The following is a 72,089-nucleotide window of genomic DNA, read 5'->3' on the forward strand; positions in this document are numbered from 1 at the left end:
AGGGAAGTCCCCTACAATAAAGACTCAATAACTGGTTTTCTAAAACAAGTGTTAAATTGTTTTAGAAAAAAAATTTAATGGTGTAGCAAACTACTATGCTACGTCATTAAATGGAAAATTTGCATACAAAATACATTATGATTTCAGTATCGTGATTTAAATATGTATGTGTATATAATGAATACAAGAAAAGCATAACAAGGTACCCGAATGTTCAAATGGTAATTTTTGAGCAGGAGAACTAAATACGGCTTTTTTTTTTTTTTTACTGCTTTCTTATATAGTCTATGTTTCTTACAATTATCATGTATGTGAATAGAAAAACCCTATTAAAATTTTGTGTAAAATAATGTCTTATTTTAGTGTTATAAGGAACGAGTTTTTTTTTTGTTGCATGACAAACTTTGGAAAACTCAAAATGGTATATTTATTCCATGTTGTGCAGTAGAAGAAAGTGTGTTCTTTGTATTTTCAATAGCAGCATATTAAATCTAAAACCAACAGTATTAAACTATCAGCTGTATCAAGATTTAAATGGAAATACATTTGAACTTATTCACAGTTGTCCTGTTTTAAAAATAAACCAACATTTATTTTAAGTAATGAAGATTAAATACATTGCAATAACATTATTTAATGTGAATATAACTTTGCCAAATTTTAATAAGATAGCAGTTTAGAGAGACACATGCACAGGTTGAATATATACTTTTTAAAACAGTAAGGAATATTTTATGATATATAATCTTTCACCACAAAATATATATACTTCTCAGATCTGAAATAAAAGTAACATGACTACCTGGGACTGGAATAACACCTTTACAAGTAATATAATTTTTATACATGACTACAGAAACATCATTATACAAACAGGCCACTCAGCTGGCATATTTCGGCAGTGTGAATCTATAAGACACGGGTTGGGTTTCACAACAGCTTCTGGAACCTGACAACTACTGCTTAGGGAGTCTTTGTATGAAATGCGCAGTAGCAGGTACAAGTGGGCCGCAGTTGCTAATAGCTAAATAGGCACGAAAGCTTTGCTGCCCTTTGGAAATTGGGCATGGCAGTCTTAAGCTCTTCTCTCCTGTTGCTCCTCTTGAGGTTTAATATATTCTAAGTAGCTCATGGGAAATAGATGGGGAAACATGGAAACAGTGTCAGACTTTATTTTTTTGGGCTCCAAAATCACTGCAGATGGTGACTGCAGCCATGAAATTAAAAGATGCTTACTCCTTGGAAGGAAAGTTATAACCAGCCTAGATAGAATATTCAAAAGCAAAGACATTACTTTGCCAACAAAGGTCCATCTAGTCAAGGCTATGGTTTTTCCTGTGGTCATGTATGGATGTGAGAGTTGGACTGTGAAGAAAGCTGAGTGCCGAAGAATTGATGCTTTTGAACTGTGGTGTTGGAGAAGACTCTTGAGAGTCCCTTGGACTGCAAGGAGATCCAACCAGTCCATCCTAAAGGAGATCAGTCCTGGGTGTTCATTGGAAGGACTGATGCTGAAGCTGAAACTCCAATACTTTGGCCACCTCATGCGAAGAGTTGACTCATTGGAAAAGACCCTGATGCTGAGAGGGATTGGGGGCAGGAGAAGGGGACGACAGAGGATGAGATGGCTGGATGGCATCACCGACTCAAAGCACATGAGTTTGGGTAAACTCCGGGAGTTGGTGATGGACAGGGAGCCTGGCATGCTGCGATTCATGGGGTCGCAAAGAGTTGGACACGACTGAGTGACTGAACTGAACTGAAGTACTTTCATGTGGAAATCAAAAATAACAGAACAAGAGCAGACTAGGGAGAGGACATTTCTCCCAGTAAAATTTTCCAAATCAACACTTTCATCCAGTTTCTGACATCAGTTCTTTGAGTGGGCATCATCTACCTAATGCAAAACATGGAGAATGTGGCTTTGCTTTGTTGAGTTGCAAAGGGAAAGAACTTTTGTTCAGAGCTGTAGACAAGTCAGTTCAGTCCACATAATCTATTTTCTCCTTTAATTCTGAAATGCAGTCCATGCTCATTTGGTAGTGAGGTGTTGTACAAGAATGTTTTTCTTCTCCTTCTTTAAGGTGACTTCACATCAGGTTTCAAGTGTGTTACTCAACCTCAATGCATGGGGCAGGCTTCTTGGTAGAGGAGTTTCCGTTTTCTGAGGGGCGGTAGGAGAGTGTGCTCATTTTTGTCGACAGGTTTGAGTGGGATTTGGCCTTTGGGGGAATGTATTTCAGAAGCTGTAGAAAATATTTTTTAAATTTTTTTCCTAGAAAGCCATAAAAGAGAGGATTCAGGCAATTGTTAAAATAAGCCAAGCAAATAGTGATGGGCATGGCAGTGTCAACAATATCTTCAATTTTACAGTCACGGATGAGGCCCAACTGAATTAACACATCCATAAAAGTGAATATCTGGTGGGGAACCCAGGAAAAGAAAAAGAAAAGCACGATTGCCAAAATTATCTTGAAAATATCATCTTTTCTTGGTTTGTTCTTCTGAATTTCATAAGCCTTCTTGAGGGTCTTCCAAATAAGAGTGTAGCTTGTAAGAATGATCAGAAAAGGAAACAAGAATCCCAGTATATTCTTGGTGAGGCCCAGCCCTACCGGGAGGGTAGAATTTTGGGATTCGTAATGGAAAGCGCAAACGGTGATATTGGTATTCTCGATGAAAAATACATTTCGGTGGATTATAGTTGGCAAACTGGCCAAACCTGCCAGCAGCCAAATAATGATGCAGGTGACTTTGGCCACAAGCATTGTGCGCCGGAGGCGGGACTTCATTGGGTGAACAATAGCCAGGTAGCGGTCAATGCTTAGACATGTGAGTAGAAACACGCTGGCATAGAGGTTGAAACTGACACTGGCTGAAGCGATCTTACATAGGTAATTGCCAAAGGGCCAGCGGTATTCCATAGCAGTGTAGACAGCCCACAGTGGCAAAGTCAGTAAAAAGCATAAGTCAGCCAGAGCTAAATTCAAAAGAAAAACACTGGCCACAGTCTTCAGTTTCATGTAAAAGTAAATGACAATCACCACCAAGCTGTTTCCAAATATCCCCACCACAAAGATAATACTGTATAAAGTAGGGATCATGATAAATATGTAATTGTGCCTTCCAGCTTTGGGACAATCATCTTGGATTCTTTTAATACCATCTTCGGCAGAAGAGTTGAGGATCATTTTGATCTCTTGGGTTAGTCAGTCTCAGACACTATGCCAAATGCACCTAGAAAAAATAAAAATGAAAAAGATGAAAAAAAATGAAATTTCTAGTTGTAAACAAATAGTTTTATTTCTTATTCATAAATACAGTACCTCAACTTTAGTTTTAGGGAAAAAAATCAGATCATATTTTCTGGAGAAAAGCTGTAAGCAGAGAAAAATCTAAGATTGCACATTTAAATTAAGTTTCAGAACACATTGCTTTTCTATGGAATGATAAATATCCCCCAGATCAGTGGAAGTGGGTTCCTAGGTGAATATTTACATAGGTCCTTTGCCTTTTTTTCTAAGAGTAAATCCTAGATTAAAAAACATAATGTAAATCTCAGAAAATACTAGTGAATTAAATTAGTTATTCAGAAAGACTTGAGCTTTTCCTTAGGTAAGCAAGACTAATTGTCTTAAACCTCAGAAATGTGACATAGCTGTACCTTATTCTTTGAACCATTTCTTTCATCTCACAATCTTAGGTATAAAAATTATTAGCATCCTCTCTTAAGTGGTTGGAATTGCTGCCTCTAGGTTACTGAGGAATTGATTTAGGAGGGGATAAAAGGGTAGGCTGAAGGCTTTGGGGAACAGCATTCTTTGTATGGTTTTCCAGGTCATTACATGCAGTCACCACTTATTCTTTTTTTTTTTAATATAAATTTATTTATTTTAATTGGAGGCTAATTACTTTACAATATTGTATTGGTTTTGCTATACATCAACATGAATCCACCATGGGTGTACATGTGTTCCCCATCCTGAACCCCCCCTTCCACCTCCCTCCCCATATCATCCCTCTGGGTCATCCCAGTGCACCAGCCCCGAGCATCCTGTATCATTCTTTAACTTCCAACTCTGTGTAGCAAAAAGGCCTGAATCTCCTAACTTTTGTGCCCACAAGCCATTTCTGGAGTTTAATCTCAATTAACCATTTGCTTAATAAAGGATGTAAAATGAATGGATTAGGTCAGGATTACCAATAAAATGTGTTTTTTTGGGGTTCAAGGCAGCAGCAGCAGTTCTTTAGGATTTTAGGAAGAATCAGATGCTCTGAAATGAGCTCCATAAAGACCTCTGCAAATATTTGCTCCAATATTTTATGTAATCAACAATCAAGCTTTTCATTGATGTGATTTAGAGAAGCATCATAGTCTGCCCTAGACAAGAGTCTATCTAAAAACCCTTGGAGGGAAGCTGAAGGTGCTGTGATGGTCACATGGCAGGATGGGGCACAGGCATGCTCTGAGGTGAAAGGCAGCCCTAGGCATCGGCTAGGCTGGCCAGGCAGGGGAGGGATGTTGGGAAGGACCCCATTGCTCCACCAGGAGTGGGTCCCTAGATGAGCATGGGTCCCTAGATTTGCTTCCTCTTGTAGCAAAGTGGCCGGGGTAAGAAGAGGAACAGGAATAGGACACTTCTAGTCTGCCCAGGAGAGCTGCACGTAGTGTCTGGGAGAGCTGGCTGAACACATGCACCTAAGGTAGTAGTGAGGTGGTGCTGTGAGAGGATGAGTCTCAGTTAGCCAGATTATAAAATATAACACTGGCAAAAAGAGGTTCTTAAGTGGCCTCTTTGCCTCCCCCAAGGGGGGCAGTTATTCTTCCTACCTGAGGTTTTTGGCTCTACACCCTCTTTATCTTCTCCTTTTGTAGTCAGAGCTGTATGAACTAAATCCCTTTCTTACCTTTTCATTCACAGGGGTCTCAGCATCCACCAACAAGCAAATGTCACATGCTCTGTGGGGCCTTCCTAACTTGCCTGAGCAATTGGCCGTTTCATTTTCTTGTGCTCTTTTGGCACTTTGGATGTAGGTTTTGACCTATACATTGTAATGGCATGTTGACTTATCTGTCTCCTCCACTAGTTTGTCAGTGATTTGAGCATAAGGCCTGTTTGGAATCATCTTTTTCACTAGTGTAAACCCTCATACCTTCCAGAAGGCAGATGATAAATGTCTGATGAATAAGAAAACAAGTGGACACATGAATGGGTGAATATTATATAACTTAAAATTGTAAGTGGAGAGTATTGAGACTAATTTCTAGGGGGCTAATGAAATTAATTTACATTCTGCTCCCAAAGAATCTGATAGAAAATGCTCAGTGTCAACCTGAGCCTCACCTTTGATAATAAGCTAAAACCTAAACCCAACACAATTTAAATTGACAAAATAAACCCTTGGCACTTTTAGAAATCTGTAGTTTACAAAACAAAAGAAGATGAAAATAAGGAATAATTTAACAGAAACTAGGGCTAGGTTATGAGGGAGGTTTGATGTATTTCTTTTTCACCCAGAAGGATTTCTCTATACTTTCCTGATTTTTCAGTTTTTAAAAAAGTCATAGTTACTAAAAATATGCCAATTTAGAAGTATATATTCATTTAGGTAAACAAGTATTCTCTATTAAAAAGTAAATGCTTTATAAATGGCTAGCAGTCATTTACACCTTAATGTGGATTAATTATTTGTTCTTCTTCTAATATCTAGTTGAGATAAGTTGGATTTTGCCTAGGAAAAATTGAAAATGTCAAGGTTTTAGAATCTCAAAGATTAAAAGTGTCCTGGGTTGAACTCCATAACTCTGTAACTGAAAATAGGGAGAGTTAAAGATTTGTTTCAATCTGGGCATAAGGGCACTAAAAGGAAGGAATAAATTTGGGTGCCCTGAGTTGGGTGCCCAAGAGCAGGGAGGAAATTATCTTTCTTCTCTTCATCTTACTTTGAGGGCACACAACTCTGGTTGGTTCCATTAATTTTTGTCTAGATGGGGTAGAATTTTATTGAGTAGGCCTGAACTGTAACCATCATTTATAAAAGAATTCCTGTGGAAAATTTTGTATTTGAAAGGACCAATTTATAAACACGGATTTGTAGTCCAATTCTTTCACATTGTGAGGTCAGCCTTTTCATAAGTTTCCATCGATCCATATTGACTAATATAAAAGGTTGCTCTGAACAACTAGAGCAACATCCCTGGAAAATTGAGTGAGGTATCTATTGTTTTAATGAGTATATTACTTGAGAAACTCTGAGCATAGCCCTGAATATACTAATTGGAAGAACATTTTATATAAATGTTTGTGTAAGTAATGACCAAGACTTCCTACCTAGTAAGGAGAGAAGGAGAGGAACTTCAGTGATGAAAACATCAGGAACAAGCACGAGGAAGCAGAAATGCAAAGAGTGCATTCATCAGGCAGTTATCCATTCATCCCATATTCACTCAACACCTATTATGTGTTGGGGTAAGGAATGCAAAGTGAATAAAATTACAGTCCTTCTGCTCCTCCTGATCATTTGAGTCTAGCTGGGGGATTAGGAGTCTTAAAGCCAGAATTGTCTCTAATGTGTTGAATCCTTATACCATTCCATAGGCATGTGAAATATTCTGTATTTATTACTGACCCTGCCTAGTGGTGAGGATTTCCGAGAATGATCAGGGACGCGTCCTAGAGATGGTACGTAGGCTTTGGAGGATGTATGGAAATCAGAGTGGTTAGCACTTAGAGGCAAGCATCTGGCCAGCTAAGGTAGACTAGAGATTTTGTCATCGCTTGAACTTCTCCTTCTTTATGAATGCCTGCAGCTGCATCTATGGGAAACTGCTCCTGTAAATTTATAGATACTGCAAGACCTTCTGCGTATGGATGGTGTACGAATGTGTACTGGATGGAAGGGTGACACAGGCCATATGGGTGTGCAAAGAATATTGTTCTCTTAGTCTGCACTATCGTCACTCGTAGGCTTCCCTAGAGAAAGCTGCTCCTGAGAAAGAGAGAAAAATGGAACTCCTATGATTGGAGTCGCCTTCGATTGATAATGAATAAATGGAAAAGACTAGGCTGCTTCTCTTTGAAGCTTGAAAGGATGCTATTTTGGTGAGCAGCTGAAGGAGGAAAAGATGTGATCTCCAAACTTTTGAGTCCCAGAAAGCAGCTTTTTTTTGTTTGTTTGTTTTGTTCTGCTGCTTCTCCCAGTAGGGTTACAGGATATTGAGTGAAAACAATATCGCTCTATTGTGACAGAGTGATATTGGGGCCACCTCTCTCTATTTCTGGGTCTTGCTGTAGCTTTTACTCAGGCTCTGTGGTTTACATGAACTCCACAACATCATTTCCTCTTGGGGGAAAGAAGATGGAATTCAGACTCAAAATGCTTATAAATGAATCTTCCTTTACCACTTACAGATAAGTGTAGCTCTGAATAAGTCATCGCATTTCTCTGAATGTAAGTCTCAGTTTCCTCATCTATAAGAAATGGGAGCAGTGCCTCTTATTGCACTAAATTGTTGTTGTAATTAAATGAGATAACTTAAAAGTACTGAGTCTATCTCTGAGTCTTACTCTCAAGCAGTAAGTATTTAATAAGTGTGTTTTATGTGGATCTTACTATTATTATTTTGAATGCAAAGAAAGGGCTGGTTCAGCCATGAGACAAAAAAGCATGAGAAATTAAAAAAAAAAAAAGTTTATCACCGGTAAGCTCTTTTTCCTGCCATTAAAAGGTTAAAACACCAAGCTGTTGTTCTTTCAAAGCATGAGTAAAAAATAATCTTAAGCAGCTGAATACATTTTCCATGAGTCAGGTGGGAACTCTCAGTCTGCTGCAAACACAAGGTTGGCTCATGGTGGCCACACCACATTTATCTACTGGTTGTTTAGTAGGAATTACCTTGCAGTCTTTGACAGCTTCCCTGGTTCTTAAAAACAAACCTAAGAAAGATTTTCTTTTTATCTTTTTTTTTTAAATTCTAAGAATATTTCCCCAAGACTTTTGTTTAGAATATTTTTTGACTTTTCAAGAACAGTTTTGTATTTTTTTCTTAATTTTTATTGGAATATAGTTCCTTCACAATATTTTGTTAGTTTCTACTGTAAAGCAAAGTGAATCAGCTTTACATATACATGTATCCTCTCTTTTATGGATTTTCTTCCCATTTAGGTCACCACAGAGCACTGAGTTCCCTATATGGTAGATTCTCATTAGTTATCTATTTTCTACATAGTATCAATAATGTATATATGTCAATGCCAGTCTCCCAATTCTTCCCACCTCACCCTTCCCCTTGGTATCCATACATCTGTTCTTTATGTCTGTGTCTCTACTTCTGCTTTGCAAATAAGGCCATCATACCATTTTTCTAGATTCCACATACATGACTTAATATATGGTATTCACTTTTCTCTTTCTGACTTACTTCACTCCGTATGACAGTCTCTGCTGCTGCTGCTGCTAAGTCATGTCAGTCGTGTCCGACTCTGTGCGACCCCATAGACTGCAGCCCACCAGGCTGCTCTGTCCCTGAGATTCTCTAGGCAAGAACACTGGTCCACCACATTTCTAAAAATTGATTAGAATATTAATACCTCCTTAAGCTTTTATTCAAGCCCAAACCAATCTAATTAATTTGTCCATTAGAAGCTCCTTTATAAATGAGTTTGCAATCTGAAGAAAAAAAAATACTCTGAAGTTTCCTATGATAATAAAGACAGAACTAAAAGACCAAGTAATTATATTTTGGGATAATCTATCAAAGTATCTTTCTTAAATATCAGAAAGAGTAGGTCAGTGTCTGTAAGTTTCTTGTCATGATGGAGAGCTCAATAAACCATCCTGTTCAAAAGGCATTCTCTTTATTGATCCTATCCTATAATTCAGACATTAGAAAGCAACTGATTTTGCTCCTGTGTGTTTTTCCCCCAGTAATGAGAGAGGCATTCTACAGGGAACAACTCTTAAGTCAGTATCTGTTTGTGAATTAATTGAATCATAGAAGCTGGCACTAAACTTTTTAGAGTTTCTACTTGTTCCTTTTTCAAATCCACTTGTTCTTATATCTTAACCTTCTGTTCTTATTTTATGGGGTCTATTTCTATCCTTACCTCCTTAAACATTTTGAACATCTGTATGTTAAGAGCCCCTATTCAATTGCTTTACTGTTTGTAGTTCTTCAGATGTAAATTCTATTTGTTTCATCTACAGACATGAAGGCATTTGCCTTCATTTTAGGTTTTGTAGTCTTTGACTGTGAGTCCATCTCTAGTGAAAATTAGCTTCTGTAGGAGGTCTGAGTGTCTGGATGGTGGTGGTGGGTGAAATTTCTGCTTGGACATACAACTCTCAGGTGATCTGGAAAAGTTCTTAGAGCTGGTTCTCAGCCTGGTTTTCTACCCCTTACTTTGCAGTTATTGCATAATAGGCCCTCTGTGCTGTGTTTAGTCACTCAGTCATGTCGTGTCTGACTCTGCAACATCACAGTCTGCAGCCCATCAGGATCCTCTGTCCGTGGGGATTCTCCAGGCAAGAATACTGGAGTGGGCTGCCATTCCTTCCTCCAGGGGATCTCCCCAACCCAGGGATCGAATCCAGGTCTCTTCTTTACCATCTGAGTCACCCCAAAGTACTGGAGTGGGTAGCCTATCCCTTCTCCAGGGAATCTTTCTGACCCAGGAACCTGGGGTTTCCTGCACTGCACACAGGTTCTTTACCAACTCAGCTACCAGGGAAGCCATTAGGCCCTCTACCCATTCTCAAATTTTTACTGGTCTACAGAAGTTATTTTAGTCTTAGATCATAATGGGCAGTAGTTTTCCAGTTCCTGGCTTTAACCAGGAAATCCAGTTTCAGTTGCCTTCAGTACATGAGTCTAATGGTCTTTACTTCCATTCTGGTAAAGTCATTAGAACTTTATCTCAACTGTGTATCTGGTGTTGGTTTGTCCCTGGCCCATGTGGTCTTAATTCTTCTTTGGTGCTCTAATGTGATATTTAATGTAGAGAAAAAAGGTTAATATCCATGATTGCTTAATCCATTGTCCTCATCTTGACTGGAAGTTGCTCTACACATTATTTGGTGATAATAGTTAAGTTGCTTGGATCCAATAAGCTTTAGACTATAGTCTTGTCCTTCTTCTTGCTCCACCCTCTCCATTGTGCCCTTTGATGAAGCATCCAAGTCTTTCTGGATGACACTCTCATTTATGCTGGGAATCCTCGAAGCCATGTAGAATAAAGCATGGCAGAAAGTCTATATTATAAGGCACGTGACCTACTCTCAAGTCAGATACACAGGAGAATGCCATGCTTTTGTTTGATAATCCCAGCCTAACTCCTTCTCTGTTACTTTCCCTGGAGATGATTTCATTTGCCTCTGCAATTCCCAGATGAATCTTTCTCTTAATACAAAAATACGTAATAAAAGTATTAATGCCATATTAATTAAATACTTAAGATTCAATCTTCTCAAACTTAATGCATACAAGTGTGGTATGTCTAAGTGGTTAAGTAGTGGTTTCTGACCCTCTTACTAAATCAATATCATCCACCATGGCCTCCCTCAGAGGAAATGAAAGCAGTGCAAACTACTTTCTTATTTCTGTTCATACCAAGTGTAAACAACTCTGGTGACAGTGGTTAAATGTTCTGTCATTCTCAACCAGTCCTACCCTTTGCTTTGTCCAAAATAGTGCAAGAAGCTAAAGAACTCAGCTATGAAAGGAAATTCAGAAGTTCTTTCCAAGTTAGGGTATAAATTTCAAGGAAAGTATAATGTTAATACTAAATTTTTGCTTCTTGGAAATTATTCAATACTTTAATATCTAATAATGTAACACTTGCTTTATTGACTATGCCAAAGCCTTTGACTGTGGATCACAATAAACTGTGGAAAATTCTGCAAGAGATGGGAATACCAGACCACCTGACCTGCCTCTTGAGAAATCTGTATGCAGGTCAGGAAGCAACAGTTAGAACTGGATATGGAACAACAGACTGCTTCCAAATAGGATAAGGAGTACGTCAAGGCTGTATATTGTCACCCTGCTTATTTAACTTATATGCAGAGTACATCATGAGAAACACTGGGCTGGAAGAAGCACAAGCTAGAATCAAGATTGCCGGGAGAAATATCAATAACCTCAGATATGCAGATGACACCACCCTTATGGCAGAAAGTGAAGAGGAACTAAAAAGCCTTTTGATGAAAGTGAAAGAAGAGAGTGAAAAAGTTGGCTTAAAGCTCAGCATTCAGAAAACGAAGATCATGGCATCCGGTCCCATCACTTCATGGGAAATAGATGGAGAAACAGTGGAAACAGTGTCAGACTTTATTTTCTGGGGCTCCAAAATCACTGCAGATGGTGACTGCAGCCATGAAATTAAAAGACACTTACTTCTTGGAAGGAAAGTTATGACCAACCTAGATAGCATATTGAAAAGCAGAGACATTATTTTGCCAACAAAGGTCCATCTAGTCAAGGCTGTGGTTTTTCCAGTGGTCATGTATGGATGTGAGAGATGCACTGTGAAGAAGGCTGAGCACGGAAGAATTGTTGCTTTTGAAGTGTGGTGTTGGAGAAGACTCTTGAGAGTCCCTTGGACTGCAAGGACATCCAACCAGTCCATTCTGAAGGAGATCAGCCCTGGGATTTCTTTGGAAGGACTGATGCTAAAGCTGAAACTCCAGTACTTTGGCCACCTCATGCGAAGAGTTGACTCATTGGAAAAGACTCTGATGCTGGGAGGGATTGGGGGGCAGGAGGAGAAGGGGACGACAGAGGATGAGATGGCTGGATGGCATCACTGACTCGATGGACTTGAGTCTGAGTGAACTCCGGGAGTTGGTGATGGACAGGGAGGCCTGGCGTGCTGCGATTCATGGGGTCGTAAAGAGTCGGACACGACTGAGCGACTGAACTGAACTGAACTGAATCTACAATTAAATTTCTCTCCACTTGAGAAGCTCCTGTTTATCGGGAGCTTAAATAAGTTGGTTGTGATGAATACCCCAATTCCCCAAACAACTCTCTTCATTCCTATGGTATTTCCTCCCACTCTTGTCTGTCCTAAACTCTTGGGTATTTCTGTTGTATGAGTTGTTGTTGTTGTTCTTTAATTTCAAAAAGAAAATATAAGGATGAAAGATATGTGATTAAGTCTAATCAGGTGCTTAAAAATCTTCCTTTAACATGTTGGTGTTAATGAAAAATATTCTTCTTATGTTAAATATAGAAGGTCATGGAAGATTTTCTAGTGAATATAGAAGGAGACTCCAGAAACTAGGAGAAAAGGAAAATGACATCTAATTTGGAAAAAATCTTGTACATAAATGAACCCCTGTCCTTTAATACTCCCAAATTCCTCACACTTGTGGACTCACAGAATTTCACCCAGGGAATCATAATCACATAATCATAATCACATTTCAGAAGATCAGTATCTCAGGAGGCAACATCATTTTAATGCTATGGGTTTTGGAGACTGTTTACAGGCCTCTTTTTCAACAGATGAAAGAGGCAGTTCCTAGGTGGGCATCTCAGTCAGCAACAGCTGCTTTATCCAACTTTGTGAACAAAACCCCAGATTTCATATGGGAAGCCATTCCACATTTGCATCTTTGAGACTTTAAATCAGGAGCTGAAACTGTTTACTTCATTTCAAATTCCACTTTAAGGGGTATGAGGAAAGTTATTGGGAAGGAAAGGATGCACTAATTAATTTATACCCCTAAGAAATGATGATAATATTATAGAATTTCCATGTATTATGAGTTTTATGCTAGAGATTATTGGCCACATGACAATTCATTGCAGATTAAAGTTTTTAATGTTATATAAATCACATAGCCATAAATTTTAATGAAGCTAGGAGGATTAAATATTCAGTATATTGTACATGTTCCCCCAAAGTGCCCAATTTCCTGATTGCAGCAGGAATATTCTTTGAATGATAGTCTACAAATTGGTCCTGCACAATGTGTAAGGAAGCCTGGGTTCTAAGTTTGGCTTTTCAGATCATTGGCTAGGTGACCCTGAATGAGTCACTTAGCTTCTCCAGACCTCTCTATTGTCATGCTTCAAAAAACCTTTTGAAACACTGAAATTTCATAATCTTTCTTCTGATAGGTATGCATCTTTTGAAGACAAAGGCAATAATGGCTTGACAAGTAGAAATTACCTGATAAATCATAAAATTAGCCAACTATTTATCTGTTGATATAGGTATTATTAGTGTCATAATGGTTTAATAACATTGTATAACTAAATCTAAGAACTCTTTTTTTTATTAAAAATGAAATGAAAAGAATTTTGCCTTTTATTGAAGATAAATAAGCTGTACTTAAGATCACTAAGTAGAGTTAAGCTGACTCACTGGAAAAGACCCTGATGTTGGGAAAGATTGAGGACAGGAGGAGAAGGGGGTGACAGAGGATGAGATGGTTGGATGGCATCACTGACTCAATGGACATCAGTTTGAGCAAACTCCAGGAGATAGTGAAGGACAAGGAAGCCTAGCGTATTTCAGTCTTGAATTTGCAAACAGCTGGACATGACAGAGTGACTAAATAACATAAGTTCATTATGTTATAGTGATAGTAGGTTTTTCTTCCGATTTTTTTTTTTTAGATTAATTATCTATCCAAAGAAATGTTTCCTCAGCAGAGCATTTGGATATCTGGTTGTGACTCTAGGTTGATGAAGTCAAGATTATAGGTTTGGACATGATCTAGACAGAGGATGAGATGGTTGGAAAGCATCACTGATTCAATGGACATAAACTTGGGCAAACACTGGAGATGGTGAGGGACAGGAAGGCCTGGCATACTCCAGTCCATGGGGTCTCAAAGAGTCAGACACGACTTAGCGACTGAACAACAACAACATGATCTTGACTAGCTATTTTTACTCCATTTATGATCAAAGACTGTGAACCTCTCATGCACCCCTGTGTTATTCACTGGCAGTTCCAGTTGCCAGGGGAAAGACAGATTGGTTCGTGGTTGCAAGACAAAATTAAAAGCATACTTTGCTGTTAGGGAGTCAAGATAACATCAATATGAAAAAAGTGGCACCATGTGTTATTATTAAAATAAGTTATTTGAAATAAACCTACTCTCAAATTCTTTGTGAGAAAAATACAACTTTTTAAAGTTTAGCAAATGCTTACAGTAGTTCGGGCCTTCCCTGGTGGCTCGGATAGTAAAGAATATGTCTGCAGTGCAGGAGACCTGAGTTTGATCCTTGGGTTGGTAGGATCCCCTAGAGAAGAGAATGGTAGCCCACTCCAATATTCTTGCCTGGAGAATTCCATGGACAGAGGACTCTGGCAGGCTACCATCCATGGGGCTGCAAAGAGTCGGACATGACTAACGGACTAACACTTTCTCTTTCTTACAGTGGTTCAGTTGCCTAGGTAACACATAGAGGTGAGGTCAGAGTATTATAAAGGAACCTCACAGTAATATAATATGTAGTATAATACTTCAAAGTATTATATTAGTTAATGCTTTCAAGAGTTAAATGGACTTTTGTGCTAAGAAAATGAGCTGAAGAATTGATGCTTTTGAACTGTGGTGTTGGAGAAGAGTTTTGAGAGTCCCTTGGACTGCAAGGAGATCAAACCAGTCAATCCTAAAGGAAATCAGTCCTGAGTATTCATTGGAAGGACTGATGCTGAGCTGAAGCTCCAATACTTTGGCCACCTGATGCGAAGAGCTGACTCATTAGAAAAGACCCTGATCCTAGGAGAGATGGAAGGGAGGAAGAGAAAGGGATGACAGAAGGTGAGATGGTTGGATGGCATCACCAACTCAATGGACATAAGTTTGAGCAAACTCTGGGAGATGGTGAAGGACAGGGAAGCCTGACATGCTGCAATCCATTGGGTCGCAAAGAGTTAGACATGACTGAGTGACTGAACAAGAACAAAGGGTAATGTTCATTAGATTTTTATTTTATCACAGTTTTTTTTTTTCAAATACAGTTTAGTTTGCTACTTTTAATTTACTTTTTTACATTACATAAAAAATTTACATTTTTTAGGCAAGAATACTGGAGTATGTAGCCATTCCCTTCTCTAGTGGATTTCCTTGACCTAGGCATTGAACTCTTGGCTCCTGCACTGCAGGCAGATTCTTTACTGTGTGAACCACTACATAAGTCATTTAGTTTCTTACTTTATTGTCTCGTAAATATTACAAAATATTTTGTGTAAGAATACCAGCACCAGTTCTCACTTCTGTTTCATAGGTTGTTAAAGTTAAAAAGTTAGGTCTTTGGAAGATATGAAGGTATTTTGAAAACATAACCTTTCTATAATGCAAGGATAAGTGAAATGAATTTAATGAAAGAAAACTGAGAACTTCAAGAGATTAATGGATTTTTTTTCATTCAGAAGTTCAACAGAAATATTTTCCATTATTATAATCTAATGCTTTTGCTTCAGTGATTATAACATGGTGCTTGATTAATGCTGAAAGAAAGGTAATATGACATTGCATAGCATCTGTGTTTATGTTGTAGCAGCAAATGTCTGGGTAAAGAGTGAGGCCCTCAGGCTCAGTCTGACCAACAGATGTATTTTCTTTGGCTCCCCCCAAAGGGTTTATAACTTTTGGGATTTGAATGTTCTATGGTTCACTAATCCCCATCATTCTCTAGTTTCTGATTCTTTCTGCCAGTGCTGTACAAAAGAAAAAGGTTAGCTACATATGCAATTAAAACTTTTCTAGTAGCCACATTAAAAATAATAATATTTAACCCAATATATCCAAAATATTGTCATTTCAACATGTAATCAACCTAAAAATTATTGAGATATTTTACTTTATTTTTCACCAAGTTTTCAAAATCCAGTATAGTTCCCCCCTGCCCCCCCAGCATATTCTAGTTCAAATGTGGCTAGCCACACTTCAAGTCTCAGTGACCACTTGGGCCTGGCCACCGAACTGGACAGCACAGCACAGGTGCTTCTCTCACATAAGTTACTTACCTAACCCTTCTAGCAATGGTTCTGAAAATGTGGTCCCTGGAACAGCAGCAGCACCATCACCTGGGAATTTCTTTGGAATGCAAATCTTAGGCCCCATCGCAGATCTACTGAATCAGAAACTCTGTGGGTGGTGTCCAATAAGCTATTTTAACGAGCCCTCTAGGCAATTCTGGCACACACTTTTAAAAACCCTTAGAAAACTGGAAATAGAACTGCCATATGACCCAACAATCCCACTGCTGGGCATACACACCGAGCAATCCAGAATTGAAAGAGACACATGTGTACCCCAATGTTCATCGCAGCACTGTTTACAATAGCTAGGGCATGGAAGCAACCTAGATGTCCATTGGCAGATGAATGGTTAAGAAAGCTGTGGTACATATACACAATGGAATATGACTCAGCTACTAAAAAGAATGCATTTGAATCACTTCTAATGAGGTGGAGAAAAACACCAATACAGTATAATAACACATATATATGGAATTTAGAAAGATTGTAATGATGACCCTATATGCGAGACAGCAAAAAAGACAGCAAAAAAGGACTCTATGGGAGAAGGCAAGGGTGGGATGGTTTGAGAGAACAGCACTGAAACATGTATATTACCATATGTGAAATAGATCGCCAGTCCAGGTTCAATGCATGAGACAGGGTGCTCAGGGCTGGTACACTGGGACAATCCTGAAGGATGGGACGGGGAGGGAGGTGGGGGTTCAGGATGTACACCCATGGCTGATTCATGTGAATGTATGGCAAAAACCACTACAATATTGTAAAGTAATTAGCCTGCAATTAAAATAAATAAAATTTACAACCCCCCCCCCCCCCCCCCACACACACACAAAGCAAAACACTGCTGTATTGGCATCTTCATTTGCAGCCTTTGCTGACAGGCTCTGTGCCTTTCATGACTCACTGCTGTTGTCTGGTCTTACTAAGTTGTGCCTGACTCTTTGCAACTCTATGAGTCTAATCTGTAGCACTCCAGGCTCCTTTGTCCATGGAATTTTCCAGGCAAGAATACCGGATTGGGTTTCCATTTCCTTCTCCAGGGGATCTTCCTGACCGAGGGGCTGAACCCGTGTCTCCTGCATCTCCTGCATCGGCAGGTGGATTCTTTACCACTGAACCACCTGGGAAGCCCTTTGTGATTCACAGGCAAAATCAAATCCAACACACAATGAAAGTACCATCAGCTAAAATATTTTTGTTTGACCCTTTCAAGGTGTTAAAACCTGAAGAAATAGAACAACTTCCTAAATGCAGCTTGAGAATTACTCATTAAGCTGTGTATTTATTTTAAACATTTAGGACTAGCATAGCTTAAGTGCAGCCTAATGGGAGGTCATCTAGTCAAATAAATCTTGTACCTACTCTTAGGAATTTCTTTAACTGGATTGGGTGATACCCATTTCTGTACTCTCATTAGAACCAAGATCTACGTGGGGGAGGAGACGCACTGACTCAGATGAGAGTCAGAGTTAAGGTAGTAGAGGATCGTGGGGCTGGAAGTCAAAAGTCAGAATCAAGTACACGATTTCCCTCTCATGAGCTATGGAGTTTTTAGTTTTGTACTTCACCTGTGACTCATCTTATTCATCTGGAAAATGACGATAATGAAGTTCATGATGATAATGATAATAATAAATGACGATATTATAATAAATGATAAATAACAATAATGATAATGAAGGAAAAAATACCTGTCCATTCTGGTTCACCATACTGTTGTGAGAAACAAATGAGGTCATGTATGTGGAGTTGCTATGAGATCCTGTAGCTTCAAGACTTTCATTAGCTTTATTAAAATCATACTGTGGTGTAAATGACTAATTTTTCCCCTGCAAGCAAATATGGTAAGAAGGATTAGAAAACTACATATGATTCTGAAAATAGAAGAAGCTAAAGGACCAGAAAGAGGTGGAAAGACTCAGAGAGGGAGTCTAAAAAGGCACTGCTGATAAGCTTCTTGAACAGTTGTTCCAGCTCTCACCATTCTCTTGAATACCTATATAATTATTTTAATTTTAATTAAATTTATTTATTTTTCATTGAAGGATAATTACTTTACAGTATTGTGTTGGTTTCTGCCAAACATCAACATGAATCAGCCATAGGTGAATACCTATATAATTTTAAAATATAAATTACAATGATACTACAGCACTGATTTTAATAGAAAAGTTTAGACCATTCCATCTCCCATTATTTACCTCTCCATTCATTTCTATGTGGGGCTACTTGTGTTTTCTCATTAATCAGCCTGTGATAAGAGGCATCGAAGCTGGGCCAATGAAAGGTAAACAACACTTTGCCAACTGAAAAATACGATGAGATACCGGTGACTGCTGCTTCCTGTGAAAACTTCATTAGCAATAAATGAGTTACCAGATGTCACACATCAGATTTGAAATTAAAATGTATTCCTAGTATTTGTGTGCAGTCTGAGCAGGAGGAAAAAATGAACTCTTTCCAAGAGTTGGATAAGATAATGTACTTCTTTGCCTTGGATTGTTTGTTTCTTCTATAAACATAGAATAAATGCATCCCTTGGTTTGTAAAGGGGAATAATAGCATTTTTGCACACAAAAGCTATGCAGTGAGGTTGCACATAACTCATCCAGCAGCAACTCTTTAAGGATAAGGTGAAATGTTCTCAAACATTCTATGGCACACCAAGACCACCATCTTGCTTTTAACTTTGCCATAGCAATTCCTATCTTTTCTTGCCTTCACCTTCAGCAACCAATTTCTGCTTTTATTACCAACAATAAAACTGTTCAGCTCAGCAACTGTCAACATCAACTCCATTCTTCCTGAACTTGCTGTAACAACAACCCTGTTAGTGCTTCCCTTTTTTCATAAGATATAAAACTCTCCTCTTGTTCTTCTAGCTAGCTAAGCTGACTCTGTTCTGTTTCTCGAAGCTACAAGCCTCCAATTGGAAAGCACTTGCGGTTAAGGAGGAAACCCCCACAGTAGGAAATGGGGCAGCATGGTTTCACTTGAGCCAGCAGAAATTTCATATGATAAGCAAGTGTGGTAGAAATATCTAACCCCCTCTAGTTTTTATAAATAAATATTTTTGGCAGAAGAAGGCCCATGTTCCTTCGCAGTTTCAAAATCTCCAGTTATTTGGTTCCAACTGAAGACCATGACCGAAACTGTTTATTTCCTTTCTTTTCTAATTTATTTTTGTTCATATCTCTCGTAAGACTGGTGAAGCCTATAAATCAAATTAAGAGGGTGAATGTGAATTATCACTCTCAAGCCTCCTCTTGGAGAAATATTTACATAGAATTTCGTTATACATAGAGATTTCCCAAAGCACTTAAACGTTTATTTCTGGATCATTTACTACTCATCAGATGCTAGAGATACTGAATCCACTGCCCTTTGACCTTTGCATAAAGGAAGCCAGCACATCTTTGAGGTACTTATTTATGTCAGTGGGGAAAATATCTGTTTAAACCTTTCAACTGTGTAACTTCAGCACAAAGTGACACACAAGTGTTCAGATAAATTTATTCAATGTATAACCATTTTATACTCTTCTCTGTTTCTGCTGGTATCTGATTCACATAGAGGACTTATAATAATGGTGGCTTAACATTAACAATAGTAATATTTATGATATTGAATGCTTACTGTATTCCAAGTATTGTGCTACTTGCTTTCATCTCTGTAAGAGTCCTCTTATGAATGAAATTGTGTCTCTCCTCACCCCACAACAAATTCATGGGACTTCCCAGGTGGCTCGGTGCTAAAGAATCTGCCTGCCACTGCAGGAGACACAAGAGACGCAGGGTTTAGTCCCTGGGTTGGGAAGATCTCCTGGAGGAGGAAATGGCAACCCACTCTAGTGTTCTTGTCTGGAGAATCCCATGGACGGAGGAGCCTGGTGGGCTACAGTACATGGGGTTGCCAAGAGTACAAAGGAGCAATTGAGCACATACTCACACAAAGTTCATAGGTTGAAGTCTGAATCTCCAATGTGACTATGTTTTGAGACAGGGCATTTGAAGAGGTAATTAAGGTTAAATGAGGTCATGAGGTTGGAGCACTAATCCAGTATGACTGGTGTAAGGGGGAGACACACCAGACAGGAATGTGCTTGCACAGAGAAACCATGTGAACACAATGAGAAGATGACTATCTTCAAGTACGAAGAGAGGTGTCACCAGAAACCAGCCCTGCTGGCACTCTGACCTTGACCTTCCAAAACTGAGAAAATAAATTTCTGTTGTCATTTTGTTGTGGCAGAACTGGCAAACTAATACAAGACCTATGAGGGAAGGCACCATTATTCCCCCTCTTCAGATGAAGAAACTGAGGCTTAGAGAGAAGATCCTTATATTTTTGACAGTTTAAAGTTTCAAGGCTCAGCTCTTTTTGTTTTGGTAAAGTCATCTCTTCATACTCTGGTTTGGCGCTTCTTAATCAGGGGTAATTTTGCCCTCCAGAGACATTTCTCAATGTCTGGAGACATTTTTGGTTCCCATAACAGGGTGAGCAAGAGAAGGGACAAGTGTTACTAGCACCTCGAGAGTAGAGACCAAAGATATTGCTAAGGATCTTACAAGGCACAGGACAGACCCCCACAGTCTGGTCTAAGAAGTCAATACTGCTGTTGTTGAGAAGCTTTTCTAGTTTGGATTTTTTTTCCCCTTTTAAATTCCTGATAACCTGTAGTTCACATCTTTCATGTGATGAGTTAGTTATATAGTACATTTTATTGGTGGTTTTGTTTCATGTATTCATATCTTCCCAGGGAAACTATAGATTCCTCAAAAGATAAAATTCTGTCAGGTGGCCTTCAAATGTTCAAGGTCATGTTGAATACTTCTTAGAGGGTCCAAAATTGTGAGATGACTAAATATCTGTTATGTCAGATCTTTCTAGAAATTATCCTCTTTGACATTTTCCAGAATTCTAGGATTCTGTACCTGAACAATGGAAGGGAGAATTTGAACTTAGATTCATCATAAGGTCTTCAAGGGATTTGATGGTTCCTAAGGTCAGTTTTCATTCCAATCCCAAAGAAAGGCAATGCCAAAGAATGCTCAAACTACTGCACAATTGCACTCATCTCACACGCTGGTAAAGTAATGCTCAAAATTCTCCAAGCCAGGCTTCAGAAATATGTGAACTGTGAACTTCCTGATGTTCAAGCTGGTTTTAGAAAAGGCAGAGGAACCAGAGATCAAATTGCCAACATCTGCTGGATCATGGAAAAAGCAAGAGAGTTCCAGAAAAGCATCTATTTCTGCTTTATTGACTATGCCAAAGCCTTTGACTGTGTGGATCACAATAAACTGTGGAAAATTCTGAAAGAGATGGGAATACCAGACCACCTGATCTGACTCTTGAGAAATTTGTATGCAGGTCAGGAAGCAACAGTTAGAACCAGACGTGGAACAACAGACTGGTTCCAAATAGGAAAAGGAGTTCGTCAAGGCTGTATATTGTCAACCTGTTTATTTAACTTCTATGCAGAATACATCATGAGAAACGCTGGACTGGAAGAAACACAAGCTGGAATCAAGATTGCTGGGAGAAATATCAATAACCTCAGATATGCAGATGACACCACCCTTATGGCAGAAAGTGAAGAGGAACTAAAAAGCCTCTTGATGAAAGTGAAAGTGGAGAGTGAAAAGTTGGCTTAAAGCTCAACATTCAGAAAACGAAGATCATGGCATCCGGTCCCATCACTTCATGGGAAATAGATGGGGAAACAGTGGAAACAGTGTCAGACTTTATTTTTCTGGGCTCCAAAATCACTGCAGATGGTGACTGCAGCCATGAAATTAAAAGACACTTACTCCTTGAAAGGAAAGCTATGACCAACCGATATAGCATATTGAAAAGCAGAGACATTACTTTGCCAACAAAGGTCCGTCTAGTCAAGGCTATGGTTTTTCCTGTGGTCATGTATGGATGCAAGAGTTGGACTGTGAAGAAGGCTGAGCGCCAAAGAATTGATGCTTTTGAACTGTGATGTTGGAGAAGACTCTTGAGAGTCCCTTGGACTGCAAGGAGATCCAACCAGTCCATTCTGAAGGAGATCAGCCCTGGGATTTCTTTGGAAGGAATGATGCTAAAGCTGAAACTCCAGTACTTTGGCCACCTCATGTGAAGAGTTGACTCATTGGAAAAGACTCTGATGCTGGGAGGGATTGGGGGCAGGAGGAGAAGGGGACAACAGAGGATGAGATGGCTGGATGGCATCACTGACTTGATGGACATGAGTCTGAGTGAACTCCGGGAGTTGGTGATGGACAGGGAGGCCTGGCGTGCTGCGATTCATGGGGTCGCAAAGAGTCGGACAGAACTGAGCAACTGATCTGATCTGATCTGATCTGATAGTAACCCCAGTTCAGTTCAGTTCAGTCACTCAGTCGTGTCTGACTCTTTGCAACCCCATGAATCACAGCACGCCAGGCCTCCCTGTCCATCACCAACTCCCGGAGTTCACTCAGACTCACATCCATCAAGTCAGTGATGCCATCCAGCCATCTCATCCTCTGTCGTCCCCTTCTCCTCCTGCCCCCAATCCCTCCCAGCCTCAGAGTCTTTTCCAATGAGTCAACTCTTGCATCAGGCGGCCAAAGTACTGGAGTTTCAGCTTTAGCATCATTCCTTCCAAAGAAATCCCAGGGCTGTTCTCCTTTAGAATAGACTGGTTGGATCTCCTTGCAGTCCAAGGGACTCTCAAGACTTTTCTCCAACACCACAGTTCAAAAGCATCAATTCTTTGGCGCTCAGCTTTCTTCACAGTTCAACTCTCACATCCATACATGACCACTGGAAAAACCATAGCCTCTGGAGGGAAGCAATTCCGGAAGTCAAACCCTGCCCTCTGGTGGCATCACTGCCATAGGCAACTGCTATGTCAATCTGAATCATTAGTGTCCCAATTGATTTTACAATATTTGAATGTAATGTTATCTTTAGGCTTTTTTTTTTCTCTGTGGATCAACACACTGAATGTAGCCTGTCATTAAGGCTCTCAGAATTAAATCAAGTAAGAGAGGATAAACATACCTAGTTACAAACGATAATCTCTAGAAGTCTGTGAACCAGAGTTTCAGTTACTTAGTTTGAGTCTCCGTTATGTGTCTCCTCTGCCCAACTGCTTTTTATGATCTATAAGGGCAATGAGTAGTTGTTTTTGTAGCTGAAGAATATTTCTGGAAAAAAGAGTTTCTAAAGGAAACTCTATTAACAATATTAATAGAATTCTATGACCAAAATTTTAATTGTTGCATTGGTTCCTGTGGACTTTTCCTACACATTTCTTATAGACTAGTCCTGCAAGAAAAGCACCATTGTGTTTGAAATACTAGCTAAATCTGAGGAAATTATACTTCTCCTTTTCCCCATTAAGAAGTCTGTTCTCTCACTAGGAAAACACCACTGTACTTCTTATCACAGAATGCAGTCTTTTCTGTATACTGATGCCAAATGGGTAACATTTTAGTAGGGTATTTGAAGTTGTGATACGCAACTCCATGGGAGACAAGCAAGGTCATTCAGAAGGTCTTTTCATTGAGAACATCAGAGCTTTCAAAAGACGCAGGCAGTTTTTCCTGGATAATTGGGGTAAAACTGAAATAAAGCAAAACCCCATAAAGAACAAAAATAGGCGATCAGATGGAAACACTCAGAATTAGGAGGTAAAAGATACAGAAAATGCTGATGCTGAATCTTAGAAATATATGAAACCAATAGCATTGAGTAAAAAGTGACATAATTCAAGAAGCTGAAGAGCAGAAATCAGCTGATTGCAGAGTTTAGCAGAGGGAAAAAAAGGACTGAGAACTAACACTAGTCTGGAACTTAGAGATGGAGGACTTCCTGGCTTTTTCTTTGCTGTTCTAGAAATTGAGACCTTAGGCAAATCATTAAACCGTCACTGGACTTTGCTCTGATAAATGGGAATGAGACGATAAAAATCCTACCTTCCCTTGTAAGAACGCTGTGAGATTCTATATTTAAAATAGTTTCCTCAAAAGATAGTCTGTTACAACCCATTCACATGAATAGACTATATAACATAAAAACAAGTTTAATATATGCCTGAAGTTGAAAGCTAATCTTATGTCAAGAAGTATATATTCAGCACTGAGACTCTTAAAAGGGAACATTAATGTTAGCAGTGCCTGCTGGCTGTCAGGCATCATGCGAAACAAACCATAGGCTTTGCAGTCACAAAGGTCAGTTAAGATCCTGGCTCAGCCTCTGACTAATCTTGTAACTGGTTAATTTACTCATTCTCTTTGAGCCTTAGTCTCCTTATCTTTTAAAACAGGATAAAAATTTGCTGTTAACATGAAGATTAAATGAAACTTGGAGGGGGGAGATTGGTATATACTAAACATTCAGTAAATGTTATCTATTATTACTGTCATTTTATATGTTTTCAATATATATTCATATGTCCCCATCAAATACTAGGTGAATTACCCCATAAAATTATACTTTATATATATATAATTATACATATGTATATAATTTGTCACATTATTACACATGGCCAAGAAACAGATTGGAATAATATTAGAGTTCTGTCAGTACAGTACAGTATGGTGATACAACTTGTTATTAATCAGGAAAGCAATGGAAAAGATCCAGGAAGGATCCATTTCTAAAACAAGTGAAAGGATAAACATCCAAAGTTCAGACAATTTTAAGTTTACTTTAAGCTGGGAGGGGGAAAATATCACACTATAGACCTTTGGTTGGTGAATCATACCTAATTAAATGGCAAAAATTTCCTTCAAAGTGCAGGATTCAGAGAAAAAACTTTCTTTGCCAATAGCTCCCCTAGTATTCATATAAGCCTCTTCCTTGAATTATCTGATTTAACATGTGGTAATTGTTTTTTTTTTTAATATGACTTCACAAGATTCACTGTCTAATAATTATAAAACATTATATTGTTTCTGGTAATAACATTTCTGATATTACTTTATTACTGTATAAAATAATGGAAAAACAAATTAGGCTAAATATTTTTGTACTCAGAATAGAGCAGGCAGATTTGTGAAGTTCATTAGAACTTTGTGAGCATAACATAATATGATAATAATTTTGGATATGAAGAGGTTCTAATCCAGAGAAAATATGTTTAGAAATCAGTCTATTTCAGTAGGCATTGTAATATGCATGCCAACCATCAGCTTAAAGCCATTTTCTAGATAAATTACATGGTTCATGTTATACCAGCAAATTAAGATGTTCTCTGCATAAAAAGTTATTCTGTAACTATGGACTTTTGATTTAGGTTTGGAGTGTAGCTTTATCTTAGTGTGGATCAGGAAGTCACAGAAATTTGTGCTATAGGAGTAAATTTAGGGGTCAAATTTATTGCTTTTTTTCTTGAGAAAAATATGGAATATATATCACCAGGGAAAGCAGAGACACAGTGGTGGAGCAGAAGGACTTGCACTTATCTTCTCTTATGAAAACATCAAAATCACAACGAACTGCTAAAGAACTATCAATAAAAATAATACCAAAAAAGATATTCTACATCTAAAGACAAAGAAGAAGCCACAATGAAAGAGTAGGAGGGGAGCATTCGTGATACAATCAAATCCCATACCTGTCAGGTGGGCCACCCATAAACTATATGTTTGCCCTCTATCCCTGTAAACATACACAATTACTATATTCTAAATGGGGTCTTCATTGTCAGACTTCCCAAGAAAGTCTATTTTAACCTATAATGTAGTTGAACCTATAATCTATAATGCTTTACCATCTTGTGCTTTTATTGAAACAACTTGAATTAGAGATTTATAACATTTTATTTCTGGAATGGGCCCTGGAAATTACATGCTCCGGCGTTCACATGTTTAAACACTTACAGGCGCTGGGAGTAACAGAGATGGGTGAAGCAGGCATGGTGGTGGACATTTCCCCTTTCTCAGAGGATGTGGGGATGGGGAATCCGGATTGTGTCAGTTGTGATTGGGGGAGATACAGGCTGAGTTTTTTTTAAGGCAAGCTGGAAATTTCAAACTTTAAATGGAATATCCTATTTTGAAATGTTTTCAACGAAAGTAAATGGAAAAAAAAAGCAACACTGTGTGGAACTAAACAGAACTGTTTAGCAGATCAAATTTAGTTCTAGGAGTGCCAGTTTACAACTTAGGATCCACATTTACAAACAAGAAAACAGATTTCAAGCCCCAGCAACATGCTGCAGACCCCCATTCCAGTGTTTTTATAATAAACTAAATACTTCAAGTATACCGCATTAGACAACTCCCTCCCCAAATTCCATTCCCACATGCAACAACAACCCATGACAGGATTTGCAGGTAGCAGGAAGACACCTGCTACCCCTCAGAGATATGATGGGATGAGGTTATTACCCACCCTTGCTTTTATGAGAGGGCTGCCCTGGTGGCTCAATGGTAAAGAATCTGCCTGCCAATGCAGAAGACTCAGTTTTGATCCCTGGGTCGGGAAGATCCCCTAGAGAAGGGAATGGCACCCCACTCCAGATTTCTTGCCTGGAGAATGCTATGGACAAAGAAGCACTAAACAGCAACAAATCTCATGAGACTGGTCTGGTGCAGAGTCTGAGAACTAGTGCAGAATGGCAGCCAGGACTGCATCTCCCTGATTCTTTGATTTTGATAGCAATTTATCTTTCCTTTTTCCTTTTTATATTTTGGAGACTATACTGTTATGTTTTCTAGAGCTGTGTTGCATTTCACTAAAGTGATGTCTCCATGTAGGTGAATACAGCACACAGTCTGTGAAATTTGGTGACTGCATGTTATTTTAACTTTTATTCAAAAATATCATCTACTGCTCAGAAGGTGGTCAGTAGTGAAAGTGCCCGATGCCATTTCATAGAGCCATAGGACCAAATGGTCCTGATTATATAACTGGTGATGAAGTTAAATTTTAAAATATTTTTAGTATTTAGTACTGAAAGATATTTATTTTTGAAAACTTCCTTGTCAAATGTTTTTAAAGTGAAATGTGATATTCCAAGCATGAAATTATCTACACATTTGTGTTTCAAGGCTGCATTTGTGTTTCTGATACTATTTTCTAAATTCATTCACTGTGGTTTAGGAACACACACACAAAAGTACCTAGAGAGACTATATCTGCTATTGATTAGGTGAGTACATTGAGGGAGTTACACATGATTAATACTGGAAGAATATGGAGTATTTCTGATGAATAGTAACATTTGGCTAGCATATACATTTCTTGGGATCATGAAAGTAAAAATGTTAGTCACTCAGTCATCTTCAACTCTTTGCAGCACCATGGACTGTAGCCCGCCAGGCTCCTCTGTCCATGGGATTCTCCAGGCAAGAATACTGGAATGGGTTGCCATTCCCTTATCCAGGACATCTTCCCAATCCAGGGATTGAACCCAGGTCTCCTGCATCACAGGCAGATTCTGAGCCACCAGGGAAGTCTTAGCCCTAATAAAACTTTTTAGACAGGTAAATTTATTTTTTAGCGTGGTTGGAAAAATAGTTGAATTCTCATAAGCATATTCTGAATTCTGTAAAAAGGCAACATGTACACTTTGGTTAACTGTTTCATGATCTGGAAGAACACAATTCATGATTTTATACATAGTGCTTGGATGGGAAGAGTGGAGAGCTACAAAAGTACTAACTTCCATTTTAATTTCATTTTGGGTGAAGAGAACAAATTTCATGCTTTTTCAAGCTGTAGAGTTTTCTAGTGAGACAGAAAATCAAGATAGAAAATAGTGGACCAATAATGTAAACTCTTATAATTCAGAAAATGCCATGTTGAGGACTGCTAGCTGCTACTTTATTGAGGAATATGTGCTACAGTGGAGTATCAGTCCATCTGACGATGGTGCCATTTGCTTCAGGAGCCAGAGACAGGCTGTAGGGAATCAAAGTGAGATGGGAAAGAGCCAGTGTGGAGCGCTTCAGGAAGTCTGTTGTCTTCAGACGGTAAACCCCTCTTAAAGGGAGTATTCACCTGGGAATTTCAGTATTAAGCAAGTATGAAGTATTAGGCTGCTCAGATCAAATTCATGATACAGGGAAGAATATGGTGCAGGCAGAGGAAGGAACATGGTCAAACCAAGTTTGAGTTTTCAGCTCCAGAAATTCTATTTCAGACCTTTTAATATTGTCTATGTTGCTTCAATATGTTCAAACATTCCTCTGGCTTGAACATATGGAATGTAGTTATATAGTCATCCAATGTCCTTGTAAATGAATTTTATCATCTGTGTCATTACTAGGTCTGTTTCTATTAATTGGCTTTTTTTTTCTTTTTATGGATTTTTGTTTTCATGCTTCTTTGCATGCCTGGTAACTTTTGAATGGATACTAAACACTGTGAACATTGTTTTTACTTTGTTGGATATTAGATGTTCTTGTATTCCTACATAAATTCTCCAACTATGTTCTGGGAAGCAATGAAATTGTAGTTTGATTCCTTCAGATCTGGCTTTTAAGCTTGTTTGTTAGACGGGACCAGAGCAACATTTGTGTATGTTAGTTGCTTTTCAGTCATGTCCGACTCTTTGCCACCCCATGGACTGTAGTCCGCCAGGCTCCTCAGTACATGGGATTCTCCAGGCAAGAATACTGGAGCGGAATGCCATGCCCTCCTCCAGGGGATCTTCCCAATCCAGGAATTGAACGAGAGTGTTCTGCGTTGCAGTCCACAAGGGAAGCCTAGAGCAGCATTTAGTCTAATTTTTTCCTATTCCTGAAGCAAAACCCTTCTGAGTATGCCACCTGATGCCCTATGAGTTTTGAGCTCTGCCCCTCTGGCTAGTGGGAATATTTGGTTCTGGATCATCTCTAGGGTTGTTGCCTCTAATCCTTTTGGGAGATTACTCATTCACATGCACTGCAACACAGGGGGGACTTTCAGATCTCCGTGCTCTTTCTTTGTAAGGCTCTCCAGTGTCTGGTACTCTGCTCTGGGAGCTCTAGCTCCTTGCCCCTCTGGACACCAGCTCCATCCCCTCAACTCAGGGGGACTTGGGAGCTCCTTCTGGACTATCCTTTCCTGAGTTATGGCCTGGCACTTTCGCCAGGCAGTAATCTGGGGCTTACTCCATTTGTCTCCTCACCCAGAGAATACTGCCCTTTGACGGCTGATGTCCACTGTCTTGAAAATCATTGTTTTATATATATATATATATATATATATATATATATATATATATATAAAGTGTATATCTAAATGACTATATAATATTTCAGTAGCTGTTTTAGGTGATAAAGTAAACCCCTCTCACTCCATCTTGGCTTGAGTTTGACCTACTTTTTGTGTGTTTTATTTTGGAAGAACTATGTAGCCTCCACTTCTTTGTCTATTTGTGAAATAAGGGTAATAATATAATGACTAATCATATAGTAGAACATATAGGGTAGAACATGTTATATAGTATATAAGATTAAGCAAAGGGGCAGCCATACATTGAGGGTGGACTCTAAAAAAGGACCCTTGTGGGGTGACCCTCACAGGATCTCCTGAGCTCTCCTCTCTTGCCAGAACAGGGATATGTGCCTTTTTTGTTGCCCACATATCAACTAATAACCCCATCCTTAAACTTGTGGACCTGCTGATGAAGGGTTTCTAGGCCAAAGGCAACTTGACTCCTCTCAGAACCAATGGGGCAAAAGCAAATTTATCTGAAACACTTTGCTAAAGATATACTGCCACACCACTGTAGTACCTCAATAGAGTATATGTGATTTATAGTTTAAAAAAGTAGATTTAAAAAGTAGTTTTCTTATTTACACCTTCATTTGAAATAGATAACCATATTCACCAAACTCCTGTGAAGCAGAATGCATAATACTATTAGTTGAAAATATCTGCCCCAAATTATAAGCATATAGAATTCATTCAGCTTATAGTTAATGGATCAGCATTAGAAAAGAAACATTTTTTTAAAGGAAAGGTGTCTTTCTTCTGAAATATTACAATTCCAACTTACTAAAGTAGTAACGTGAGTGACTTCTCAAAATTCTCCAAGCCAGGCTTCAACAGTACATGAGGATCCTGCTGTGATGTATGTCAGAGAGTGTTTTGCCTATGTTCTCCTCTAGGAGTTTTATAGTTTCTGGTCTTACGTTGAGATCTTTAATCCATTTTGAGTTTATTTTTGTATATGGTGTTAGAAAGTGTTCTAGTTTCATTCTTTTACAAGTGGTTGACCAGATTTCCCAGCACCACTTGTTAAAGAGATTGTCTTTAATCCATTGTATATTCTTGCCTCCTTTGTCAAAGATAAGGTGTCCATATGTGCGTGGATTTATCTCTGGGCTTTCTATTTTGTTCCAGTGATCTATATTTCTGTCTTTGTGCCAGTACCATACTGTCTTGATAACTGTGGCTTTGTAGTAGAGCCTGAAGTCAGGTAGGTTGATTCCTCCAGTTCCATTTTTCTTTCTCAAGATCGCTTTGGCCAGAGGGATGGTATGGGGAGGGAGGAGGGAGGAGGGTTCAGGATGGGGAACACATGTATACCTGTGGTGGATTCATTTTGATATTTGGCAAAACTAATACAATTATGTAAGGTTTAAAAATAAAATAAAATTAATTAAAAAAAAAAAAAAAAACAGTATATGAACTGTAAACTTCCAGATGTTCAAGCTGGATTTAGAAAAGGCAGAGGAACCAGAGATCAAATTGCCAACATCTTTTGGATCACTGAAAAAGCAAGAGAGTTCCAGAAAAACATCTACTTCTGCTTTATTGACTACATCAAAGCCTTCGACTCTGTGAATCACAACAAACTGGAAAATTCTTCAAGATGGGAATACCAAACCACCTTACCTGCCTCCTGAGAATCTGTATGCAGGTCAAGAAGCATCAGTTAGAACCAGACATGGAACAGTAGACTGGTTACAAATCAGGAAAGGAGTATGTCAAGGCTATATATTGTCACCCAGCTTATGTAACTTATATTCAGAGTACATCATGCGAAATGCCAGGCTGGATGAAGCACAAGCTGTAATCAAGATTGTTGGGAGAAATATCAATAAACCCACACACGCAGATGACACCACCCTTATGGCAGAAAGTGAAGAACTAAAGAGCCTCTTGATGAAAGTGAAAGAGGAGACTGAAAAAGTTGGCTTAAAACTCAACATTCAGAAAACTATGATCATGGCATCCAGTACCATCACTCTATGGCAAATAGATGGGGAAACAATAGAAACAGTGACAGACTTGATTTTTTGGGCTCCAAAATCACTGCAGATGGTGACTGAAGCTATGAAATTAAAAGATGCTTGCTTCTTGGAGGAAAAGCTATGGCCAACCTAGACAGCGTATTAAAAAGCAGAGATATTGCTTTGCCAACAAAGGCCAATCTAGTCAAAGCTATGATTTTTCCAGTAGTCATGTATGGATGTGAGAGTTGGACTATAAAGAAAGCTGAGCACAGAATTGATTCTTTTGAACTGTGGTGTTGGAGAAGGCTCTTGAGAGTCTCTTGGACTGCAAGGAGATCAAACAAGTCAGCCCTAAAGGAAATCAGTCCTTTAGGATATTCATTGGAAGGACTGATGCTGAAGCTGAAACTGCAATACTTTGGCCACCTGATGCGAAGAACTGACTCATTGGAAAAGACCCTGATGCTGGGAAAGATTGAAGGCAGGAGGAAAAGGGGTTGACAGAGCATGAGATGGTTGGATGGCATCACTGACTCAATGGACACGAGTTTGAGCAAGCTCCGGGAGTTGGTGATGGACAGGGAAGTCTGGCATGCTGTAGTCCATGGGGTTGCAGAGTCGGACACGACTGAGCAACTGAACTGAACTGAACGTGAGTGAAACTATAGTAAAATCATATGGCTTTTTTACTGCATGTTTATTTAGGCCAAACCAGTATGAAGCAGCTAGATTAATTACTTTTATACTGTTAAGTACTGTACATAGTTAATTATTTAATCTAAGCCATGTCTGAGCCAAACCTGTAAATTACTGTTCATGCAGGGCAATGATAATTTATGTACTCCCTCCGTACTACAGCCTGTTAATATATTATTTTTGATTTGAAATTAAATGTTAAAAGTTTGCAAGAGGGCTTTCAAGACTACTCCATGACATAAGTTCTAAAATTATGGATTTCAAAATTAAGGTTGACAACATGGTATGATAGGAACTTATTCAGACGATGGATTTTATCTGAAAAATATTTTTCCCACATTTTACTCTGATCCGTTGACTCTTACGGTTTCAGCTTGTGCTTTTTATTCTGCCTGATTTTATGATGTGGACGTTGCTTTGGATGCTTGGTAGTTTTTCGGCATGCACAAAACTTGATCTCACACACCCTCCAAGTGTGGCTAGTCAGATTTTTAATCGTAGTTACAAATGCCCAATGACTTTAAGTGCTAGCAAGGGGCTCACAACCACCATGAACTCACCAAACTAAACAGATGACACTGAATCCATTCTTAAAATGTAAGATCAACTTTACATTATTTGAGTAACACGTAATATTTGTACATAGTCGAATGAAAGAGAACTTTAAAAGTCTTATAAAGTAAAAAATTAAATTTTGAGATGCCAATAAAGTAAAAAGAAGAAAAAGATGAAAAAAATCAGTAAAACACGTTTAATTAAAAAAAAAAAAGAGATGTTATAGAGTATGCTTGCTGCTCCCCATGTGGTCCTGCAATGCCGCATTAGCATCACCTGGGAGCCTTCTAGCAGAGCAGTCTCTGAGTCAGAACCTGAATTTTGCAAGATTTTCCAGGTGATTTGTGTACTCATTCATGTTTGAGATGGACTGGTCTAGAGAGACATTTAGTAATCACCAGAGCGTGTGCAGAGATCCAGTAGTTAGCCCCTCATATAGACAAAACCACCCCAATCACTGAGCCCCAGCCCAGTGGAGAGAACCAGGGCAAGCACAGACCAGCAGTGGCTGAGTGAGTCTCTTGCATTTTCAGAGGGAGCCCTTGGAGTTTAGAGGAAGAAGAGTCTCACGGAGGTAAAACTGTGTGCCAAGGTAAATAAAATCTATTTTACATAAAGCTACTATCTGCTAACTCCATACCTATAGCAAGTGAATTGGATATTAACCTTTCAGAAGAAAAACAATATAGATTCAGACTTCTTGCTGGGACTTTGATGGGAGGGTCCTTGCTTGTTTGGGGAGAACTAAGAGCATCTAAAAGGATGGGAAGTGCTCCATCTTTCCTTGCTACACATTATTACCTTTTTTTCAACACGTATGAAATATGTGAATTTTGCAACATGAGTAGTTTTAACTAGCAACTGTCTTTCCTCTTTAAAATGTACCATTTCCTTTCCTGGCAGAGGTTTTCAAGCTGTTCAACCACTAGAGGTCTGTATTACCTATTTAAAAAAAATCATACTCAACTGATTGTCCTTCAGTTCTCAATTTCAACACCTATTTCTGTGTTTTAAGATTTAAAATCTTCTAAAAACACAACACCAGGGAATAAAAATCGCAACACTTTAGGAAATGAAGGAGAAAAGCTAGTAGGAACCCTTCCATTCAGAAGGGTGCCAGGTCTTTCCCCCTCTGACTAGGAGACAATTGAGTACACCTTCATACTCAGAAACACAGAATCCACAGCCAGTCACAAATCTGGGGAGCAAATTTATTTTCTGGAAAACAGTTTTTTCCCCAATATATTTTAAGATCTCTGTCTTCATTTTAAATATAAAGCATTTGTTTTCTTATCCAAAGCAATTCAGTTCTCAGTGTAGTTCAAGCTGTGCCCCACCCCCCAATAGTTCTTAGAACTCCAATTTTACTACCTTTATGAGGGTTTTTAAATAAGAATTTCTTTTCTTGGTGACCCAATGTTAGACTAAAATTAATGCTCTTTCATGCTTAATTTATAAGACTTTGCTGCAATTTTATAAGCAAATGCACGAGTCTTGGGCTAGCCTGGGTGGAGCTATATTAATGGTATAGCTAGTTGTTTTGACTGCAAGTTGAGTCTCCCAAGTTTTCACCGGGTTCCACGTTTGCCAGGGATTTTTCACTAGCATAGCCCATTTTGGGCCTGCCTTCTGCCAGCAGCAGCACTGACTCTGAGCCTTCCATAAATCAGAAATGAGGTGTCCTGTTTACAGGACACCTGATTAATAGTGATGAAAGCTTTCCATAGCGTTATAGAGTGGGCCTCCTAAAACACTACACACTCATATATTCACATACTTATATGGAATGGAGGTAAGGAGCTATAATTTACTGAGTATGTAAAACCAAGGGTTTGGGATTTAGAGGCTGGATTTTCATAGATTCTAATTACTCCTGCATTTGGAGTAAGTGGGTACATTTGTTGCCAGGCAAGGTGTAATGCTATAAGCCTTGCCTTCTTAAAAGGCATTATTGCATAATGTTCCTGGCCTGGAAAGCCTCCAGAAGCATAAGCAGGTCTTTTGTGGCTTCTCTCTCAGTCTGTCACTTTATTAAAACACAACAATTTGCAAGTGTTATTTAGCAGATCAGCTGGGTTCATTTCAAAGGCTAATATTTAACAAAGGGGAAAATAACTTATTCTAATCCTTTTAAAAAGTGTTTTCTATGTATTCTTAGGCAATTTGCCTAGTGCTTTCCATAGATCTCAAAGCTAGGATTCAAGGACAGTTTTGTAATGTTTTACACTGCGTATCTATGTAATCCAAACGATCAGTTCTACAGCAGAAGGAAACTAATTCACAGTGCAATAAGTTATACTACAGACCACATTATTTAAAGTGGTTAAGTTTTTCATTTCCTGTTGCATTTCTGTGTATGGCTGGTGGCATATGAATTAACAATTTTCTCACTGAAATGTGACAGAAAAATATCTGCTTTACCCAATCCTGAACATTACTTTCAGACCTCCTGACTCTTCTATTATTATTCAAAATTATGCTAGCTTATGCTTGCATCTAATAATGTATAAACATATTAATTAAATATTAGCACAGTGTTTACTTGTGCTAATGCTAATTTGCTTCAATCATGCCTGACTCTTTGTGACCCTATGGACTATCACCCATCAGGTTCCTCTGTCCATGGGATTCTCCAGGCAAGAATACTGGAGTGGGTGGCCGTGCCCTCTTCCAGGGGATCTTCCCCACCCAGGGATCCAACCTGCATCTCCTGTGTCTTCTGCATTGGCAGGCGGGTTTTTTTTTTTTTTTTTTTTAACCACTAAGCCACCTGGGAAGCCCTCACTTGTACACACACACACACACACACACACATATATATAAATGCTGATAGTGTAGCAGTTAATTAAAAACAGAGAAAGGAAGATCTCAGGCTTTGGAGAATTTGATGAGTTATATCTTGGGGAGAAATGAAAACTAGAATGTTGGAGTTAGTCCCAGATTCCAGTTCTTGTCTTGGTATTGGTTAGCGATATGATGGACCCCTTAGACTCACTGTGAAAAATTGAACCCAATGAGAAAACCTAACTTGTAGCTTTGTTTTTGTGAAATAAGTAAGAAAATGGAGATGAAGTGACTGACCCAGTACCTGACCAAGTAAGCATCCAATTTAAAAGATGTTAACTAATGCATTCTTTTTGTGTCTGCATTAAAAAACCCAGCAATATAATACAATAGCAATAATCCTAGTTATGTTTAAGTGTTGTGAGAAGGCAATAAGGCCCAGTATATGAAACAGTATCAAGCTCTTCCCAAAGTGATCTCCCAAAAGGTTTCACCCATGAAACTAGACTGTAGGTTGGGAGAGTTTTAAAGATGATTCATTCTTGAATTTTTAATTTTTTTTGAGTGAGAATATTGTACCATTTTGATAACTTTATAAATCTCACTTATTTTTTTTCTGCTCAGGATGATGACTTAAGTTTGCAACTCTACTAGACTAAGAAGATATAATGTTACCCTGAAATAAGAGTTAACTACAGACAAACTATTTGCAGGGCAGTTAAAAAGATGAAGTTAAGGATAGGTTCTACCTCAGGGAATTGAAAGAAAAAAAATGTGATGCTTAAAATACTATTTTCAACCCTTATATTACCTTACCCCACATGATTGAGATAAGTTTGTTTTGCCTAAAATACTTTATAGTGTCTCCTTTCAGGAGAAAAATCTGTGGGAGAGGAATTTGAAGGAAGCTGTGACCAACTAGCTTTTTATTAGGGACAGAATGCTGATTAAATTTCAGGCATTATTTTAAACTCAACTTGTCTTCCCAATACTATTTGGGTTTAGTGTGAACACTGAGGTATTTTGCAACAACCATTGGCGAGAGCAAAGACCAACTACTGACATAGAACTAAAAGGTTTTACTCAGAGGAGCAGGACTAGACTTTGGCACTTTGGCCTTTATCCAGCAATTTCCAAGGACACACTTGAGTTTCAAAAGAGATATGTGCTTCCTGAAACCACAGGCCCTCGCCTGGACAAGTCAGTGTCAATTCAAACCAACTTTCATGTTTTTCTGTGAGAAAAGGAAAGCTCCTCATTTAGAGTGGCATGTTGTATGTTCCCAGAATGTTCTAGTTCTTTTGCAAGGGCTGATTTTATGAGATGTCAATGATATGAGGGGTCCTGGGAAATAAATTCCTATATCATTGTAAATAATTGTTTATACCATCAGCAGCCCTGGGACCTGGAATTATATCAGACGTTCTTCTGGGGTTATATTTCGGTTTAGAGAGCCAGTCACACTTAAGGACTGAGTCTCTTATCTTTTGTCAACTCAGCACAACCTTGTTTCCAGAAGCCTCCTTCAAACACCACCACTTTGGAAATCAAATCTGCATTTCCACTTCAAACTGCATGGCCTATAACTCCTCATGCACAGGAGAAATGTACAAAAATATTTTACTATGGCATTGTGAACTATAGCTATTGGGTATTGTTTTTCTAGAATAAAGGAAATCACATTTTTCCCCCCCATTCTGTCCACAATCACTTCTCATTTCTCACTTGGGGGAAGTCTCTAAAGGAGGCCTGTAAGGCACAGGCCTATTTGGGGGAAGCATGACATCACAGATGATTCGGTCCTTGGCCCTATCGGCTGGAAATAGTAACTAAGTCCTTTGTCTAAGCTGGTAAGAGAGGAGCTGCAGAAAATCAAATTAGCAGGAGAGAAACTATTCGTCTTCATTTTCTTGTTTCCAGCCTGCAAATACAGATTGTTAAATATGCCTGTTCTCTAATCCTCATTAGGAAATCTTGAAGAATAGCAGGACAGGAAAAAAGGCATGGGGGTTATGAGAAAACACCACCACTAAAAAATAATACAAAGTCAGAATCGTTCCTTCTCATTCAGACTGTCTTACGTGTTTAGAGGTGGTAGAATTTGAAGTTTTTCATTAAATTATTTTATTTCAGTTATATGTGGATGGATGCCATGTATACAATCACAAACATATCATTTTATTTAGAATTTTCTTTTTCCTGGACTTGAAGAGAAAATAATTTCAATAGAATACCCAGTGTATGAAATCATTTTGCATTCAGTGGTAGCCCCAGGAATTGTTAAGTTCACTGGTATATTAATTTCAGAAGGCAAAACCTTCATTATAGTAATCTAATGGTGATGCCATGCACCACTAAATCTCTGTTATGGGGGGTGGTTTATTAGGCCCACAGACATGGGATTACAGGTCAGTGATAGGCAAAGTATTCTTGAGGTATATCAAAGGCCCCAAACATATCAGTCGGTGGTCCAGGAGGAACTGACATCAACTGCAGGGTTTTAGTGATTAGCGTTCTAGTAGTAGTCACTGATGATGATGGCTACTGAACCAGTCACTGGGGATTGAATCATGTACCTGACTTCTCTTCAAAAATCTCTCCTGTGAAAATATCTCACTACATTTCAAAGCAGCTTCAATCATGAAACCATTTCAGTTTAAAAATTTCATTTGTTCCCCTCTTCTAGCATCCATTCTAAATTATGTCTCTAGTCCATCTGTCAGTTGATACCCTTCAATTTTTGCTTTACAGATACTGGTCTGTTTGCTGTGTCTTAAATATGCCAATGCATTGCTGCCTCAGGGCCTTTGCACTTGCTCTGCTCTCTCCATTGATCCATCTTCCTCCACACAGTTCCTTTGTTCTTAGTAAGGAGGCTTTCCCTAAACTCCTTTTAGAACTGCACCCTTCTTCCTCACTGCTTCTACACTCTATTTCCATTCTTCATGTCATCCAACATATTCTATACTTTAACTTTTTTTTCCTGTCCAAATGCACTGGAATGTTCTATGAGGGTCAGGATTTTTGTCTGCTTTGCTCACACTTTGTCCTTCATGTTGGGAATAGTAATTGGCATGTAGGTGTCCAAAGAAAATACTTATTGAGTAAATAACAGCAGAATCTGTTGTAAACTGCAGCCCTAAATAGGAATAACTTGTGTTTAATATAATTTTCATTCAGAAGACTTTACTCTCATGACATTTCTTTGATTTTTGTATTTTTGGAGTCAGAAGAAACAAACTTTAGGGTTACCCCACACCTGCTCAGTAATAAACTTCTGGGTCACAATAGTTGCAAACTGAAATGCCATCAGGATTTAGACAGTTAAATTTAGGTGTGAAGCATCATTGAGGAGTGATGGGGGCTTTGACAAATAGTTGAGTTCATGTACTATTCTCCCTAAAGGCATTCAGATTTGGAAAAAAAAAAAAATTAAGCATAGCCCTGTCAGAAGAGATCCGTCTACCTGTGGTTTTAAAGGTCAATAGGACCATGAGGACATTTCTAAGTCATACTGTTTTTTCTATCTCTTTGCAACTATTCACTCAGGCTTGGGTATGTGCCTGATTCCACTTTAGGACAGGAATACTCAGCTGATAAAATCTAATTACATTTGCTTCCCAACTAAATTGCATGTCACCTTCCCCTCTTGCGACGGAAATGGCCCCTCTTGGGTCCTCAGCGTCTGATTATTGCAAACCTAATTGATTTGCGACATTTCATTAATAAAGTTAACTAAAACTAATTATACATATTGAAAAGAAGTTTCCTGTGAAATGAATTATCCTATTTAGCTTAAGGGTTCTTAATTGTTAGAATGAATTGTTGAGGAGGATTGAAGCATTATTTTCTCTTGAGATCTTTATATATATATATATATATAAAATACATATATATGTACATATAATATAAATATGGATTGATGGATTTTTATACTATAGTAACTGAAAATGGTTAAAAATGAAGGTTAGAAATAACAAAACATCCTCCTCAGAAGATAAAAATCACAAAATAGGTTGTGCATAGATCTCTAATCATTTTAAGATGTCAAATTAGGATCTGTTACATTTATCATACAAAGGAAGCTAAAATCAATTTTTAAATTGTTTGACATGTATTATTTTATTCGTAGCATAAATTTCTTTTCACTGAACTGGTTCATATTGTATTTCTCACTCTTAATTCAGATGCCATGTGTCTAATTCACCAATCTAATTAAATCAAAATTCTAGCATAAATCCAGAGGGAGCCTATACTAACTATTTCAATTGCCCCAAACCAAGCAGATGCATTGTGGGTCAGTACTTTTCACAGGGTCATTTTCAACATTCCCTATTTGTTCAGTTATATGTAGATAAATATATTCTACATAAAATGAAGATGAGAGTTCATTAATGGTTTGCTGCTAAGTCACTTCAGTCGTGTCCGACTGTGTGCGACCCCATAGACGACAGCCCACCAGGCTCCGCTGTCCCTGGGATTCTCCAGACAAGAACATTGGAGTGGGTTGCCATTTCCTTCTCCAATGCATGAAAGTGAAAAATGAAAGTGAAGTCACTCAGTCGTGTCCGACTCTTAGCAACCCCATGGACTGCAGCCTACCTGGCTCCTCCGTCCATGGTATTTTCCAGGCAAAAGTACTGGAGTGGGGTGCCATTGCCTTCTCTGCATTAATGGTTTAGAGTTGAATAAACCATGGCTGGGCCGTTACTGTTACAGAATAACCTTCTGTATCACATAAGAAGCTGTTCTCGTGAATGACTTGAATTTACATTGCTTTTACACTGCCAAAGCAGGTGCCAAAGAATTTCCTTCTTTGCATTAAGTAAGACACTGAGTTGTTTTATCCTCTTGCTCTGTATACTGACTGCACTGGACAGACCATGAGGCAGCAAAATGCCCATCCTGTTCTTCCCCCTTGGCCTGAAGCATCACTGAGTCAAGGTTCAGACACTAGGTCAAATGATAGCCTTTATCCACTGCCTGGTTTTATCTACAATGGCTTTGTTTGCTTTTTATGGTGGCCAGTGCTGTGTGCAGAAGTACTTTGGCTTTGCTTGGGTAAAAGGAGAAGGAAGGCTGCTTCCGATGGGACTTTGGACTTGCGATGTGACATTATACCTCTTGTCCCAGGGACGCCCTGGGAGAGTCCAATATTTTTTTTCAAATCTGGAAAGGTGCCAAAAACCTAATTCTAAATAACTGGTTATCATCTGCCAAGTTTGTACTGTACTATTACATTTCTGAGATATTTTAGATATTCCCTGAATTAAAAAAAAATGACTCATATATCTAAATCGTTTTAAGAGTCTTAAAAGGAATGACTAGCTAGTTGAAGGGAGAAGATGACAGCACTTCTAGTACTGGTGAAAAGTGCTTCCTGCCAGCAAAACCAAACTGTGAAATTAAGAGGTGAATTCTCTGAGCTCTTTTAATGATTAAAAATATTAACAGTAACCCAGTTTAAATTAGAATCTCCTATATAGTTGTATGCTGTGCATATCTAGCTATATTGTTTAAACCTAGGATGACTATTCAGAGAAGGCAATGGCACCCCACTCCAGTACTTTTGCCTGGAAAATCCCATGGACAGAGGAGACTGGTGGGCTGAAGTCCATGGGGTTGCTACAGTTGGACATGACTGAGTGACTTCATTTTCACTTTTCACTTTCATGCATTGGAGAAGGAAATGGCAACCCACTCCAGTGTTCTTGTCTGGAGAATCCCAGGGATGGGGGAGCCTGATGGGCTGCCGTCTATGGGGTTGCACACAGTCGGATACAACTGAAGTGACTTAGCAGCAGCAGCAGCAGCAGGATGAATATTACTGTGAATAAACTATATGGATAATAGGTTATTTACAGTAAACCTATTATTTTATAAAAAAAAGCTATTTTTTGGTTTATTAAAGAAAAACAAAACTCCACAGACAGCTAACATTTACTCTGCCTTTTTTTCATTGGTAAGATTTGGATTCATATTTAACAATTCAAAACTGGGTTTGCACCTTTATTATTTATGCTTTCACTGAAAAATGATACTGTTAAATGTGTAAAGGAATACTGGCTGGGTAGTTATGTCTTTTTCATAGCTAGTTATATAGCTATTTCAAATCTTTGATGCTTCAATGACTCAAAGATAAATTTGCTTTTAATTTCTTGCCTTGTGTAACATATAACCATTAGTCCAAGAACCAAATTTAATTGAACTACTAGATATAAGTGACTGGAAAATAATTGAAACTGATATTAAATGAATGGATCACAGTAGAGGATCAATGGTGAATAAGAAATTTAAGTATATACTGTAAAAGGGGGTGATTATATTAATTAAAATTATAAACAAGCTATTATTCTTTGTTATACAATAAGTTGGAAATCCAGAGACCATTAATATAATACACATTTCCATAAATGATACAGAAATAAATGATCTAATAGTTATTTTGTTTGGTTCTTCGGTTGCTTAAAAAAATAAAGCTTTAGTAAAGTTGGTGTGATTGAGACCCATCTATCATTGTAGGAAAAATAAAATCTTACAGAATATAAAGAACAAAGAAGAAATACTGGCCTTTAAAAATGATCCTACATCTTTTCTAGTTTTGCTTACTTGAAGACGTCAGTGATTCAGTAAAAAAGCCAACAGCCATATATTAGGTCAACATAACTATATGTACAATTTTTCACAATTTTTAAGGAAACAAAAACCTCTAATTTTATAAGAATACATAAAGTATTTAAATAAATATTTAAGTAAAACAGTTAATTCCATATATCTTAATATGCAAATAAATAGGAAAGAGGAAAGGGGCTTGTGAGAGCCATACACCAGATAACCTACAGTTAAGAAAATTAGCATTTAAAAAATATTTTTAAATTTCAAAAGACATATAAAAGAGCCCAAAACTTTCTTACCAAGTAGCAATGGAAGCCTACTGCATTATTAATAATTCCTTTATAATAGTACTGTCTAGTAGAACTTTCCATAATGATAGAAATGTTCTATATCTGTGCTATTCAGTACAGTAGCCACTACCTACATGTGTCTATTGAGAACTTGAAATGTGGCTAGTATCATGCAGGAACTCAGTTTTTAACTGCATTTATAATTAATGTAAACAGCTACATGGAGCAGATGATTACCATAGATTTTAAGCCCCTGAATATTTTTATTCTTTTATATGTATTAACCATGTTTTCCCATTTATCATAAGTAGGTTTCAGCCTAAGTATTTTTGTTTCTACAGTATGAAACAAGCTCTGGAATACTGTTTACACATTACTGGTTTAAATCAATAAAAGATCAAAGTTCTGTAGTTTTAAGTTGATGAAAGTTTTAAAGTGACAATACAAAGTTCAGAAGGCCCTTGGAAAACACTTTTTGTATTTCAATATGACATGGGTTGGGACGGGGCTTGGAGATTCTTCCAAAGGCAAAGTTGCTAGTTAGTGGAAGAACTGTATGATGTTAGTTCTTCAGTGGAAAATAACTTATTAGAATTAAGTATGTTTTTGCTCATTTATCTGAAACTTAAAGGTCTGAAAAAGTTTAACATTGTACAGGATGTTTTTTTCAGTGTTTTCTTATTTGTAAGCAAAATGTTGTAGTTATTTGGAAAGTTTTACTACAAATGTGTGAATGTTAATCAGAAACTTAGGGGCTTCCAAAATACAGGAGGAGAGGCTGATCTAAGGACCATTTCCAGGAGGAACGCCCCTGTATTATTATCCTGATTCTTCTGCTTTAAGGCTGAGGAGGTGAATATGTAAAGAGCTCCTTCTGTTCAGTACTCTTAGGATATAAAAAAAAGCTGCTAGTTTTGGTATCTTCCTAACTGGGACATATATTTTAATATATTTTCCCAGAGCTGGATTTTTGCTGAAAATGTGCATAGCCCAGCTTCCAAAATTTCAACTACACCTCACAAAAAAACCCCTAAAGATTTCCAGTGACAGAACTCTGCAGAACGTTACTATTTTTGTCTTCCAAGATTAGAGTAGTCCTAAATAGTTTTCTAACACCACTGTGGACTGCCTTCCAGCAAGTGTTTCCTACTTGTCAATCAAAAAGACTAGTTACCTCTAACATAGGTCTGCCCACCCATCACCTATCTTATCTACCTCCTACTTTGATAAAATCCAGCCATGACACATTCAGAAAGGGACAAGCTACTCTTTTCATTTTCCTTGGAGGAACTAGGGAATGTCTCCCCTGTTAATTTGGGAAGCGGAGGGTTTGTTCTTTGAGCTGAGTTTATGTCAGGAGAAAAAAATCCTGCTAGCTGGGTAAATCAAGGAGTATTTTTATGAAAAATATCATACAGTCTGTGTGATAAGAGTTGAACTGACAGAGCACCCCCCTAGCTGCTCTGTGAGGTTCTGAGTGGAATGCCCCACTGTGTGACTCCATGGGGCTTATGTCTACCAGGGGTTAAACTGCTTTGGAATTAATGGGTACCTCTGTATATGGTTTTTCCTGTGGTCATGTATGGATGTGAGAGTTGGACTGTGAAGAAGGCTGAGCGCCAAAGAATTGATGCTTTTGAACTGTGGTGTTGGAGAAGACTCTTGAGAGTCCCTTGGACTGCAAGCAGATCCAACCAGTCCATTCTGAAGGAGATCAGCCCTGGGATTTCTTTGGAAGGCATGATGCTAAAGCTGAAACTCCAGTACTTTGGCCACCTCATGCGAAGAGTTGACTCATTGGAAAAGACTCTGATGCTGGGAGGGATTGGGGGCAGGAGGAAAAGGGGACGACAGAGGATGAGATGGCTGGATGGCATCACCGACTTGATGGACATAAGTTTGAGTGAACTCCGGGAGTTGGCGATGGACAGGGAGGCCTGGCGTGCTGCAATTCATGGGGTTACAAAGAGTCGCAAAGAGTCGGACACGACTGAGCGACTGAACTGAATTGAACTGAACTGCAGAGGATATAGGCTCAATCCCTGGTCGGGAAGTGGAGATCCCACATGCCTTGGGGCCAAAAAGCCAAACCATGAAACGGAAGCAATCTTGTAATGAATTCAATAAAGACTTTAAAAATGGTCCACATCAAAAAAATCTTTAAAAAATTCATATTATTAATAATATGTATGTTCTTTATATATTGGAAGGAATGGGCTCAGAATGTCGTTCTTTTCTACAGCTTCTGTTTCTGTCACCTGACAATAGTGTGTGTGGCTTTATGTGCTACCTTCATGGTTGACACATTAGAGAAAATTACTGACAGATACAATGTTATAGGTGTAAGCCATTTACCTGGATGCAGACCTTCTGGAATGGCTTCAATGACTTAGTCAGATAAAACCTGTCATTTTAGATCAGCTTATCATACATCAGTCTGTAAAGAAAAAAAAAAACATTAAGTGATTCACTGAAAAAGGTCAGATTTTTATTTTCTAATTTATAAAATAAGCATTAACACTACATCTTAAGAATGTTTTTGAATGGAATGAAGCCATCTGTCAACATCGAGAACATATTTTTCCTTATACAGACTTAGGCTCTACTGGGTGACCATCTGTCAAGGGACCTTGTCCTCTTCCTGATTATAGTCAACATCTTCCCTCCTTGTAGATGAATGCTAGAGAAGGTGAAAAAGAGTTTTTGGGTCAACAATAATGCAATTTCTAAGGCATTTCTGGGAGAAGGCAATGGCACTCCACTCCAGTACTCTTGTCTGGAAAATCCCATGGGCGGAGGAGCCTGGTAGGCTGCAGTTCATGGGGTCTCACAGAGTCGGACACGACTGGAGCGACTTAGCAGCAGCAGCAAGGCATTTCTGTAGCTATAACTACTAAATATAAGAAACATCCTTATAGATTAGATTTTTACTTGTGAATTAACAAACTTTGATATATGATTATTAGAGTATAATTTCTATACAACGTCGTGTTAATTTCTGCTGTACAATGGAGTGACTAATTTATATGTATACATATATCCCCCTCATTCTTGGACCTCCTGCTCACCACCCCTGCCTCCATCCAACCCATCCAGGTCACCACAGAGCAATGAGCTGAGCTCCCTATGCTTTATAGCATGGTAGTGTGATTCTGTTTTATACATAGTAGGTAGTGTGATATACAATTCTTTTCATATAAAGCTTCAGTTCAGTTCAGTTCAGTCGCTCAGTCGTGTCCAACTCTTTGCGACCCCATGAACCACAGCACACCAGGTTGCCCTGTCCATCACCAACTCCTGGAATCTAACCAAACCCATGTCCATCGAGTTGGTGATGCCTTCCGACCATGTCATCCTCTGTCATCCCCTTCTCTTCCTGCCCTCAATCTTTCCCAGCATCAAGGTCTTTTCAAATGAGTCAGTTCTTCACATCAGGTGGCCAGAGTATTGGAGTTTCAGATTCAACATCAGTCCTTCCAATGAACACCCAGGACTAATCTCCTTTAGGAAGGACTGATTGGATCTCCTTGCAGTCCAAGGGACTCTCAAGAGTCTTCTCCAACACCACAGTTCAAAAGCATCAATTCTTCGGCACTCAGCTTTCTTTATAGTCCAACTTTCACATCCATACATGACCACTGGAAAAACCATAGCCTTGACCAGACAGACCTTTGTTGGCAAAGTAATGTCTCTGCTTTTTAATATGCTGTCTAGGTTGGTCATAACTTTCCTCCCAAGGAGTAAGCATCTTTTAATTTCATAGCTGCAATCACCATCTGCAGTGATTTTGGAGCCCCCCAAAAATAAAGTCAGCCACTGTTTCCACTGTTTCCCCATCTATTTGCCATGGAGTGATGGACCAGATGCCATGACCTTAGTTTTCTGAATATTGAGCTTTTAAGCCAACTTTTTCAGTCTCCTCTTTCACTTTCATCAAGAGGCTCTTTAGTTCTTTGCTTTCTACCATAAGGGTGGTGTAATCTATATATCTGAGGATATTGATATTTCTCTAGGCAATCTTGACTCCAGCTTGTGCTTCCTCCAGCCCAGCGTTTCTCATGATGTACTCTACAAGTGTTATTGTGCCATAATTTTGAACAAAATCTCCTTAAAAGTTTTTTTCTGTTTTAATTTTCCATAGAAGTAATATATGTATGTGGTACAAGTGCCTAGTTATGGAAATGTATAAAGTAAAAGTACACATCTCTTAATTCTCTAATTGTCGCTCCAGGTCTACTTCCCAGAGATATATACTACCAATAGTTTTTTTTATGTGTCCTTTAGAACTTTAAAAAAAGTGCACCCATATATATAAGTGTGTATATCCATTGCTTCTCATTTTATGCATTATATGTTCTGTACTTTGCTTTCCTTTAAAAAAACAAAAGTAATATGTCTCGTAGAACTTTCTACATCATTTACACAAATCTATCTCACATCATTTACACAAATCTATCTTACTCATAGGATTCTAATCATTGCACTGAAACATGATAATTGATATAATCAGCCCCTAGTGGGCCTTGGGGGCTTTCCAGGTGGCTCAGAGGTAAAGAATTTGCCTGTCAATGCAGAAGACTCAGGAGACGCAGGTTCAATCTCTGGGTGGAGAAGGTCACCTGGAAGAGGAAATGGCAACCCATTCCAATATTCTTGCCTGGGAAATCTCACGGACAGAGGAGCCTAGTGGGCTATAGCCCATGGGGTTACAGAGTCAGACTGAGTGACTCAGCACACATCATGGGCCTTAAGGGTTTTTTTTTTTTTTTTGCCTTCTATTTCCCTTTTTTGAATGTAAAAAAGCCTCAATGATCATATTTATATATATGCATTTTTGTACTTATATGATTATACTGGTAGAATGAATTCCAAACATAATTGTCAATACAGATTGTTTATACACTCTAGGTTTTTGGAAGATACTTACAAAATGTCCTCTACAATGGCTATATGAATTTAAGATACCAAAAATCTGACTTGTATAAAATTTTGCATTTTTTTCTCAGTCTGATAAGTGAAAAATATATATTTGTTTTGGTTTACCTTTTTTTTTGGTTAGGAATGAGGTTGAGCTTCTTTTTGTTTTCTTATTTTTGCAATTATTTTTCTACTAGGTTGCCTAGTTATGGCCTTCACTCATTTTTCCATTGGGTTCATTGTTTCTCGTTTTAAAAAGCTCATGTCAAAAACTGGCATTTTACATGTAATGTGTGGCAAATAGCTTTCCTAAGTTCCTGTTTATCTTTTGTGTTTGTTTCTGGTGCTTTTTACTACACAACCATTTAAATTTTTTTATGTAGCCAAATTCATCAATATTTTTCATTATGGTTTGGGGATTTTTTAAAGTAAGAAATTGTTTAAAGTTAATGAATCAGCCCTGGGATTTCTTTGGAAGCAATGATGCTAAAGCTGAAACTCCAGTACTTTGGCCACCTCATGCGAATAGTTGACTCATTGGAAAAGACTGATGTTGGGAGGGATTGGGGGCAGGAGGAGAAGGGGACGACAGAGGATGAGATGGCTGGATGGCATCACTGACTCGATGGATGTGAGTCTGAGTGAACTCTGGGAGTTGGTGATGGACAGGGAGGCCTGGCGTGCTGCGATTCATGGGGTCGCAAAGAGTCGGACACAACTGAGCAACTGAACTGAACTGAATGAATTACTCAAGAAGATTGTGTATAGTTTTTTTTTTTTTTCCTAGCAACAACGTATATGAGTTTTCGAGTTTTACTATCACCTTGTGGTACAGGAGGATTTTGGTATTAGAAGAATATATTTTTAACTTATTTTTTGGTGTTTTTTTTGTCATAGCAAAAATTTTCCCATGAGATATTTTTTCCTATAAAATGCCACTCTGGTGTAAAATCTGTGAACTCTTATAGGGCTCTAGTGTACCTTAGGGAAAAAAATAGAGACAGGGTTGACTTGCCAGGATCATTCTCCAGAGGGTTAATGGTGGGTGTCTATAATCTGAAATCTAGAGTGAGTTAGAAGGAAAGGAAAAGAAATTCCAAGATAAAAAGTATGAACGGAGGCTCATGATAGGAAAGTCTGAAAGCGCATGCCAAAAAAGGGGAAAGAAAAGTCATGTTTGATCTTAGCCTTGATCTTAATAATCCTCAAAAGCTTTAAAGATTTGTTATATATTTTGCCTAGTATTTCTTATCTGTTCGTGCAAATATGCAGACATTTAAAAAAATCTCTAAGTGATTTTGCTCTCAAATCAGTGCTAGTATAACTGAACTGTTTTCATTAGAACACCAATGACCCAAATAAGACATTAATGGCACCTTGACAAGAATCTATCAAAGACACACACACACACACACACACACACTCTCTCTCTCTCTCATTGGATTTTTATTTTATACACTGCTGTATTCACTTGTGATTACCTTTCCTTGTCACTAGATATTTTAAAATATATACATATAAAATACACAATGACTGTATAATATTCCATCATGTGGCTTAATGTAATGGGAATTTAAAAGAATAGATTTGTATTTCTCGCAAAAATCCACTCTGTTAACCCAGTATGTCAAAAGCTAGAACACAGTCAGGAAATTATTACATAGGAATCACATCAGATTATTTTCCATTCCTGATAAAGTGGCAGCAGTTAACTGTGTGAAGGTTAAGTGCTGGAAGACATTATTTTATGCGACATGACATTTGAATGGAAGGAGAATTAGATGATTAAAGCTGGGTTAATGGAACGTTCTTGTTCTAGCAGCATACCACGTAATTTACAAGTATGTAAGATGCATTTGAGTTGCATAACAAGAAGAGTTTGGGTCCAAGAGTGAAGAAAAGCATGTATGATGATGAAATTGTAAATGGATGAAGTTTAGAAGAAGTGCTGTGAGGTTTTTCCTTTTTTTTTCAGTTTATTTAGAAAAAAAAAAACCTAGTGTTGACTAAATTCAGCCACACTCACAACTATTTGGGGTTAGTGAGATGAGCAGGACTGTAAAGAGTCACAAGAGAATCGCTGGTACTTTATCATTGATCAGCTCTAAGAAACTCTGCCTGCTAGTATGCAGGATGTCTCCTGGGCACAAGTTCCCTTTTGAGCCCTCACTACGTGGCTTTATGGCATCCCTGGGTTGATTTTTGCCTTCATCTATAACTTACAAGTTAGACACTGTACTATTAGTGCTGCCGAAAGTTCTAGATCTAAGCAGCTGGTGACATTCTGTCTCTCAAGGATGTTCCTTTATCACGGAGAAAATCGTGGCTGCTTAGTTCTGTTGACATGCCTCTCCTCTCAAACATGATCACAGGGAGCCCAGACTCACCTCGGTCTTCTGACCCACATCAATGAGCCTCTGTCAAAACAACAGACATTTGACCCAATCCAACTGACAGCTCTCAGAGAGTCTATATGCACTGGGAAAAATGTCTCAGAGACTCATCATTTGAGGAGTCACTGGCTTAAAATCAGGTACCCTTAAAAAAAAAATCAGGTACCCTTGTTTGCAGACTGACTGATTAGTATTATATTCAACTAAAATTTTAGAAACTATGCTTACAGATAAATGTGTTTATATTAAAACTATGCTTATAGATAAATGTGTTTATATTAAAAGCTGAAAGAGTGATACATAATTTGAGTTGGAAAGTTTATATATGTTTATATATGTAGGATATGGGTTATTCAACTCAAGAACTTTTTAAAAAAGTTCATCAGAACACAAAGGTTAAAAAAAAAGATAAATTTCAGGTAAGTTTTGGGAAAACAGAGATATCAAGTCTTAAATTTTAAATTATGAACTATCATAGTTTTCTTACTTGTTTCCCAACTAAAGAAGGAATTCCTAGAATTCCTCATTATTGAAGTTAAAGGTAAGATGACAGGAAAATGTTATAGATCTTGCTTTTTTCTATGAGGAAAACAGAACTTGATTTCCAATTATAACTTTCTAATAATTATCCAATAATTAATTGGTCCAATAATTAATTGGTCTTAAAAAGCAGGCAGCCTAATGTAGAGCAGACAGTGTGGGTGGCAACAAAGAGCACAGAATCAAAATTGTGTTCAAATCTTGACTCTAACAGTTACCAAAACTGGGTAAGCTACTTATCACATTATTATTTGATATCCCAATCTATAAAATGGGGATGAGGCAGTGACTATTATATAGGGATGTTGTGAGAATTAAATAAAACACAGTATTGAAAGGCTGAACGTTGTTTGGCACATTATATATGCTCAATACATGTTAGTTTTGTTAAAAATGTTATTTTATTAAAAAGCCAAGAAAATAGCCTCTAGGTAATCATTTGAGCAAGCCAGAGGTTCTGTCACTTGTGCTTTTCTAGCTTTAAAGTCCTTTTGAATCATGTGAAGATCTTGCTAAAATGCAGATTCTGATTCAGTGGGTCCAGGTGGGGTCTGAGAGTCTGAATTTCTAATAAGCTCCCAAGTGATACTCATGATGCTAGTTGGGGGACCTTGACACCTGAGGTAATGTGGCGGTTCTCAATAGGGAAGAAATGGGGAAAGGAGAAACAGGGGAAGTGCAGACAATATGTACAGATTTAAAACACTTCCCAGGTGATTTTCATATGCTTGCCTTACCTGCTCTTTGATGCCTGAAGAACCACTGCTTTGATATTTCAACCTTTTATTCTTTTCATAGCTCTTTTTCTTATTCTTTACCTTTCCCTTGCCTTATTTTTTTTAAAATGTATTTATTTTAATTGGAGCTTCCTTGCCTTAGACTTTTATAGCTTTAGATTTAAAGCAATTGTGTTAATGCTTAGTTATTCCATTAGTAAGACTAAAGCAACACTTTTAAGTCACTTTATTGTAATAGGAAAGGTTTCTAACATTTCTACAATATAAGGATCTGAAAATGTATTTAATGTTTTCCACAAATTAAGCCAAAAACAGACAAACAGGCAAGAAAGTGACTTTAATAACAGAACACAAGACAGTTGGGTGTGGTGCATACTATCAAAGGAGTTAAAACCCCATGGGGAAAGGAAAGTTGTGGTGGTTATTATGGAAGGGGCCAGAATGAAACATGTAACCACATTAGATATTCTACCCTGTCTGAAAGGTAGAAGGAAGAGGGTTTTTTTAAATGGCTTCCTACCCCAGCGGCATTGAGATGACTGGCGAGACCTATATCTAAATATGTACTTAGCTTGACCAACATCTCTCTAGGACAAAGACCATTTTTTATACTTTGGTGTGTCCTCAGGACCTAAGATCTCTCAGATCCATTGCATTCCCTCAGTAAGTATCTTCTACTATGGTTGATATATTTCATACATATAATTCTTCCTTTTCCAAGGCAGATAAGAGGAGCTTTGATTAAAATAAGAAATAACTAAAGAAAACTTACAGAGGAAATTAGCAGTCATTAACTCTCTTTAAAAGTACAGAATTATATCCATATAACTTTTATTACAGTATATTGTTACAGTTATTCTGTTAAAAAAGTACAGAATCAAATGTGTATTCTTCAGTATTCTTACTCTGAAGTTAACTATGTAGCCAAAGTACTTTAATTCATTGATCTAAATGAGATGTTAACATCATCTGATGAAGAACAAGGAAACTTTGATTGTATGAAGAGAATAAGAAATCCCATAAAACTTGACCCAAACTGAATGGTTATTAATGCTATGATTTTAAATATTAAGGGCATGCAGAATTGGGACTTAGACTATGAAAAATAAAGCATACCTATTTCTTACCCATTTTTCCAATTTGTGTTAGAAAAGTAAATGGGCAACACAATTTAAAATATTCTTGACTATAGGAGGGAAAATCAAATGATAACTGGAAGATTCTAGACACCTACTTCTAGTATATGTATATATATACATATATTCTTTTTTAGTAAAATATTTTGAAAGAAATTTTGGTTTTCATAGTCAAGGAACTTTTTCCCACAGTGATCATCTGCTACGAAGAGAAAGGATCAAAATCAGATAGAAAACTTTTAATGTTAATACAACCACAGCTAAGATTCACTTGTCATGTTATGATTGTTCTAAACGTATATTTTGTTTTCTAATTGTCAAGTTCATCATTAAAATAACCACCAAACAAAGCATCTGGCAAATTTATAACTCTTTAGATTTTCTTTTTTTTTTTTTTTTGCTGTGATGTATTTTATATGTATTTTAGAGCTTTAATAGGATAATAGTAGTAATTTGCCAAATTATTTGCCTATTACCTTAAATCTGTACAGATACTTCTAGATTTAAGATGGCTTTGTATATTAAGCCATTGAAAAGCTGATTTTTCATAGCTGAAATTCATATTGTGATTAAAAATAAAAAATGTAAAGTGATAGCTAAATTTAGGCGGGAAATGGAACAAAATTTACTTTTGCTGTGGAAGCTTTAGTGTACTGTTTTAATAGACACTAATGAGAAAAGAAGCAAACCGTGTTATCCAATGACTTCAGACAATTTTGAAAGAGAAAATTTATAGTGATTTTGTAGAAAATAATAGTACTTTCCAGTAGTGATGGGTTAAGAAGCTGATTTTTCCAATTTGCTAGATAACACGGGTGAAAAGTGTTTGGTTCCTTTTTTTATACTTGGACATTTTGTTGCTCTGGCTCTGTATTTGTTTATTGCCACAGTCTGTCTTCAAAACAGCTTTTAAATTTTTATAACACTTGGATGTACTTCAAACTTCTAAATAAAATTTGTGATTTTTCAGACTGCTCTGAGAGACTCTGGCATTGCTCAGTCATGACTGAGCAGGAAAAGGGCTAAGTAAACTAATGAGCTTGGGGCAAAAGACCGGGAGCCTGCATCAGGCAGCCAAAACATCTAAGCGTGATGGGTCTGGATCTTGGTCCCTGCATCAAATTTGAAAGCAAAACACAGCAACTGTCAGCTGCATAAAAAGGACACTGTGAAAGCACAGATAAAACTATAGGAGACGTGAATCATGCATTTTAACTGTGAGTTTCAAATTCCTTTTCAAATGTGTGAATGTGTAATTCAGTCGTGTCCAACTCTTTGAGACCCCATGGACTGTATGTAGCCTGCCAGGCTCCTCTGCCCATGGAATTCTCTATGCAAGGATACTGAAGTTGGTTGCCATGCCCTTCTCCAGGGGATCTTCCCGACCCAGGGATCGAACCTAGGTCCCCTGCATAGCAGGCAGATTCTTTACTAGTTGAGCTATCTGAGAAGCTCTCAAGTATTTTACCTGGGCTTTGGGTAAGCAGCAAACTTTCTTTCATTATTTTTCATCTAGCACAGGATAAGAATTAGTCATAGTAACAACAGCAACAACAGTAATAAGCAGCAGCAGCAAAATAACCCCAAATTATATACCAGCACACACACACAACTCTTACTAAAAGTAGGAAAAGAAAAAACAAAGAAGAAACCTGAACAAAGTCACAGTTTGAGCACTAAAGCAGGGTAAGAGGGAGATAGCAGAGATTTGATCTCAGAGCTCTTGGGATGCAGAGCATTGTCAAAGCAAGAGTGACTGGGAGACACTTTATAAAACTTGTCTCCCTTTGGCTTCAGTGGAAGAAAACCAGCTTTCTTTTGGGTTGGATAATGGGACAGTCGATTCAGTTTAAGATCAAAGAAGAATCGAGTTAGAAATCGAGGCCTCATGATGGACACAAAAAACAAGGAAATTAGAAAGAAAAAAGGGGGCTGCAATAGAGTAGATAATGGACTGCTGCTGCTAAGTGGCTTCAGTCGTGTCCAACTCTGTGCGACCCCATAGACGGCAGCCCACCAGGCTTCCCGTCCCTGGGATTCTCCAGGCAAGAACACTGGAGTGGGTTGCCATTTCCTTCTCCAATGCATGAAAGTGAAAAGTGAAAGTGAAGTTGCTCAGTCATGTCTGACTCTAGCGACCCCATGGACTGCAGCCTACCAGGCTCCTCCGTTCATGGGATTTTCCAGGCAAAAGTATTGGAGTGGGGTGCCATTGCCTTCTCCGAGATAATGGACTAGATACTACTAATCATGAGAACTTTAGCAAAGTTGAGATCCAGCAACTTGGGGCCACTCCCTGAGCCTTAATTAAGCCAGGTTGTAGAAACTGCCAACTGTAATCTAGGGGATGGACACTTGGACCTAATGATTTTTCAGAGCAGACAATTTACCAGGAGAGCTATTTAGACACTTTTGAGGAGCACAAACATGGGCTAAAAGGGTAATTATTTTAGACTTTATTTTTTAAAGCAATAACTAGGAAACAAAAGGAATCAAGGAATTTTATCACTAGAGAGACCTGAGGTTTGAATTGTGAAATAACTCTAACAGCACATGGCCAGTTATGTGGGAGTCTCCATTCCCAGCTCTCTGTGCTTCCTTGCCGCTGCACTGTCTTCCAGATGGGTGTTGGAATCCATCACAGTCTCCAGAGAGATTATCCATGTGGTGGGGCCTTGAGAGCTAGGGAAACACCAGCAGGCAACAAGGGAAACAGGCAGTTTCCTTTAAAGAAGACTTATAAAGGTGTTACAGCTTATGCTAAGGAGAATAAACCTTGGAGACCCAGGGTGGTATAACTACCAAGAGAATCATGTTGGGGATGACAGCAACTTGAAAAGGAGATAGAGGTTGTTCAAAAAAGTCATAAAACAGAGCAGCAGGGTGCCAGATTTCCTTCTTGCCTCATTGTTACTCTCATCTAGGAATGACACTAGAAATAGCCAGGTGGAAAATGTGATCCCAAGGGAAAGTGAGCACCCAAACTTTCACCAAGAAGAGAGGGCTCCAGAGGGCCACTCGTGGGTGTTTGATTCTTAATCAAGCCATCAGCAAAGAAAGATCAGGTAAAGGGGCCCGCAATGTGCTCAATAGCTCAGGGCAGGAGACTCTTCTGGAGACAAAGCATCTGGCATTGTGGATAGATCGGGCTGGACATTTAAGAGAACTGGAGAATGGGGTGCTAGGTAGAGGGGTGTATGAAGGGAAGGCGTCAGCAAGAGGTTCTGCTCGGTCTTGGAAGCAGAAGAATTTCTCCTAAAATCCCCCTCAGTGACAAACGTGCTCTGGCCAGGGTTGTGGGGATTGGCGTGTGCGAAGCTCCGTTTTCCTTCTCCCCAGTTAATTCGATGCGGACTCAGCATCCCGGCCCAAGGACCCAGCGTTATCGTTTGAAGAGGGGTGGTAGGGAGGTGAGCCTTGCTGGTGCCTGGCCTGCCTGGTTAGCAGAGTGTGGGGACAATCAAGTACGCCTTTAAAGTGGCACAACTTTTAAAGGGACTCCCGCCTCGAGAAGTAATATGCTCAGATCACAGTTTAAAGACACGAGTTAGCTAAAAGCCTCGGGAAGAAAGTTTCCTTGGTTGCATCCCATCTCTGCAGATTCCTCACTTGTGCTCGACAGAATTTGGTCAAATCAGAATGAAACGTCGGGGGCATGCGGCAAACAAGATCAGATTGCTTCTTCCCACATCTGATTTGGGAAAGGTCCTCCACCTCCCAGTGGGCGCCGGGGGGACCTTAGCTTTTTCTCGCCACCGTCCCTGAGAGCCTCCCGGCACTGCGCCCGCAGCTGACACCTTGGCACGAAACTGACACCCCGCCCCAGCCCCCAAGCTGGCAGGGCAGTCCGCGCCACTCACCCGCTCTCACTCGGGACGCTGCGCCGGCGTCGGGCCGAGCTGGCGGCGCCGGCTCAGGGTGCGCCCTCACTCCTGGGGTCCGCTTGGGTTCCTCCTCGTGGATCGCTGTCTCGGGTAGGCAGAGCTGCTAGTCGCGCGTCTGCCCGGGCACTCAGTCGCCTCAGGCCCTTGGCTGACTGGCGCTGGAATCGTCCTCTCTGAGGCAGCTCCAAATTTATAGCGAGGGGCGTTGCTGCTTCGAGGGTTCCAGGGGCGAGGCTGTGTTTTGCACTCTCTCCTCCTCCGCCCCGCCCGGGAGACCCTCTCGGCCCAACCCCCTTTCCTCTCCAGATGCTGACGGAAGCGGGATGATGCCACAGTCATCCCCGGTGTCACTTAATAGATCTGCGAGTACCTGGCACTGAATCCGGCATCGGGGGAGGGAGTGGAGAAAGGGGAGAGAGCCGAGGGTGCAGGACCAGTCATTTACATCAAGATCCGGGTTACTCCACTTTTTTCATTTTAAACTTGGGAAATTTTAAAGGATGCATTTGGGAACTTCTTTCTCTTCCCTGGATGTAGCTCAAACTTTGATAATACCATTGTTGATCAAAGATCGCTGCCATAGATTATAATCTCAGAGTTGTTACAAAGTGAAAGGGTGGACATTCATTTTCTTCTATTGGGGTATGCTGTTGGAGTTACATTTTTAAAAATGTAAAAAGTTAAAAACCAAAATATGACTAAATATTTAAGGAATAATTAGTATAAATTCTTTATCGATTCTTCCGAAGAAGATGATCACTTTGCAACTCATGCTATGAGGTCAGTATCACCCTTATACCAAAACAAGATGAAACATGAGGAGAAAATGTCCCTGATGAATGTAGATAAAAATCCTCAGCGAAATATTAGCAAATAGATCTGGTAACATATTAAAAGGATTATACACCATGTCCAAGTGAGATTTATCCCAGGAATGGAAGGTTAGTTTATCAAAAATCAATTGTTATAGTATACCATATCAACAGAATAAAGGACAAAAGCCACAAGATAATCTTAATAAATTAGAAAGCATTTGACAAAATCTAACACTTTTTATGATAAAATCATTCAGCAAACTAGAATAGAAAGGAATTTCTTCAAACTATGAAATCTATCTGTGAAAACTCACTAACATCATACTTAATGTTGAAAAATAATGTTTTTGCATCTAAGATCAGGAAAAGGCAAAGTTCTTTGCTTTCCACATATCTATCAAACATTGTTCTAGACGTTCTAGCTAGGGCAATTAGGCAAGAAAAAGAAATGAAAGGCATCTAGATTAGAAAGGAAATGAAACAATTTTTATGTGCAGATAGCATGGTCTTGTATTTAGAAAATCCTAAGGAATCAATTAAAAAGCTGTTAGTGCTAATAAACAAGTTCAGAAAGGCTTCATGATACAAGAGCAGTATACAAAATCAGTTGTATTTCTGTATGTCAGCAATGAGCAATCAAAAAATACAATTAAGAAAAAACTGCTGAAGATCAAAAATATTAAACCTTTAAAGAATAAATTTAATAAAAGGATGTAAAAATTGTACTCTAAAAACAGAAAATATTGCTGAAAGAAATTAAATTAGACCTAAATAAACGGAATGACATTCCATGTTCATGGGTTGGAAGACTTAATATTGTTAAAATAGCAATAATCTCCAAGTAATATACAGAGTAAACACAAACTGTATCAAAATCTGAACAAGTTGTCTTTGAAGAGATTAACAGGGTGATCCTAAAATTTAGGAAAGCACAAGGGACTCAGAATAGTCAGAATAATCTTGAGAATGAACAAAGTTGGAGGACTATAACTTGTCTCATAATATCATAGACATTTGGAATCATTTATCCTAAGACTTTCTGTAGAAAAACCAAAAGTAGGTGACAAATTCCAGAGTCTGTGAGTGACATTAGGAAATGTTCCTGTGATTATTGTTTTAAGAATCAGGGGAGCTTCATGTTTTTCAAATGTATTTAGTGCTAGAAATCATTAACCATTGTCCCACCTGTACTAAATTCCACCTTGATTTTAGAAATGATCATAGTTTTGAGAACTATGATCTCAGAAGTTTGTTACAGTCAGTTGTTTTGGGTGAAACTTCTCAAAAGGGTGGGGTTGACTCACTGGAATGTTATATCATCAGACACAAGCAGATGAAAAGGAGAAGATTCCAAAAAATTAATGGCATCATTATTATTGTGCTGAATCAGCTGAGAAATAGGATGGTTTAAACACCCAACACTTAAACTGAACCCAGCTTTGCTGCTTCTTAGCCTTGTACACAAATTTATGCTCTGTTATGGATTTTTAAAATATATAGAGTAATAATGTTCTCAAAACTCTTGTTAGGATTAAGAGAATGTGTATATATAAAAGCCTGTGCCTGGTACATAGTAAAGTGCTTAATAAATTGACAGTCATTTTCAGTGAGTAACCCGCTGTTTTCCATGCCCATCAGGGTCTTATTGATGTATTTTTGCTGCTCTAAAAAAGAGAAAGAAACCTCTTGATATCCTTCTGATGATTAAATTTGTTTCTGATATTTAACATTTGAAATTTTGCATAAATAAAATCTTCTCATACACTGGATGAAGGAGTAGGCTTTTTTCCCCTATCTTTCTTCTCTATACATGCCATGTGAGGCAGAATCAGTGAACCATCAGCATGAGGCTGGAAGTGGGAACACGAAAGGAAAGGGCAGTGGGCTGTTGAAATGCTAGGTGAGCAAAAGCAGAATGCAGAGCCTCACTGCTGCTGAGGCCAGAGCTGGGCTCACGTCAGATGATAGATCTTTTAAGAAACTCTCACTTTGGAGAAAAATGCAACAGGACATGGAAAAAAGTGCTGTGCCCAATAAACATGAAAAAGTGTTTACTTTACAAAGTAATAAAAATGAAATTTAAAGCAAAACGGTGCAGTTTTTCACCTATAAAAGCATTAGAGACTAAAGAAAAAAGATGACACCAGAATTCAATTTTTACAAGGTAGTAGGTAAGTTGGTACTTAGAAGTATAATGTATATTACACATATATGTACATGTGTGTGTGTATGTGTATATATATACACAATGCTGTAGGATTGTTGCATGGGCTTCCCTAGTGGCTCAGATGGTAAAGAATCTGCCTGCAATGCAGGAGACCTGAGTTTGATCCCTGGGTTTGATTCCTGGGTTGGGAAGAACCTCTGGAGAAGGAAATGGCAACCCACTCCAGTATTGTTGCCTGGAGAATCCCATGGACAGAGGAGTCTGGTGGGCTACAGCCCATGGGTTTGCAAAGAGTTGGGCACTATTGAAGTGACTTTGCATGCTTGCATGCATCCAAATTAAGTAAAACACACACCAACACATATACACACATATATACATACACATGCCTGTGCATGGGAAAAAAATCAATGTATAGTCACTAAAATATGTACAGTGGTTTATTCTGAATGAAGAATACAGTAATTATGGATGCTGTAAAATTGTATTTTCTTTTTATGTTTGTCTGTATTGCTCAAATTTTATATTGCAATTAAATTACCATAAAAAAGTTAGTAGAATGAACAAGAAGGCAGGGAACTCAGCACAGGGACAGTTTGGAGATCAAGGAACATTGAGGGGCACCTCTCTTGGGGACAGTTTTTGCTGACACTAAACTTGAGTGCCCCATGGCTTCAACTCTGTGAGTATGCCTATACCTGTACTGTTTATGAATATATAAAGTAGCATGACTTTATGGGATGATATGTTAACTTGGAATTCAGAGACCTGGAGCCCACTCTCCATTATCTCTAGCGACATCAGTGGAGCTAGGCCAAGCCAGTTGACATCTACAGCTCTCCCTAAAATAAAGGTTTTCCAATATCCTATTTACTAGCTGTGTGAACTTGGGCCAGTTATTTAAGTTCCTATCTTTTAACTTACTTACCAGCAAAATGTATTAATAGCACCCAATTCAGTTAGATGAGGATTAAATTAATGTAAAGCAAATAGAACAGTACCTGCTCTGTTGTTAGTACTCAATACATATTACTTAATAAAAAATTAGCTCTAATAATTCTACATATGTATGTTGTCCAAATATTCAAATACAGTCACTAGTCTAAGAAATCCTTTTAATAAGACAGGGATTTATCTTACCCAATATACTTTATCAAAGTTGAAAGCCCTGCGTTAGTTTTACAGGAATATAAAAAGATGAATATGACAACCAAACAACATTGTTAGCATTCTTGACTGGGGGATGTCAATAGGCTCATTAAATATAACTGAATTTTACAATACCGTGTGTTTTAATGAGGGTCTGTGTCTCAGGAGGCTTATTTCAGTTGTCCATATAGTATACTGAAGAAACTGATATGTAGAGTGAATAAACGACTGCTTTACCCCTCTTATTTTCTAAGTTTTATAAATCTCACTGCTTTAAAAAAATAGTTCTAAACTTCACAGGTCATGTCTATGGATTCCATAGATCATAGACAGGTTTTCTGTTTTCTTCAGTTCAGTTCAGTTCAGTCGCTCAGTCGTGTCCGACTCTCTGCAACTCTTTGTGACCCCATGAATCGCAGCACGCCAGGCCTCCCTGTCCATCACCAACTCCTGGAGTTCACTCAAACTCATGTCCATCGAGTCGGTGATGCCATCCACCCATCTCATCCTCTGTCGTCCCCTTCTCCTCCTGCCCCCAATCCCTCCCAGCATCAGAGTCTTTTCCAATGAGTCAACTCTTCTCATGAGGTGGCCAAAGTACTGGAGTTTCAGCTTTAGCATCAGTCCTTCCAATGAACACCCAGGACTGATCTCCTTTAGAATGGACTGGTTGGATCGCCTTGCAGTCCAAGGGACTCTCAAGAGTCTTCTCCAACACCACAGTTCAAAAGCATTAGTTCTTCGGCTGTTTTCTTACCACCCCATTTATAAAGATGGAGAATGAATATTTTCAAGGTTCTGTAACTCACCAGAACTTAAAGATATTATTCAATGAATATTATCCAATGATACTGGAAAATGTGATAGCATTTGTAGAGACTTGGAAGACTCTAAAGGAATAAAATATGTTTAATAAAGTTAATTTTGCTCTAACTATGAGTTAAATTTTAAAAATTATTTAAGTGCTTATGAGGAAAGAGGAGAAAGGTAGTAGGCACAAAGCTATTCTTAATGTTAAAAATGAAGTCAGAGGTAGTAAATGAAGATGGATCAATTTTGTATAGAATTAATTTCTAAAAAAGCAAGGTTGCTATATTCACCAATGAAGTGTTGCTAGATAATAGGAAAGAATGAAACATTTTATTTGCTACACAAATATAATTCCCAACTGGATAATTGTAATATATGACTGTTTCTTGTATATGAATATCATTGTTAATAAACATTGAATAAATCCATCATACTTTGTATAGAGGGACTCACATACTAAGAGTTGAATCGATTTCCTAGAATTTAACTGTAAGAGAAGGAAGTTTTATATAGCAAATGCTAAAAAATGGAGATGCTTAGAAATGAATTATCTGGAGAAAGCAAGGTCGGTATTTAGGATGGCAAAGAGGATATATTAATATATTGACCCATATAAAAGCTCAACAGACTTTCAGATATAAAAATTCTAGAAAAATGTATGACATTTGCAAAACTCTGTTTGAATTTAACTTTCTGAGGAAACATACAGAGGAGAAGCTGTCCCAATTTAATTTAAATTCCCCTTGTCTTCAGAATACAATCCAAATATTTTCCACTATATTTCTTATTTTGTTCAATTCTGCTGAGTGGCTCCTTCTTTCCTGTCAAATAGTGTGTTCACACAATCATGTTGTCAGTTCTGTACTCACTACAGAGGTCACGATAACAGACTGTCCACTGTGGCTGACGCTTCTCTGGCACACAGCTACCTTGAGAACTGCCTGCTGGCTCACAGCACACTTCTGCCCTGCTGTTGAGCTGCATGATTCCTGGTCCAAGCAGGAGGTTCCTCCCTAATCAGTGAAAGGCCTGTGTTTGACAGAGGGTGATACTTATAGCTGATCTGAGCTCCATTGATCAGAGAGACCTCCTAATGAATAAAGCTTTTCCTGGCCCACTTAGAATTTCCAGCTTGACCCTGCAGTCTGAATATTTCCTAACACATAGGCAAATTATGTTCAAAAAGTAAAACTTGATACACTCACCTGTAACCCCTGGATTGCTAGCTGCTGTCATCTTGTCAGGATTCCGTCTCCACTAGTTTTCATGCTGGAGTCATTCACAAAGAAGTCCATATTTAGCTGACTTGAAAACCACTTATTAACAGGGTTTGAGTGAATTGCTTTTTGGGAGATGAAGTATGAATATGGATCGAAGTAATGCCATTGGCTCTCATATGCATTCTTGGAGTTTGGTGGTGGAGGCTTGGTTGGGTTTAAGATATCTTCTGATAGCAAGTTTTAAAATAAGTACTGTCTTTTCTAGTATAGCAGTCAAATGTTAATTTATAGTTATCCTTATAGGCTTATTTTAATTGAAAACAACTTTTCCACCTGACTATTGGTATAATTTTATATAGACAAATTCAGGTTTTTTTTGGCTGACTCTGCTTATACTAACACTTTTTGTTTGCTTTGTATTTCACGATCTTTCTGCACGAACTCATGCTGGTAGTTGCTCATTAAATTGTTCTTGCCTAACTACTTCCTGATCAATTCTATTATTATTTGTTCTTTTCTTTCCTCGTATTGATGTGAACTGCTTGGTAATTTCCTGGATCTCCCCTTTGGCACTTCTTAAAGATGAGAGTAGTTTTAATTATTTTCTCGAATCTTTCTGCAGCCCATCCATCCTTCTCTATTTTCTGCATTGTTTATGACTTAAGGGTCTAGAGAATATAGATGTATTATTCATATAAAGCAAATATCTTATTGTAAGAATAATATTCTCAAATATTTCTTAGCAAAGATATTTGTATTTCACTAAAATATGATTTGAAGATACTAAAATAAGGAAAAATTTAGAGATTAAAATAAGCATTAACAGCTAAATATGTCTTTATTGGCAGGTCATTTAGCTTTTCCTGAATGAACAAAGTGTAAAAGTAAAATTTTAAAAGTTTATAACTTAAATATGCAAATAACATTATTTTGTTCATATTATTTATCCATGAACAATATATATTGTCTCTAAATATATTTTACTGTGTAATTTTTTCCGATATTGCTTGTTACAGTTAACTGTAAAACCAGTTAAACCAGTTAAACCAGTTTTTAGCTTTTAGTCACAGAAGAGACACAACTAATTAATCAAAGCACCAATAATGACTGCTGAATTAGGCATGGGGACATCAGAAAGACACAGCCCCTGAATATAAGATGTCCACAATCCAGTGAGGTAAGAGTAGCAGAGGTGTATAATACTGTGTTTAATGATAGAGATAAGCTCAGAGAATACAAAGAAGGCCAGCGTTAATTGTGATATCCACAAGTTGGAAAAAGTTTCCACACCAGAGGAGGTATTTTAGCCATTCCAAGAAAGTTAGGGTATTCTAAAGAGAGATCACAACATGTGCAGATGGTACTATGAGAGTGTGCCTTTTCTAAAATGGGTAGGGGGAGATGCAATGGCTCTTAGTTTAATCTTGATCTCTTCTGCTGGATTGGAATGCCTCAGTAAGCTGAGACTGTCCTGGTCTTATTCACTGCTATGCCAACAGTCTGGCATAACATTTGGCACATAGTATATGCTCAATAAATATTTGTTGAATGGAGGATTGTGAAAGTCCAGATGCAAGTGTTTGGATTCATCCTGTGGGTAGTAAGAGTTGAAGGGGTCATTGAGCAGGCAGTCCCTATAATTCCATTAGTTGTGTAAGAAGATGAAAAGTGATTCTGGTGGAAATGTAGAGGATAAATCCAAATGGGGCCAGCCTACAAGCTCACTGATTTTGAAATTCCAGAGAAGAAATGAAGAGGACTTAGCATGATGACTTTGTGGATGGTGGGGCAAGCTTCTGAGATGCAGTGGAAAGGATTCATTGACTAGTTGAAAATGATGGGTGAGAGAGAGGTAGAAAGGAAAGTATGAGATTTCTGGGTTGGGAGAATGAGTGGATGGCTGTGTTATTAACTGAGATCAGGAATATGAAAAGGCAACATATTTTCAGAGGAAGGATGAGTTCAGTTTTGGGTGTACTCAGCTTGCTTTCTTGAAGGTCTTCCAAGTAAAGCAAGACCCGGCCCAGGTTTGTAGTTTTGGACGTCGTGAGTATGGAGAAGATGCCCAAGGCCATGGGAGGAAATTGAAGAGAAAAGAGGCACAGAATGAGGATACATCTTGAGGAACACACATCTAAGGGATAGATAGAGGGAGAAGAGTTAGCAGACAAGAGAGTTCACATTGATTGAAACACAAATTGTGGGACAGATGCTATATTAGGTACACTGAGTATGTTTTGTGTGATCTTCACAGCAGCTCTGGGGGGCCCTTATTGAAGAAGGAGCTTTACCAGGAAAGGCATCCTGACATATTGTCTGGAGGGAGTTTAAGTAGGAATATGTAAACTTTTTCTCTAAAGGGCCAGATGGTAAATCTTTTAGGCTTTTTGAACTATACTGCCTATGCAATAACTACCCAACTCTGCCTATGAGGCTGAAAGAAGCCACTGTTGTTCCCTTGCTAAGTAGTGTCTGACTTTTGTGACTTCATGGATGCAGTATGCCAGGCTTCCCTGGCATACTTCCTATCTCCCGAAATTTGCTCAGATTCACGTCCATGGAGTTGGTCATGCCATCCAACCATTTCATCCTCCGTTTCCCCCTTCTCCTCAGGCCCTCAGTCTTTCCCAGCATCAGTCTTTTTCCAGTGACTCAGCTCTTCTCATCAGATGGCCAAAATATTGGAGCTTCAGCTTCAGCATCTGTCCTTTCGATGAATATTCAAGGTTGATTTCCTTTAGGGTTGACTGGTTTGATCTCCTTGCTGTTCAAGGGACTCTTAAGAGTCTTCTTCAGCACCACAATTTGAAAGCATCAATTCTTCAGTATTTAGCCTTCTTTATGGTCCAGCTCTCACAGCTATACATGACCATTGGAGAAACTATAGCTTTGACTGTCTGTACCTTTGTTGGCAAAGTGATGTCTCTGCTTTTTAATATGCTGCCTAGGTTTGTCATAGCTTTCCTTCCAAGGAGCAAGCATCTTTTAATTTCATGGCTGCATTAAAAAAAGTAGCTGTAGGTAAGCAAATAGAGATGATTGTGCTAATAAAACTTTATGGACACCACCATATATTCATATAATTTTTCTGTGTCAAAAATATTCTTCTTTGACTTTTAAAACTATTTAAAAATGTGAAAACTAGTTCTAAGTTCATGGGCCTTATTAAAAACAAGAGCAGGCTGTGGTTTTCCATCCCTTGTTTTAAAGAAAAAAAGAGTGTTAAGTGTCAGATGTGACATATGAGCCCTAAAAATATCGCTGAGTGTTGCAAACAGGAGGTAGTTAATGACCCAGTAGGGATGGTGTTAATAGGGTGAAGGGGAAAAAACCCTATTGTAATAGGATGGGGAATAATTAGAAGGTCAGTAGAGTAAGTATAGGAACTTTTAATAAACAAAGTTGGCAAGGAAGAAAAGATAGAGTTAAGGTGATTCTTTAAGGGAAAGGTAATGCCTAGAGAAGTTTTTTTGTTCTGTTTCCTTATTTTAGTATTTAGGCAATTTGATCATTTTTTGAGTGTAAAGGAGCCAGATTAAAAAAAAAAGGAGATTATTGATTTAGTAGAGATAAAATTATTGGCAGAACAACATCATGTGGAAGATAGGAAGACATAAAGTTCTGTGCACGGGGGAAGATTACCTTTGGTTGAGATTTGGACTAAGCCATCATACCCTTCTCTGTGATCCCTGTTCTGAATGGTGTTTTTAAAACAGCTTCTATGATGGCTAAGAGAAATTCTATTTGATCCTTAAAATAATCCTCCATGACAGATAAATCTGGTGTTACCCTTCACATTTTACAAGTGAAGAACCAAAGGATCAAGAGTTAAACGTATCCAGAGACATCTAGCTAACAGATGGCAGATTAGAACCTAGTAAGGCTAATTCCTGTTCCAGTTCTCTTTCCATTGTATTCTGTTTCCTTTCCTACTTCTAAATAAATTTGAAACACTTAAGAGAGTTTAGTGGGCTTTCCAGATGGTGCTGGTGGTAAATGGTGCTGGTGGTAAAGAACCTGCCTGCCAATGCAGGAGACCAAGAGAGGCAGGTTTAATCCTTGGATCAAGAAGATCCCCTGGAGGAGAGCATGGCAACTCACTCCAGTATTCTTGCCTGGAGAATCCCATGGACAGAGGAGCCTGGTGGGCTACAGTCCGTGGAGTCACCAAGAGTAGGACACTACTGAAGTGACTTAGCATGCATGAAAGAGAGTTTAGTGGTGATATTTTAAGTAAGATTTGAATGAAACATTCATTTATTTACTGGTATTTAGAGATCTTTTGACTAAGGGCTTATGTTAAAATGGAGTCATATCCCTGTAGTTTTCTATTCTGGAACTCTGAAGTAAATAAATATTAATTTCTTTTATAATTAGAGTTTAATTTTTGGATTCTAGTTGTTCAGATCTTTTAGGAACTGTGAGTTATAACTCTGAGCTATATAACTGTGTTTAGGTAATTCCTATATGTATACACAGGGGCCTGATCTATTGATATCCAGAGTACAGTTGACTCAGCGTAGCCATCCCTCAGTTCTTTCTAGCCATGAGACAGAGAGCAGGCAAATGGATAATTACTGAGTGCTAAAAAAAATTTGCCAAAAACATAGGGATGTTTGTAAACATTTCAAAAATAACAGAGAGAGTTTATTTAATGTATCCTGAAATAATTTTAATATTCACTATATCAAAAGTGCAATTTTCTTTTTACTTTCAAAATAATTGAGGAATGTTGTTGAGACATTATGAGATAATGTTGTGAGACATTATCTAAAAATAGTGAGGGAGAAGAAGCAGTGATGTTTAAAAACTAAGTTTTACCTGTAGTTTCAATTTCGCTAGGGCCTCCATAGGTCCAAAGCAGTTTGGAGACTAGGCTGTCTCACCTGACAGAAAGTAACTGTTTTTCCTTTGGCTAGTCCCTTCCCCTCTTCCTCACCAATGGGACAACCTTACTTCAGTTCTACCAGTCCTTAATGTATGCTAACCAGAAAGAGCAAGAAGGCTCCAGGGAAAGTCATTTAAAAGGAAAGATAAACAAGCATAACAACAGTTCATGCATTTGGAAACATTTTAGGTCATGAGGAGAATATGTTGGGAAAAAGAGTTTGACAGAGAAGGCTGTCTTTGTGTAGCTTCAATACACATTTTCATTTCAAAATAGAAAAAAAAAGTTAAATAAAAATGGCAGGAAAGGCTAATACTCAAACCTACTAAGTTATTATTTAAATATTTTATATAAGTGACATCTCTGACATGCTTGTATATGAAAGAAAAATAATGCCAAGATATAATAGAACGTTTCTAAATTTCAAGAAGTAGAAATCAAATATATTATATCAAGACTGGATTATCCTTTGACTAAATTATTTCCTGGTTCTAATTAGGATTCTATGTTAAGTTACATTTACTTTCATCAGGCCCTTTCCCTCCTGTCCTAGACTCGCTCTCTTTTCACTTCTCTGGCTGCATCCCTGAGAATATCATTTTCTCATCACTAACCTTGACCCTTAACTTGATAAATCCCTGAGCCAAAAGTCATCCAGAATCCAACTTTATATATAGTTTTGCACACTAACATTATTTTAATTATTATTTAATGGTGTTTCCATAACCCTAATTCTTTTCTTCTGAGATCAAATAATGCAGTTATATTTTCTATGCTCTATTTCCTTCCAAAGGCAAATGTTTGGCACGTGTGTTCTGGGACAAATTGTCTTCATCAATAGAGAAACACCTAAGATGTCTTTTCCAAAGAGGTTTCATAGACAAAATGTTTTGGCTTTTCCTTCTAATTTATTATATTTGGTGAGTGTTATAATTAAAGATTAGGAACCAAAGAAAATTATTTCAGAGCTTAGAGTTCCTGGAAAGGAACGATTTAATTACCAAGAAGCTACTCATTGTAAAATTCAAAATTTTCAGGTTAAAGAAACTCAGGTAATAATTTTAAAAACATTTTTATTGTGAAATATCATGCACATATAGAAAAATACACAGAATAAATGTACACTGTGGTAAATAATTCTAAAGCAAGCATCCATGTAAACACCACCTATCATAGAAGGGATTGCATCCTCTCCAAATTCATGTGTTAAAAGTCTAAACCCAACTGTATTTGGAGACAGGGCCTGTAAGGAAGTGATAAAGGTTAAGAGAGTTCATGAGAGTGGACTTTAATCTTTGTTGGACTTACATCCTTTTGAGAAAGGAAGAGACACAAGAGAACTCTCTCCTACTCCACAAGTGTGCAGAGGAAAGGTCATTTGAGGACGCATTGAGAAGCCAGCCATCTGAAAGCCAGGAGGCAAGGCCTCAATTACTTCCCAAATGGCTCAGTGGTAAAGAATCTGCCTGCCAATGCAGGAGAGGCCAGAGATGCAGTTTCGATCCCTGGGTTGGGAAGATCCCCTAAGGTAGAAATGGCAGCCCACTCCAGTATTCTTGCCTAGAGACCCCCATGGACAGAAGAGCCTGGCGAGCTATAGTCTGTGGGGTCACAAACAGTTGGACACCACTGAGCACGCACACACTGCACTTTGCAAGTTAAAGGCTCACTCTTTGTGTGTGTGCAAGGCCTCAGTTAATAATGGCACCTGGATCTTGTACTTCCAGCCTCCAGAACATGAGAAAATAAATGCTGATTAAGCCACTGAGGCTGTGGTATTTAGTTATGGCAGCCCTAGCAGACTAATACACTATCCAAAGCAAAAATTAGAACAGGGCCAGAATGTCAGAGGCCCCCATGTATCCCTTTTTTGTTACATTCCTTTTAGAGGTCACCACTATGCTTACCTTCATGGCAATCATTTCCTTGCTTTTCTTTATACTTTTTCCACATATGGCCATATTTATAAACAACATAGATTTTAAGCTTCGTATAGATGGACCCTACTGTTAATGTGATATGCCTGAAGTAACTTAGCTTGCATGCACTGTTAATGTATTTGTCTATGTGTTGCTACTTTTGCTCAATATTATGTTGGCAAGAAGTTTCTGTGTTGCTATGCTTAGCCCTAGTCTGTTCATTTTCATTATGATAGAGTATTTCATTGTATAAATATACCTACCACATGAATTTTATTGTGGGTAGACATTTGGGTTGACCTTTTGGCCATCATGGGTATTGCTGGAAAGAACACCCCTCTCCATGGTTCCGCTTATATACACATTTCCCTTGAGAATAATAGCTGGGTTACCAGAGTCTGTTAAGATAATAATTTTCAAGTGTACATTATTTTAGAAGTGTAGCTTCATTCTTCTGTTATTCACCTCAAAAGACGGGATCATTCCTTATTGCAGAGAAAAAGTCCCCATAGTAGTATCATAAGCTTTAATTGGCCATCATAGCAACCGCTGTCTTAGGAAATACATTTAAGTGTTTTTGTTTAAATTTTTTAATTTTGTACTTTTCTTGCTGTTATTACTTGGTGAGCCCAAAGAGCATCCTATTTAACTGACTACCGCTCTTAAATCTAAGGGCACTTGGCTCTTCTGGTGTGCTGATTAATCTTCATCTGTTCCCCCACACCATCTAAACCCATTCTTTCTCCTTCTCTATCCTGAGTGTATCTATTCCTCAGTGTATTGATGCCTCCTACTAAGGGCATTACTTCATCTTCTTTCTGGCTATGGCTTCGAACTATAGAAGATTGGATTTGAATTCTGGTTCTGGTGTCTTGTTAGCCTTGGCTAATAGGCAGCAGATCTGAGGGGTGAAAAGTTGGAGTATTTTTCCATGGCTTCTTCTCAGCTTTGACATTGAGCCTCATGTGTCTAGTTCCTTCTGGGAGTTTCATTTTTCTGGCCTCCTGTTTTCACTGAGTTCCAGGACCACCATTTCATTCCCTGGTCTCTTTAGTCCTGGGGATGGTAATGACTTCTCACAATTGTTTGTCTCTAAGCTCATTACTGTACTGTATTTGTTTTCTTAACCCTACCTAGCCTTCTGTAGACCTTTTGAAGATCTTTACTAATCCTCTTGGGGTAAATTCTCTTTCTTACTGGGACCTTGCCTGATACTTGGATTTAAAATTTCTGTTAAGTAGAAAGAGTCCCTTGAACTGCAAGGAGATCAAATCAGTCAATCCTAAAGGAAATCAGTCCTGAATAGTCATTGGAAGGACTGATGCTGAAGCTGAAGCTCCAGTATTTTGGCCACCTGATGTGAAGAACTGACTCACTGGAAAAGACCCAGATGCTGGGAAAGATTGAAGGTGGGAGGAGAAGGGGATGACAGAGGATGAGATGGTTAGATGGCATCACTGACTAAATGGACATGAGTTTGAGCAAGCTCTGGGAGTTGGTGGTGGACAGGAAAGTCTGGTGTGCTGCAGCCCATGGGGTCACAAACAGTCAGATACGACTGAGTGACTGAACTAAACTGAAGTAGAAATTTCAAGTGTTTTTCAAGTATAATGTCCGTCCAAATTTTCCAAATAGTTATTACATTTTATTTTAGGTTTAAGAAGAAAATTTTTGCTAAAAATGAAAACCCCAATCCAAATACAGAAGGAGGTACTAGTGTAACTGAGTATCAAGTGATATACCTGAAACTGAATTGAAATAAGCAGTATATGAATTAATTCAGGATCATATGTGCCTTTCCTGTAAGTTGATGGCTAGTCAAATTTTTCTTGGTTTTCTAAATCTCTAATATTCAAGGGTTTCTTATTTACCTCACTTTTATAAGATTAAGTTTAGGAGGTTCTTCTTTTAGATTAGCTAAGCTATTCTTCATTTTATTTGACCTCCTTTTGTTCTCGTCTCTGAAGAGAGTACATCATACTCATTAAGTGTGGTAAAATGGCTGGATCTTTGATAGAATCAGGAATTTCAGCATTTTTACTGGCTAGAGGTTATACTGGCTTCCTAATGGAACAGTAGGTAAAGAATCCACCTGCAATGCAGGAGACTCAGGAGATGCAAATTTGATACATGGGCTGGGAAGATTCCCGGAAGAAGGAAATGACAAACTACTCCAATATTCTTGTGTGAAAAATCCTGTGGACAGAGGAGCCTGGTAGGCTATAGTCAAAAGGGTTGCAGAGTCAAACACAACTCAGCAACTAAGCACACAGAGGTTATACCTTTATTTTCTAACACCTGATCTTGGAAGAAGAAAATAGGTACAAACATTCCAAAATTTCTGTTCTATTGAGCTCAGTATAGTGCATAATCCTAGCTTAAGATTTGAAAGGCATTGTTGGTATTTATGTCTCTAAGCTAGGCACAGATTCCTAATCTACACTAAACAAACACCTATGCTTGCTAATCTATTTTTATCTTGGGTATTCTGATTTTTATCAAACTCCAGCGCTAATGACTAAAGGAGTTATTTAAAAGAGAAGTTGTAGCTTAATTTGACTATAATATGAAAAAACTGTCTTTTTCTATCACCATTTATATTATTTCTGAATATAAAAGCATGAACTGTTTAAGCACAAACACCCAAACACCCAACTGCTCCACACCTATAGAAAGAAGCAAACAAAAAGTAACAAGCTGCATATTTCATTCAGTTCCGTTCAGCTCAGTCGTGTCTGACTTTTTCTGACCCCATGGACTGCAGCACACCAGGCTTCCCTGTCTATCACCAACAGCTGGAGCTTGCTCAAACTCATGTCCATAGAATTAGTGATGCCATCCAACCATCTCATCCTCTGTTGTCTCCTTCTCCTCCTGCCTTCAATCTTGCCCAGCATCAGGGTCTTTTCTAATGAGTCAGTTCTTCGCATCAGGTGGCCAAAGCTACATATTCAGTTGACACCAAATATACTGTATTACTCTTGGGTAGGTAAGTGGTAAAGATTTTATTTGTTGAAATATTTTAGTTGGAGTCCTTGTGAATACATGAACCTTGTATGTATCTAAAATAGTATAAGAAATCTTGGTCTTGGTGTATTATTTCTCAGGAAAACAATGGTATAATATTGCTAATGATATCCCTAGCACTCAGAACAATGGTTTGCACAATGTAGATGCTCAATAAAGATCACATGTTGTTGTCAAGAAAGCCAAATGTCACCCATTCACTGAAGAGATCCATTCTGATTCTTCATAGCTGCCAAATATTTACTATCATATGAGCCTTATTTGGTATTCTAACAGTTCTGTTGCTTATAGCTCTAGTGTTTTGCATGCAGTGTGAAACAAATTGTAAAGATGAACTCCTTTGGAAAATGCTGTGTTTGAGGCTAATTCCCAACCACCAAGA

At 38.3% G+C, this 72,089-nt stretch overlaps 1 protein-coding gene across 4 annotated transcripts; it reads right to left on the bottom strand.

Annotated features, from left to right (window-relative positions):
- Positions 1–408: 408 nt before the first annotated feature.
- On the bottom strand, positions 409–56,018 carry AGTR1 (angiotensin II receptor type 1). 4 transcript variants are annotated; one of them, XM_027543887.1, is made up of 4 exons: positions 55,689–56,018; positions 44,461–44,542; positions 17,702–17,839; positions 1,692–3,237 (listed from the first exon to the last, which is right to left on the bottom strand). In XM_027543887.1, the coding sequence occupies exon 4, from the start codon at positions 3,189–3,191 to the stop codon at positions 2,112–2,114; it is 1,080 nt and encodes a 359-aa protein (XP_027399688.1). In that variant the 5' UTR covers positions 3,192–3,237; positions 17,702–17,839; positions 44,461–44,542; positions 55,689–56,018; the 3' UTR covers positions 1,692–2,111. The 4 variants fall into 4 exon arrangements, with proteins under 4 accessions (XP_027399678.1, XP_027399688.1, XP_027399696.1 ...); XM_027543877.1 differs by lacking the exon at positions 17,702–17,839 and having other exon boundaries at positions 409–3,237; positions 55,689–56,017; XM_027543895.1 differs by lacking the exons at positions 17,702–17,839; positions 44,461–44,542.
- Positions 56,019–72,089: the final 16,071 nt, after the last annotated feature.

The sequence above is a fragment of the Bos indicus x Bos taurus genome, chromosome 1 (assembly GCF_003369695.1).
Source record: "Bos indicus x Bos taurus breed Angus x Brahman F1 hybrid chromosome 1, Bos_hybrid_MaternalHap_v2.0, whole genome shotgun sequence".
Lineage (NCBI taxonomy): Eukaryota > Metazoa > Chordata > Mammalia > Artiodactyla > Bovidae > Bos > Bos indicus x Bos taurus.

Excerpts from the sequence above, each read along its gene's own strand:
- AGTR1 (XM_027543877.1), bottom strand. The coding sequence starts at position 3,191 with ATGATCCTCAACTCTTCTGCCGAAGATGGTATTAAAAGAATCCAAGAT.